General features: G+C 40.9%; 4 protein-coding genes and 1 non-coding gene across 5 annotated transcripts; 3 read left to right on the top strand and 2 right to left on the bottom strand.

The window, feature by feature from the left end:
- Nucleotides 1-7,711: 7,711 nt before the first annotated feature.
- On the bottom strand, nucleotides 7,712-11,565 carry b4gat1 (beta-1,4-glucuronyltransferase 1). The gene is made up of 2 exons (XM_034150186.1): nucleotides 10,161-11,565; nucleotides 7,712-9,364 (listed from the first exon to the last, which is right to left on the bottom strand). Exons 1-2 carry the CDS (start codon nucleotides 11,262-11,264, stop codon nucleotides 9,173-9,175), a joined length of 1,296 nt encoding a protein of 431 aa, XP_034006077.1. The 5' UTR covers nucleotides 11,265-11,565; the 3' UTR covers nucleotides 7,712-9,172.
- Nucleotides 11,566-11,806: 241 nt separating this feature from the next.
- Nucleotides 11,807-11,888, top strand: trnas-gcu. The gene has a single exon. It is a non-coding gene; the product is annotated as a tRNA-Ser (tRNA).
- Nucleotides 11,889-12,601: 713 nt separating this feature from the next.
- Nucleotides 12,602-15,253, bottom strand: pfdn2 (prefoldin subunit 2). The gene is made up of 4 exons (XM_034150187.1): nucleotides 15,138-15,253; nucleotides 14,272-14,360; nucleotides 14,048-14,171; nucleotides 12,602-13,840 (listed from the first exon to the last, which is right to left on the bottom strand). The coding sequence occupies exons 1-4, from the start codon at nucleotides 15,219-15,221 to the stop codon at nucleotides 13,649-13,651; spliced, it is 489 nt and encodes a 162-aa protein (XP_034006078.1). The 5' UTR covers nucleotides 15,222-15,253; the 3' UTR covers nucleotides 12,602-13,648.
- Nucleotides 15,254-16,038: 785 nt separating this feature from the next.
- Nucleotides 16,039-19,030, top strand: nit1 (nitrilase 1). Its single transcript, XM_034150015.1, has 6 exons — nucleotides 16,039-16,236; nucleotides 16,513-16,746; nucleotides 17,198-17,301; nucleotides 17,409-17,545; nucleotides 17,848-17,973; nucleotides 18,087-19,030. Exons 1-6 carry the CDS (start codon nucleotides 16,148-16,150, stop codon nucleotides 18,351-18,353), a joined length of 957 nt encoding a protein of 318 aa, XP_034005906.1. The 5' UTR covers nucleotides 16,039-16,147; the 3' UTR covers nucleotides 18,354-19,030.
- Nucleotides 19,031-19,714: 684 nt separating this feature from the next.
- Nucleotides 19,715-54,844, top strand: clcn3 (chloride channel 3). The gene is given in 27 exon segments (XM_034150191.1): nucleotides 19,715-19,856; nucleotides 25,732-25,913; nucleotides 39,213-39,373; nucleotides 41,494-41,593; nucleotides 43,088-43,275; nucleotides 44,043-44,165; nucleotides 45,366-45,572; nucleotides 46,064-46,144; nucleotides 46,727-46,789; nucleotides 46,791-46,877; nucleotides 46,879-46,981; nucleotides 47,669-47,790; nucleotides 47,792-47,851; nucleotides 47,853-47,963; nucleotides 48,439-48,516; nucleotides 48,518-48,547; nucleotides 48,549-48,627; nucleotides 48,703-48,759; nucleotides 48,762-48,835; nucleotides 48,837-48,869; nucleotides 48,871-48,954; nucleotides 48,956-48,997; nucleotides 48,999-49,028; nucleotides 49,030-49,105; nucleotides 50,141-50,215; nucleotides 50,218-50,356; nucleotides 54,397-54,844. Coding segments are annotated over 26 exon segments (2,457 nt in total). The 5' UTR covers nucleotides 19,715-19,856; nucleotides 25,732-25,750; the 3' UTR covers nucleotides 54,488-54,844.
- The last annotated feature ends 2,940 nt before the right edge of the window (nucleotides 54,845-57,784 follow it).

Below are 57,784 nucleotides of genomic sequence, written 5' to 3' on the forward strand. Positions count from 1 at the left end.
AAATTGTTGAGGAAGGCAGGAACTCTGATTGTAAGATAAGGGTACATGAGGGTTTTGTTATACCCGCTTCAAGCGAGGGGTGTGATTCCCCCTGAGTAGCTTGTTTTGCAAGGATTTGGGGCATACTGTGTCCAAAACAGTGGTCATTTTAGTAAGGACAGGGAAGAAAAAGTCCAGCTGTACTTGGACTGATGTTTTTGTAACACTTTGTGCTAGATTATAATGCCATTAGTACATTTTTACAATTACAAAAACATCTTTATAAGCGAACTCAGACGTACTGTATATGTGATGGGAATCTACAAAAATAGGCTTTTCTCAATAGGTCGTTTCATGAAACACACACTTCATGGTTGGATAGACACTATGGTGTTGTGTTCTGGTAAGACAAGAGGTTATATTTATTTTATTTTGTAAAACGTATTTACCAGTCTTGCTGTATAAATGAAGGGATTCTAACATTGGCAAATCTTTTATTGTCATATATTGTGAGTGTGTCTGTTTGGGTCTAAATTAAACATTATAACAAGCTGTAGCATCACAATGCATATCATCAATAAGAAACACTCCAATGTTAAAGAACGATATATAAGACTATGAGTCCAATACTGAACAATTTAAGGGAGGCTATATAAGTTTATATTGCTATAATGCTATATATTTATATACCTGGCTGCTAAATCCTAAGAACTGTTACAGGATGTGTATTTTGTAAATTGTGTAACTTTTTATTTTTATTCTATTTTTTATTATATTATGACTTTTTCTTTTATCTTGAATATTTTTGTATGCATGCTTCTTCATAACATTAAGCTGTCTCTGGCTCTTTTTCTGCTGTAACAACGTACATTTCCCCTCTGTGGGACTAATAAAGGTATTCTGATTCTGATATAATTATGATGTTAACTACAGGATCAGGTCGGGACACAAATAAAGACTTAGCCTCTTTGTGACCTTTCTGTTATGAGGGCGTGGGCTAATAGAGAGAGACACGCACGCTTATGGTGTTGTATGTTATCTGCATGTCAACATGTGTCAACAATGAGCTGCGGCAGCTAATGAGATGAGGATCTTTTAATCACCAAAACATGAGGAAATACTCTGAGTCTGCACTATGGTCATCTTTAGTTTATTTGGTATTATCTGAAACAAATGAAAGTGAAGTTTTACAAAGTATTTAACACTTCACACTTTGATCATTCATTTAAAGAGTTATAAGTTGTATTCTTTAACGGCAGTACCAGACAGGTTTTTTTTTAAAGTTTTTTTTTTAATTTAACCAGATAAAAATAGATAAAATCTCATTTACAATGCTGACCTGGCCAAGAAGGCAGCAACGTTACGCATTTTTACACATAACACAGACATATAAAATACAGAGAACACAACTAAGTAAACAAAAAAAAAGCAGTCACTACATTGTGCACATTTGGGACAGTAAGAAAGGTACTACTTATTACTTCAAGAGCAGCTGGTGGTAAGGACCTCAGACAACTTCAATTGAAAACAGGCTATGGGGACAAGTGCCCTCAGTTTAAGGCGTGATTGAAGGTCATTCCAAGACCAAGGACCATAATAAAAAAGACTCCTTTTTCCAGCCTCAGTCCGCACAGTACCTGGAACCGTATCCAGGCACTGGATCTGAGGTTGTAAGAGTCACAAACTGGGGCAAATCTGGCACATATGTACAGTGGAAGCAGACCTAAAATGGCTTTATACATTAATAAAAACCAATGCTGCATACTAAGTGAGGACCATCCAGTTAGGCTATACAGTTTGCAATGATGAGTCCTACAGGGTGCATTTGATATATAACGCAGTGCAGCATAGAGTGGGTCAAGTTTGGCCAAAACAGTGGGACAGGCAAATCTATAAATTGTATCACCGTAGTCAAGCTGGGACAGGAAGAAGCCAGAGACCAACCTTTTACGGGAAGAAGTTGAAAAACAACATTTAAGTCTGTAAAGGAAGCCAAGAGTGAATTTCTATTTCTTAGTTAGAACTTCAATGTGGTGTTTAAAGTTTAGATTTCTGTCCAACCAAAAGCCCAGATATTTGTATGTATCGACAAACTCAACGGAGACAGTTATTGAGACATCACTTCATAATTCCTTCTGCAATAAAGAAAACTGTTTTTACATTTCTCTGATGTCTGGATGTAAACTTTCCAATGGTAAAAGTATGATGATAAATTGCATAATCTAGATTCTACCTGCTAATCAGTTTGGTGTAGAATTTAGGTTTGTGTAATGTTAAGAAATCATTTTTTGCAGACAGTTTTTACAGTTAGTTTACAAGATTGAATTGCTCTATGTATTTTGTGTAACTGTAAGTGATACAAGACTCAAACTAACTTAAAAAACTTTTTGCATCTATAAGAAATTTACTTTGCACCTTTTTTATTAGATATTACACTCAAAAAATTCAAGTGCCCATATGCATACTGACTTGTGTAAATAGACGTGTTGCCTTAGTTAGCTTGTCGTATGTATAGTAGGGCTGCACGATTTGGGGAAATAATCTAATTGTGATTTTTCTGTCGATATTGCGATTGCGATATTTGTTTTTAAGCGACCCAACGGAAGTTTATTGTAAAATGCGGCCATATCTCCGGCTAGGAAGGTCGTATCAACGTGCTCCCATCTCTAGCACCCCCGCAGCCCGAGCTACGAGTGAAAGAACTAAACTTACATGAAACTTCCGTTGGGTTGCTTTAAAGTCAAGCTTCAGTTTAAGATTCACCCTGTAATAGATGTAAAACATGTGATGGAGCATTACTAACCTGACTCAGATGCTTTGTTTCACCAAACCATCTAGGAAAGCTCCACTGGAAGCCATTTGGAAAAGTATTTCAAAAATACTTGGCAGGTGATTGGATCAATCTGTCTATCACCTACTATCATGGGCCACTTCTGATTGGTTAACAATGACTGGTACATGTGGAGTACAGCACTTCTGATTGGTGTGGATGACTGACACACAAGAAGAACTAAAAAAAAAAAAGATTCGCAGGCTTTGCGATTTGATAATTGCATAATTTAAAATCGCGATTTCGATTTAAAATCGATTAATCGTTCAGCCCTAATGTATAGAGCACAGTAGTTTTAATATTAGTATTACTTGTCTTTCCAACTCTCTTTTATACGTGCACCATACACACTCTGACACGATGACAGCAAGAAACTTCCCAAAACAGTAGTGAAAACAAAAACTCACCCTCACTTTGGCTTATATTGATTTTGTCCTGTTGTGCGATACTTTGATATGAGGGCTCACATTTTTTTAATCTGTCATATAAATCCAACTCGATAAAGCAGATGTAATACAGGAGATTAACTATATCAAATGGAGTGTGTATTCGCCCAGGCTGCTTGATATCAATACAGGTCTTTTATAGTAAATCTTGCTGATTTTAATAGACTTTTCAAACAGAAATAAGGAAAATGTGTCTGAAGTTCTTTAGGGAGTAATGGCGGCGTTGTTGTCAAACATTGTATCAAAGCTTTCATTATCCGTTATGACATCGATCGATCATTACTGGCAGAATGAACTCCCATATATGATTGTTTGTGTGTGAGGGGTCGAGAACATATGTTTCACTGCCTCACTTTGTGGTGTATGGACATTTTCTGTATAACATTATGAAAACATGATGAGTGTTAATGATTACTCACCTGTGTGTATTTTCTTTTATACACGTCTTTTGTGTGTTTTCCCGCTGTGTTCATGGGACAGCAGGGGCGGGAGGATAAGCGCTTGGTGAGAAGGATTACCTATATCTGTTAGGCCTCCTTTTGTTTCCCCCGGGCAGTGTCACGTCTCATTACTTCTGTACTCCAGCCTGGCTTTAGCAGGATACATTTAAAATGCAGGCAGCCTGGCTGTCCAAGAACACCAGGTTTAGACGCAGAGTGATATGCGCGCGCTTTGCCTGAGAGGCTTTCTTCATTAAGCAGGCAGGTTAACTTCTTCCAAAGCTGCCATTGATGGCAATTAAGTTAAGGCTCATCGTCTGGTTACAATATCTCGCTTTCAAAGATGTCTTTGAGCTCACTTCACGTAATTAACATGTGACGACGAAGGGGAGGCTATACAGCAAGAAAGCAAGGTGTACTACAAGAGGACATTTATTAATTGCAACTAACAATTATTTCATTATTGATTCATCTGCCATTTTTTTCCTAGAATGATTGATTAATGATGGTGAAGCATCGTTCAGTTGTTATGCTCAAAATATCTGGAACAAACTCCCAGAAACCTGCAGGTCCGCTGCAACTCTTACTACTTTTAAATCCAGGCTTAAGACTTTTCTTTTTGCCGCTGCTTTTAATTGAGCTATTCATATCTTACATTGCACTGTAACTTTTAATCATGTATTTTTTCTTTTAATGTTTATTTTGTTATCTTTGCTTTTTAATGACTGTTTTTAAATGCCATTTTCTTAATGTCTTCATTTTTGTAAAGCACTTTGAATGACCTTGTGTTGAAAGGTGCTGGTTAGGGTTAGGGTTGGGTTAGGCACCCCTAGGGTTGCCTAATCAGTTGTAAAATATTAGAAGTAGTGAAGTATGTCCATCCAAGTTTCAGTTAAATTCCAAAGCCATTACTTAATTATTAATTATCAAAGTAGTTGCCACTTATTTTTCTGTTGATCAACTAATTGATTAGTCGATTAATTGTAGCAGCTTTTTTAGACAGAAGCATTGCCACAACAATAGAGCTAGAAAAAAATCTGAAGGTTCCAGCATCTCAAATGTGAGGTTTGCTGCTTGTCTCTATTTAATATCATTATAAATTCAAAATCAGATAATAAGAGAAAACAAGATATTTAGGAATGTCACACAAGGCTCACATTGCAGTTCTAACTACTTTATAGTGATTGTATTTATAGGAAAAGCACAGACAAGATGAAGGCTTTAGTACATTTGTAATATGCCTGGGTTTGGGACACTAGGGTGGAGAATTGAATGATTAAGATAACTCCTGGAATGTACAAAATAATAATGGGAATGTTTCAATACATTATAGTTTGATAAGTTGATCATAACCATGCCAACCTGTCCTGACTACAGTCCTGAGTCAAAAAGTGTCTTAAACAAACCTCACATTTGTTTCAACCTGCCAGGAAACAGCAGTAACGTGTTGAATTCAGCGCACTATTGTCTAAATCTACCCAAATACCCAATTATGTAAGTGTCATCTATTTGTAAGTCAGTTCGTACTCTTATATACTACATCCTAAATCCCCTTTGAGACACTCCAGTTAACAAACATTCATTCAGTAGTTGTAAAGATCTCTTCAGAAGAACCATTCCTCTAAAACCATTTGGCCTAATCACTTGCAAATCCTTCCAGTCAAGTGGCTCATTAGAAGAAACCAGTGATGTTAAGCTGAATGGCATAAACATCCTCCATAGACCTTTTCTATTCAAACTGCTGTTAAACATGCTACAGTGGACAAACAGCCCACTCGTTTGGAACCCAGTTCATTTTGCGAATTCCTTTCATTCGCATGGGTCATTGACTCCTTCTTCCTCACCCGTGCGCTGACCCAGAAGGGCCTGTATGTCTACAACGCTTGCATGTTGACCCCTTGCTCTCGTTGCCCTCACCCTCCCTCTCAAGGAACCTTCTCCCCCCCGTGTCGCCCGCTCATCTCGCCCTCCAGCTGGTTCCCTGCACCGTCCAGAAGCCGTGGAGCTCTCCCAGCTAATCTAGATTGCGGGAGGCCTCCCTCCTGCCAGCCAACACAAGAGAGGGCAGCCCTAATTGCTTATGTCGTAAAGCTCTCTGACCCAGATAAGCCTGCACTCCCCAAAGCTGTCGATATAACCCCACTTTACCTCACCAAACCTGCCTCTCCTGATCCACACAAGCCGCCCCCCCCTTACGTTTCTGCACCTTCTGCCACATTATTAACACCAAGGACAGGGGGATGACGATGGGGAGATGGACATGAACATCGTGGGTTGACCAAACATGAGTAGTCATTTAAAAATAGTTTTTTTTAAAGATTTGCAGGAAAACAACTTATTTTTGAATACATCTTGTAGAGCTGGGCAATATGAACAAATATTATATATAACAACTTTTTTTACCACAGCATAACGATATCTAAGAGTTGAACATTGATGCATTCAGAAAATATTTACACAATGAGAATTATGATAAACAATCAGTAATGTGAATTTAATGACTAAGCGGGTAAAATATATAAAAGGGCAAGTCTGAAAGAGTCTGCTACTGTACATAACTTTTAGTAATGCTGCCTTTAAAACCAGGAAAAGACAACATTTACGATATTAGGATCACCAAAATCTAAGAGGATATCTAGTGTCATATCCTGATATTATTGATATATTGATCGGTTCTCAAACCAAATATAGGATTATTTAAATGCAGTAATAATCTGCCCGGAAAATGTATAAAATATTAGTCAGTACGTTGGAGTAAGAGCACATGTCCAAAGAGAAAGGCGTGATTACTTGAAACAAAAATTACAAGTACCATATATATAGAAATAAATGAAATAACTTTTTGTATTGCTGCCTTTAAAACCAGGAAAAGATAACACGTACAAAATTAGGATCTCCAAAATATAAATGTCTAGTATCATATCCTGATTGATATAATATAAATATATTGCCCAGTCTGTCAACCCAAATGTAGGATGAATATTCTTCCCCATAAATATATCAAATACAAATAACTACATTGGAGTAAGAGCACATGTCGGAAGAGAAAGGCGTGATTACTTATTGACCCGAAAGTGTAACGTATCAGATATTTAGAAACGACGCAAAGGTGTATGTTGTTTATGTTTGTGCTCAATATAAGCCCATCTAAAGCATGGAGTTGCGTGTGAATAGAGGTCGCATGCCTGGCTCATGATTTAGCCCGGTAATGCAGGATTAGCCACAAAACACCACAGAGCCTCGGACGGTTGTCAAGCGCCGAATGTCACACGTGCTCAACTTTACCAACAGATCACTGATCGACACTTCGGGCGACTTTTAAGCTCCGCAACCACAGATATTTAGATATTATTTATCTTCTATGCTCACTTTCTAATAAGGAGATATAAATGCGATATAATGAAAAACTTCCAGAAATATTACTCGAGCAGTTTTGCCCTTTGGGTCCCATTACAGAATATCAACTTCTTACTGAGAAGTCCTTAAAGTCCACTTTAAAACAGATCCTAATTACTAAATAGGAGCTTTTAATTGGATGCAACCCTGACTCGCCCTGTAATCTCCCATCACACGCTATTGGTGCAGGGATGCCTTTAAACCCCCATCTTAAGCCATGTTACACCACAGGTTAATGTCAACTGTGTCAAGTACTAGGTGAACGATACACCTACTGATATCTTGTAGTTTTTCTCGTTGTGACAAAACTACAAAACCCTACACAATTTCAGACAGTTTAAATGAGTGACATCTGCTGTATTGTGTTTGTAAGTTTCATATTTCTTGACATAATACTTTATTTCTCGGCCTGTCCCCTCTTACGCTACTACAACGGTTATTTAAGTGATACTTCCTGAAACACTGTTGACATAACTTGTCACTCCAAATCCCTCCGGTGAAGTGAATTGATTGGATTTGCGCATTTCCAAGTGCTCAAAGAGCTTTCCGCTCACTAAGGAAGTTGTTCATAAGTTGTAGACTGCATCTTGTATAATATTTAAAAGCAAAATCAGTGACAGTTACAAACAAATCAGGCATTTTATTTTGTTTTATCACCAAAAAAAACGCAGTATCCACATCACATCATCACAAATAATGTTCAAATTGATACAAAACAAAATTCTAAATGAATTTCTAAAACAAAAATGTTCCATGCCCAACATAATTTTTCACACCAAACACAAACTTGTGCTACAGTTTTCCTGCTGGGGTTTATTCTTTATTATTTATAAGTCCAGTTGAAGGAAAACATTTTACAATAAATATATCATAAACACTGCAAGTGTGGAAGGAAAACATATTTAAATCTCTGTTAAAATCAACAATAACAACGTAACACTTAAAAGTAACCAAACGGCAATGTATACACATACTTTCCAGGTATTTTGTTTATATGAAAAAAGTGGTGGTCAAAGTACTGTGCCAGTATGTTTCAGAATAATACGAGAGATTAAGATCAATAACTTAACATATTTTAGACTGCTTTTGTTTGAGGTTTACATTTTGATTGTGCAGTATTTTTATCCATGCTACATTTCTACCTGAGTCCACTGGCCCCACCATATACTTCAAGAGAAAGAAACCCAACTCTAGATAATCTAAGCGACTACCAGCGTCAAATCCTCTGTGTTATAATACAGTAGTTTTCCACAGTGTTGGCAAAATAATAGTCATACAATGTTCTGTGTAAAGTTTCCCAGTGCTTTGTTTTCCCGGACAGTTTGTGGCAAGAAAAAGCACTGACATGATACTGAGAACGTCAAAATGTGCAGATAGTTGAAACATGGAGTAAATGTACATCCTCTGGTATTGCGTAATCCCTGCTGCTCACTAATATATACGGTATGCTGCAATACTGCATTCAACACTAGTGTCTGTTGCCCTCTGGTGGTCTGACCACATCGATTGGCACAACATTTGATGGAAACAAACTATTTAAACTTAATATAAAGTGATGCATTTGTTAAAAAACTGGGTTTGTAGTTTACCTCATAATCAGATTGCGATGCCATTTTGTTTCAATTCATTATTAGTACTCAATAGCCGAAAATATCTTAGAAAAAAGATATTCTTGACCCTTTGCCCGTATTTAAAGTCCAATGGATTTTTTTTCTGCTATAGTATATCTGCTTTATGTTACAGTACATAACCTGAGGTTAGGACTTTTGTTTCTTAGGATATCTCTAAGTATATGTAGAGATTTTCTTTGTATCTGGACAAGCTCAAAAATGTTGTAAAATAGAAAGTGTACCTCTAATTATTATACATTCTGGATTTTGATTCCAAAAAGTTGCTTGCCAGTTTTTCAGTCTTGATTGATCACTTTTTTCTTTCTGTCCCAACCAGCAGAAATGTTTTACTTGATATAAATCCAAGAGTTGCCGTCAGAATTTAAAAGAAAAGCTGGTTCGTTTAGGGTAGAGAAGAACAACGTACGTCCATTATTTCAGCAGGAGACTGATTTCAATAGAGAAGCAGGATCAGCAGCGTCGGTTGGAGGATGGGTATTTTGTTTTCAGGCCCTCTTTGAAGCTGCGAAACAGAACCCGGTTGCGTTTGTTCTCCTCGTCCTTCTTGGCGTGAAACTCCCCCTGGATCTTGAATCCCCGGTGCACCAAGAAAGCTGAGCTCAGCACCGAGAACTTGTATCCAGCGACGTGGAGCTCGCAGGCCTGAGGGGGGAGACAGAAAGACAGGGTGAGCAGCAGACAGACATGGAGGTGTGAAGATGTGAAAGGAAAAGAGAGGAGACAAGAGGACAGGTGAGGTGAGAAGAAAGGTAACGGCAAGGACAGACAAGGAAACAAGAAAGAAGAGCTGAAATATGGAAATAAGATGCATAGAAGCGAGGTCAAAGGGAATCATGAATAGTATGGTTTTCTCAGACTTCAGAAAACTCCTTTCAGAACAGGATACCATAAGTCTACAGGTTCTACTATTTTGGACAGTTGGTTGGACAAAAACATTGATAAGTAAATAATGCATCAACTCGCCTCATCAGTCAAACTATTTTTGCTAATACTGTAAATCTTGCAATGGATTGCATCAGCACTGCGAGAATAAAAAGGCACTCAATTGTACTTACTCTTCGTCATAGAAAGAGACTAAATGAACTAGGCTGATCAAATCCTACATTTTTCTTATTGTCAACTTACCTTATTGTTTGAAAGTATAATAGCACTTTCTAATGCTTTTTTGGTTGTAAAAGAGACAATAAGACGCGTTTGATTTTGTGATTAAATATATGCTGCAGTCTAATCAGTGCAAGAGAAGGAAGTTGTGACAGAAACGTCACTTTGTTGCACGTTTTCATGTCATTTCATGACAACGTGTTGTGCATTAAACTATATACAAACTGGACAAAAACAGTCCAATTACATACATTTGTTTCAACTGAATTTCACAGTGTTCATCAGCTAGAATGTGGACTTTGAGGATATAAGTGTCAAATGTTGAAATTGTACAAACCTGGCTGATACGATTGAAGCCATATTGCTTGAAGTTCTCATCATAGAGGGGCACAGTGTGGGGCCCGATGTAGAAAGGCTCCCAGGGATCAACCCAGGTGAGCGTGTAGCCAACTTCCAGGGGTTCGGATCCTCTAACGTGGCTGTTGACCCACCGCGAGTAGTTAGTGGGGGCCTGACAGCGAGAGCACAGCTCTTCATAAAAGGGCCGGACCTCACCGACCTGGTAGAGCTGAACCAATTCTGCCTTGTTTCCGGGCATCTTCCTTGCGTGGCGGATCTCAAAGGCAGGCAACACAAAAACCTCATCACTCGCTGTCTCACGCCCCAAGATCATGGCCTCAAACTGCTGGTGGAGGTCAGCGCTCGGCATCATGTCGATGTCAATGACCAGGATGTAGGAGGACTCTGTGCCACCTCGGGCTACGTTACGCAGGAGGTTGTTGGGGTAGGAGACGTTTCCACTGATGGCATAGTTCTTGTATTTATCCCTGTGCGTCTCTAGTCTGGAAAACACAGAGGCACAGTCTTCAAGCCCTGCAAAATGCTCACGGTCCTGCTCAGGGAAACTGGCCATCTCTCCTGAGAGGCACACCAAGTGGAAGTCCACCAGAGACTGAATCTGGGGGCAGAAGAAGCTGAGAGCATAAACCAGAGCAGTGGCAAACTTGACATCTTGCCCGTGTGCGAATATGGCCACAGAGAGAGGGTTGTGCCACCTTTCCACAAGAGATTCCAGGTGATGCAGGTTGTTGATGGTTGTGTGTGTGGCTAAAGCCAGGACATGGGAGCTGGGGATGGACCCTGGTTTATGATTTGTGGTGAAATCACTTTTTATCAAGTTCTTGTACACCCGGTACTGACCACTGTTGTCAAAGATCCCTCCAGTAGACAGGGAGAACCTCAGACGCTCCTTCCGTGAGTTTTTCTCGGGGTGCCCATTCTTCTTGCCCCCAGAGCCTCCAAAAAGCTCAGAGTACCGGTACCGCTGCTGATTACCGTGAAACTGGGATAAGAAGGACAGGTAAATGAGCTGCAGGAGCGCCACTATCAGCAGAGCACTCAGCACCACTTTGAAAACCGAGCATTTCTTGGACAGATGCATTCCAGAGAAACTGCAAACTGGACAACTAGTGTGCACAAAGCAGCTCCAAACACCGGAGCAAGCAGCTGTTTCCTTGAGCTATTTCTGTCCTAGCATTACCCACATTGCTATCACAATGCTAACAGTGCAACCTATCAGGGTGGAAATACAACAAATACTTGCACATTCTGCTGGTTACTGGCATAGCTGCTCCAGATATTCATGCAGCTCTCGATAGCACGAAAACAAAACGACGGATCTAATCCTGTCTGCGTGATCTTCGTGCAAAATAATTGTTGCAACCATTCTGCTTTGATGCGCAGCGGCGCATGTAGATACGTAATAACCGTAATGTCGGGAGTAAAGGCGCAACAGAATGTGATCTTTTAGCATATTATAGCATATGGCCCGCTAGCTAGCTGTTTAATGTAGGATGAAAGAGGTAATGCCACTATTTCGTTAGTCTTTGTGAAAGCGTACTGTAACAAAGATGAATAATGAATGTGTTTTCCATGATTTGTATCGTCTATAAAATTGTCTGCGCATGTATTCGTAGATCCACAGACGAGGTGGCCGAGTGGTTAAGGCGATGGACTGCTAATCCATTGTGCTCTGCACGCGTGGGTTCGAATCCCATCCTCGTCGATATCTATTTTCATTTTTTACTGTTTATGTCATTTGCTCATATTGTCATTATGTTTGGCATAATAATCACATGTGAGAGCATTGCTACACGGTTCTCTCTTTTTATATTTATTTACTCTTGCACTATATCCTATTAGCTTCATACATATACACACTGAGTATCATTATTTATCATATCTTATATTAAAGTTTACACTGTTAACGTTGTTAATAACAGCACTGGATTTATTTTCTTTTTTAGCGCCACACAATTGTTTTGGTCTCCAAACGTTCTATTCTCATTCAGTTTATGTATGTCATGTCTTTCTTTTCATTCTTTAAATTGTTTAACTTGATTGTGTTACTTACTGGTAAGCTTCTATACTTTTTTTAAATGTATTTATTTCCTTGTACTGCATCAACAATTCAAATTCCCTGCTGGGTATCAATAAACGTCTATCTTAGCATAGATAGATATGTCGAATAATATAATATTACATTTCTATTCATCTTCAATATATTGAGGGGCAAACATAGAGGTGATAGTCATTTTGTTTGATGTTCTTTTTGAAAAAACTCTTACCTTAATCTCCAACAAAACCAGGAATGTGAATTGTGTTCATTTTAATCCAGGTCGCAACAGTTACAGCTGTGATGTTAAATTGTAAACATCTGATTACGTGTAAGGGCTTTGTGGCACACAGTAACAATTATGTAAGACAACACACAGAAAGAACATTTGTGAAACATTTTTAATGAACATTAACAAAAACATTTTTGTCCTCACGACTACATGAACAGTGCTGACAGCAAAAACATCAGGTCCGAGGCGACATTTCCTCATTTTAGACAGAGTTCAGAAATGAATTCAACATAGCTCAAACATGTGCTATAGACCAGACTACAACTTTTGTTGTGTTTTTAATAACGGGGCTTTATCATCAAGGTTGTGGTGGTAGTACTGACTTATGGTCACATCATAATGTCCGCTTTATTAACCTCTGTACAAAAGCTGACCACACATTTATATGAATACAAACCAGCAGCCATTCTGTGCATGGAGAACATTTTACAAGTCATGAATTACAGAGGCTGAAAAAATCTGACGTTCATTTTTGATCTAGTGACATGTTTACGGTATATTATCTTGTTCATGCTCATAATACATGTTGTCAAAATGCCTTCAAGGACCTGAACTGCCTTGGCAAGGGTGACTTCTTGCAAAGCTCAACCTAATTCAGGGCCCTATGAAATCAGCTTTTTTTGTACGTTGTAAGTCGAAAGTCTTAAGTTAACATAAACATTCAGATTTCGTTTTTATCTGTGCACTCCTGTCTTGCATTTTCTAAACATTTGATTTTTTAATTTCTTCTTTGAATTTTTTATTAGGCATCCTTGAAACTGTATATTAATAAGTGGATTACATTTTGCCGTACTCTGATACAATGAAGTATTTATTTGCTCATGCGTAAATGATAGTAAGACGAAAACAAGAACTTACAATTCAATTATTTAATTTAGGCCACAATATTCTAGAAAAAGAAAGTCAGCTTCACTGAAAGGCAGATTTAAGACAAACAACCTACATTTTTATAAGCACTAGCATTCACATGTGTGAGTCGGTGTCTGTTGCAAAGTACCTCAGTACCAAGTGCAGTATCTGAGCAGAAATGTAATCAAAATCAAGTGTGAGAAGATACATTTTAAATTGTGTGACTACAACCATATTTTAGGTACTGGAGAAATCATAAGGCCCTACGGTCGCTCTCAATAATAACAAACTACGACACTAAAACGCCAGCTCCGCTTTTAGACCCGCCGTCTTTGTTGTCACTGGAAGATTCCGCCGACTGGCCCTGTGCCTCCGCTTCACCTTCTCCCACCAACCGGATGTTGTAGCGTTCCCTGTACTCTGTGAGGTCCCGCCCTTTCGTCTGCATCTGCTTGTTGATGGACTCGATTAATTTGGAGATCTGTGGAGATAAAAGAAGAGGACACTTGGGATTAAATGCAGCAATTTAAAATTCATATTCCAACAGTAATGCACTAATATTGTGTCCATAGGCTCGGTAATCCTTACAATACAATGAATAACCACAATGCGTTATAGTTTTTGTTCTGTTTCCATGATTGCTGAAACAATTTGCTGGTGACATACAGTATAAAGATGAATGCATTACCTGTTCTTTGTTAGACTCCAAGGCTGGTAGAACTTCTTTTACCGTCCTCTCCACCAACACTCCTCCTACAAGACGAAAGCATTTCCTCGAAGGATCCACTTCCTTCAGGGTTTCAATTACTAAGCTGGATGGAGGAAAAAAAATGTAGACAAAAAGGGATGTTATTAACAAATAATTGCACCTCAAAGATTCAATAAGCAGATGTGTGAGTATCCTCTACCAACCTGTGCTCATTGATATCCATCTCGAAATCTGCAGATTTAGACGCCATACTGCGCTGCTCCTGACGCATCCTTTGAAATGTTGCCACCACCTGACACAAAAAAAACACCATCAGAAACAATACACTCACTGTCACGGTATTAATCTCAGTTTGAATCAGGTACTGCAGTGATAACACATGTCCTGTATTGATCATCAATCAAACAAGTCAAATGTTTAGCGACTACATTTCTTTTGACTGTTACAACCTAAGAAAAACAGTTTTATTCTAGTCTTCATAGTGTTATATTACTATTTTCTTAATTTGTTATATTTTAACCATTGTTGTTAGCTTGCACTTTTTATGTTAAGTCTCATTCTGCTTTTACTTCAGAAAGATTTACTCAGGATATATTTACTTGTTATTAAAAGCCACAGTGCACACTTTCTTAATCTATACAGTACACTTTTTGTATATTTTACTGTCCTTTCAGTAGATTGGTATATTAGAGAGTATTCAAATGTATTCGCTATATTTTTATAGTGTGTAGATAGGTTTTCAGTCATAAAAATAGCTCCAGTCCTCACACTGACTCTCACTGAGAAACAATATTCAGCACAGCACACAATCCACTTATAAGTGTATGCTTATTCAAATGCAGTTAACGCATTGATATAAGCACACATAAACTCTTTATAAATGTAGGCTCCTTATATGGCTTCACTCTGTTTTTTGTGATGAGAAGGCAGAATGCTGGCGATGGGGAAGCTAATGTTAGCATCGGCTAGTTGGGAGCCACGTTTTCGGCTTTAGCTCCACCGGATTGAACCACAGAAAGACTATCGCGGGTGTACCGACTGAAGCAGACCGGGCTGGAGGGGACGGTACCTGCTCGGCAGACGGGCCGGACGGCTTTCCTCCGGCGCTGGCGCTGGTGGATTTGCTAACCGTGCTGCTACTGTTGGCTGCCATCTTGGAAGGGTGTTGCTGAGAAGGACCCCGAGCAGAATGTATAGGGATGCTTGTTGTGTGCCTGTGCGGAAATATATATGTTTTACTTTGAGTTTTGAGGGCATCTTGTATTCTTAATGTTGCAACACTGCCATCTCCTCGAGATACAGTAGGTCATATTTTACTAATCAGTATACTCTTTACCATTATCTGTTCCTGTTTGCACCAATGTTCTTTTTGTTTTTTTCAGTAATGTCCATTAAAAGGCACAGTATTTCCCTCTGAAAGGTAGTGCAGTATGAAAAAACATCAAATAAACAAAGATTGGACTTAAAACAGATAGATCGCAATTTAAAAAAAAAGATAATCAAAACATCTTTAAATGTCAATTAAACGTCAGCTGTAAAAAGTAATAACAAAAATAGTGAAATTCATAATAGATCAATTATTCAAAATTCAACATGTCAACTGACCAAGTGGAAAACTCTCTGGTGTCAAGATAAACAGAATATATATTAAGATAAGTGCAGGATTCATGTTTCTACGTTATCTACAAATCGTTTGTTCATTTTGGAGATTTTTAATCCATTTTAAATTGGTTAAACTAAGTACACCCAAACCACCAACACTCTACCAACCACAAAGCCTTAAAAACATAAAAAATAAATGTTAATTGTTCAAGATAATCATCTCAATATGTATTGTTTTAAAAAATCTATTAAAATATAAAATGTAATCAATCCTCTACACCAGTGTTGTTGCAAATGCAGTCCAGCAGCTGGAGCCAGTGTGCCTTCATGCTGGTTTCTATCCTTTCGAAATAAGGAAGAAGAAGAAAGTAGCCCTGCTAATCCTTCCTGCTATACACTAACCACACTGGACGTATTAATGTGCTACAACTTGGACTAAACAGGGGAGGTGAAGCTCTGTCAGCGTCACTGGGACCAATGTTCACGGTCAGGTGCATTTTGGGAACATCGGCAAAGTATTTGACCTCTCTCCCAGCTCAGAGACAACAGATAAAGCTCCAAAACAGGTGAGTTTATTATTCTGAGAATGTATTGTTATGCGTCTCTCTAAACAAGGTTATTATGATAAAGACTACATTCGTATTGTGTTATGTAAATCTATGTGACCGGCAGAAAGAGCATCAATACATTTTATAGTTATTGATCCAGATATTGCATTTAAAGGTCCCACTATCCTAATAAGTATAGGAGACACAATAACTAGTGCAGTTAATGATCAAACATAACGTATTTGCCAGTCATGCTGCTTTTGTGCACATAATAACCACCTCTTCTCCCTGCAGGATGTCGACCTTACTTCGCCCGGTGGCTGCAGTGTGTCAGGTGACAGCCACCCCGGATAAAAAGGCTAACTTCTCCGCCTGTAAACAGCTGGTGGAGGAGGCCAAGGGGCGAGGGGCCAGCATGGTCTTCCTGCCCGAGGCCTTCGATTACATCGGATCCAGCCGAGAGGAGACGCTGTCGCTGTCTGAGAGCCTGACAGGAGACACAATCTCACAATATTCTCAGCTGGCCAGGTACACACACTGCTTTGTAATCATTGACATAGGTCCAATGTTTTGTTGTTGTTTGGGGCAGAAAAGTTTCTTCAGTCAGATATTTTTCAATAAGCGGCTGGCTGAGAGCAGGATACACTACTCTTACACATGTATATAATCTTGCATAGATTTAAGCTCCTTCCAAGCAAATGAGGTACACAAAAAGGTGTTTTACTTCCTGCTTCTTGCCTTACTAATCTACTGTTGGCTTCACGAATGAATAAAAAGATAGAGACTTTATGTCCCGTAGTATTTGGAGTAGGGAAACGGTGAGGTTCAGTATGTTTATTTTAACATAGTGTAAATATGTATTCTATAGCCTAGTAAATATGTTGGTTATGTGTATCCATCAGCAGGCAGGTACTTCAAGATTTGAAAAATAAGCACTTTTTCAGGATTTCTTTATGTATTTTAACCACTCCTTTTTCAGGAAGTTGGAAGTGTGGCTGTCTCTTGGAGGATTTCATGAACGAGGACATAACTGGGAGTCTGACAGACGAATCTACAACAGTCACATCATAATTAACGATAAAGGTACTGTCCATTGAACAAGCTCTCTTTAAAATCCCACTCAGTTGCACACAGAAAAATTAATTATTCCTTATGGTACACATTCTGACACGTTGTCATTGCACCCACAGGTGAAATAATTTCAGTCTACAGGAAGTCCCATTTATTTGATGTGGAGCTGCCAGAAAAAGGCGTATCACTTAAAGAAAGTGCCTTCACCATCCCTGGACCCACCCTCGTGTCTCCAGTCCAAACTCCCATCGGCAAGGTGTCCTTTATAACCTTCAGTACACCTGTAAATGCATAGGAAATCTTCATATTAGGAAATATAAGTACATTTTTCCAGCTCTGTAATCTTAATATTAAACGCTGGCCATTTAATATTTGAGATGTTTCCAAAAGAGTGACAAGTAATGAAACCACCCAAGGCTTAAACAGTCTGTTTGTAGTGTGTATAATACAGCTAATGACTTTTAAAACATTGAAAACAGAAAAACTATCTATAGTTAAACATTATGATCAGCTTGTTCTTAGTCTTGGTTTTTAACTATTCTCTTTTTGTTGCCCCAGGTTGGCCTGGGCATCTGCTATGATCTGAGGTTCCCAGAGTTATCACTGGCTCTGCAAAGGCAAGGCGCTGATATTCTTACTTACCCATCAGCCTTCACTGTAGCCACAGGAGCTGCTCACTGGGAGGTGGGATAAGTCACAATACAACTACATGTGTTGGATTACTTGTGCTTGCAAAGACAGGATATCTATTAGATTGAAACCCAAGCAAAACACAAACTTGATGTATTTGTTTCCAGGTGTTACTCCGTGCACGGGCGATAGAGACTCAGTGTTTCGTCCTGGCGGCGGCGCAGGTCGGCCGGCACCATGAGAAGCGCTCGTCGTACGGCCACGCCCTCGCCGTGGACCCCTGGGGTGAGGTGCTGGGAGACTGTGGAGGGGAGAAGCCAGGCATGGTGCTGGTGGAGATCGACCTGGAGAAGGTCAGCAGCACCAGGAGGAACATGCCGGTCCAACAGCACCGAAGAAACACTGATTTTTATCAAAGTCTGGAGAAGAGTTGACTACAAGAGAAGAGCAAACATCGAACTGACAGGAAATCAGTTTGAATACAGGAAACACACTAATCAGAAAAGTGTCTTTGGTTTTATGTTTCAAAGACTTTCAGGTGGAGAAGGAAACGTCACCTACAGCATCATGAGCACTTTGATTTGAAGTGATTTTTCACGAGGATTAAACGAGAATGTTTTATGTTGTTTAATCAGATATAGCAGGTGGAGATATGTGTTCACTGTGTGAGGAGAGAAGCATATATTGTTCTCAAATCAAGCTTTTACTGATTAAATATCAACAAATGTAAGCATGAAAAAACATATCTTGATGAAATAAATATGTAAAGTTTATTGCAGCTACTGACGCGGTTTAAGGAAATCAGCCATTTAGCTTAACATTTAAGTCATCGTGTCATTACTGCTGTAGTTTATCTAATTTCTATTTGTAGTACTCAACCAAAATCAAAAAGCACTGATCAGACCAAATTAGTCTAAATGCTGTATAATGGTCAATAGATGGCACTGTTGGGTAGTAACACTATCAGAAAAAGGAGGAAATGCCAGTAAAAAAGTGAAAGTTTCCTGAAACACACTGACCTGTGGTTTACAAATCCACTTGTAACTTTCCTGGGTTTCAATTAAATACTGTCGTGCTTAAAGATTATTATAAACCCAACGTCTGAACCTTCGCTTGGTTTGTTTGTCTCTTGTTTATTCACTTTCTTTATTTTGCTTGATGGTAGCACATTATCAACATACCCTACATGTCCATACAAAAAAACAAAACATGTATCTATCCCGGAAGACTTGTTAAAGTGGCTCCTGGTTTTGATGAGAACGACCAATTATCTTATAAATCTTATATAAAGTTGTGTCAAAATCCACATTTTTAAAATTGTATTTAAACTTGTAACCAATCCTGTTTACATAAGAAAAATGCAATACTCTCTCCTTTAAAAAATGTCTTGAATCATTATGGATTCATATATTCACACAGTCAAATTCCTTCATATTTAATAACAAAAAATGCCTTAAAGTAAATGATTGTAACTGCACATTCTAAGTATCCTTATTATGTAATTGTTCTTCAGATTCATTGAGTAGATAGTCTATGAAATATCACATTACTTTGTATTTCAGAGTTTTCTACAGTGTGGTATTGGCCCTTTTACACAAGTCTCTACATGCCTTCTCTGGCAATACATACACAACACCATTTGTCATTTGTATTTACTGCCTCCACTGTGTTTTATCCCGTTTGATTTGCACTGGATGAATTATTGATCACATTCTCTCCTCCCTGCCTGTTCTAACATCACACAGACTGTGGGTGGTTTCTGCTGTAAGGCTGGGAAACAGGAAGTGAACGTCACTGACACAGGAATGGGACTGAAAAAAGAAAACACCATGATGATGAGGAGAATGTAAAATCCACTCGTGTAGCAAACACAAATCCTCGTTTCAACTGCAGGGAAAGAGGATGCATTGTCGAGCTGGAATTGAGGCAACAGGAAGGTAGGTGGCTTTCTGTGTTTATCAGCGGTAATGACGGTATGCTAATTTAAGGAAAGGAGGTCTGTGTGTGTGTTTCACCATCCGAGGCCATCCATCCATACTCATACTGCTGAGTATGGATGTTAGCTCGTTGTGTAGCTTGTGTGAATTATCTGCAAATTCGCTTAATGAATGTATTTTGTGCAGAAAATTACGCTTTCTGTGGTGTAAGGCCCTCGGCTGTTTGCTAAGTGACACTGAAGTTTCACAAGCCATCGACTGCATGAAACCCGTCCCATATGTGCTTTTCCCCGGTTATTTCACCATGAAATGCAGATGTTACGTTAATGCATGCACTGCTTTTGGCTGAGCATTTGCTGAAATCATCCACGCTTTTCCCTCAGTACACCATGTAGCTGAATGTAGCTTGTAATTCAGTGTGAACGCTTCTTTAGAGTGTGAAAAGTTGGGCTTGATAACAAACGCTGTAATTTACAACCGTGAGTTTTAGTCGACTAAATGATTGGTCGATTATGAGGAAACTTATTGCTAGTTAATTGTATTGCACATAATTGTTAAAGTGTCAGAAAATGCTTCTTAAAGTAGCCTCTGAAATATAGAGATTACGTTCTTTCTCTGTTATTTATAATATTTTATACAATATATTTGGATTTTGGACTCGCAAAACAGTTAAAGACATCACTTTGTTATGTGAGAAACTGAAATGCAACTTTAAAAAAAATTAAATTACAATTTCTTGGTTAGTTAAATGTGAGAAAAAAAGAAAATGCTCAAATGCATGTTCCAGAAGCCTACATCATGTCCTATAAAGGCTTATTTAGTCTAATCAAAAGTCCAAACCTGAGAGATTTTCATCTCACAATGATATAAAACAGAGAAAGCAAGGAAACACACATTTTAGGAGCTGGCATCGGCATAATTGTTTGAGTTTTTGCTTGTTGAATAACTTTTACAATTAACTAAAAACATGTATATTAAAGACTATTTGTAACCTTGTTTTTCAGTGGGAATACTTATAGTGACCCTTATCATTATTTACAGTACATCCGCTTTATATTCATTTGATTCCATTTTCCACAGCCCCATTCACTAACTGTACATGTCGACAAGATATACTTGACACCAAAGTAGGGTAATGTTAAACATAAACCTGAGTTAATGTGTTCGCGCTGTTACTTCTTCGCTCCATCCCTTCTAAGGTATTCCATTTATGATTAGCGGACCCTCCTCTCATTGTAGAGTCCTTCTCTTTCCAGCCAGCATCAAAGACTGATCAAACCAAAGGCACTGCTCCACCTTATCTGCTATGGCTGTTGGTTTAATCAGCGCTCCTGATTGCGTTACGCCTGTCTGGAGTGTTGCCGTCATTTCGTTAAACATGACCTTAGAGAGTTACATTCACAGCCAGAGAGTCCAGACATCTCACTTAAGTGTTTACCCCCCCTGCCTCCTAAACAGTTATCCTGTAGTTAATGACTTTTAAGTAGAAAGTCAGATTTCAGACTTTAGCAACTTAATTTTAATCTTATATTTTAAATATCAGACTTAAATTAACATCCTCATAACAAGATTTATTTTTAAAAGTTCTCACAAAATGGTTAGTATCATGCAATTGAAGCACAATGAGATTCCTTAATGAACATCCGGTAATTTTTCACCCCTAAATTAGGTATGTTCACTAGTCTGTTAGATTTTATTCAGACTCCTTATTATTATTCTAGGATGCATCCACTGCTGTCTCCTAAGTGATATAATATGCTCAGACTGGTGGAGGCTGGATCAAATTGATAGCTGAAAATGCCTCATTGATCACACACACACACACAGAGACACACACTCTAAAGGATGTCTTTCGAAGCAGGCCAGAAAGAGCATGTATTATTCATCTTATAGAATTCATTTTGTAAACGTTGGAACTTCCTTTATCTTCAATCCGGCCTGTCGAATGCTTTTTTTCACGCTATTTTTTTACCTTAAGACGTATAATTCAAAGGTATTTAATTGAAATTAGTTGCAGGTTAAAGGTGGGGTAGGTAAGTTTGAGAAACCGGCTCGAGATCGCTAGAATTTGAAAATAGACAACCGGAGAAAATCTGCCACTTCCTTATAGAGCCCCTCCTCCAACACACACGAACGCGCACATGACCAATGAGGGCACGAGATAAGTTTGTGCACAGATGGAAGGCTGACAGGCAGGTAGGCCATCCAGTTATTTTAGCCGGGCCGGCTAAAATGATTGGTCATGCTTTTTACAGTACTACGGCTTCCACAGATGACGTTTTTTTATGGATTTTTTGTCAAAGCATTTAAGATATTCATTGCTATCGGGATGTTAAGAGCATTCCATGGAATATAACACAAAGTGTATCTCGAGCCGGTTTCTCAAACTTACCTACCCTACCTTTAACATAATGCAAACTTAATGATTTGGAAAAAATAAAAGATGATATGTTAATTATGATGTAAATCCACTTAAAGCTGTAAATACAACTTCAACATAATATTTGGTTGTTGTCCTCCGTAGTATTTTCTCGAATTGACCTCGGCAGTTAGCTAGTGCCGCATGTTAAGATAAGATACGATTTACTTTATTGATCCCAACTTGGGGGGAAATTTTTTCGTCAGGACTATGTAAGAAAAGACATAATGTTAGAATGAAATAGAGCAGAAAATGAACAAACAAACATCTCAAAATAGAAACTAAAACAGAACTAAAAAGTAAAATATATTCATTGACAGAGAAAAACGTATATCTGAAGACTATCTGTCAAATTTAAAATATGAAGAAATTAGAGCTAACAAACTTTAGTCCATGCTGCGTGATGGATGTTTAGCTACACAGCAATCCATATATTGATCTCTGGCTGCCGTTTGAAGGATGTGTGTCAACTCATCGTCTCTGGGGGAGGTTTGAGCCGGTCGGTTAGATAGAGGGAGGGAAAACTGCTGAGTCACATCCCAGCAACAGTAGCCTGGGCAACACCTCCATAGTGACCAGCCGGAGGAAGATAACGGCCCTCGCTGCTCACCTAAGTTGTGTAATATCAGCAGACCCTGCAGCGTTTTGTCCCCTTGATTGTGCTGTTGTTATCGACACACACACACACACACACACACACACACACACACACACACACACACCCTCCGCCTTCTCTTTAGATTATCCACGTCCTCAAACGGCAACATGAAATCTGACACGTAGCATAGTAGCCCCCTCAGTAAGCAACACACTGTCGTCTCCCTGGCATGATTACTGTTTTGATCACCGTTACAAAAGAAGAGAGACATGAACAATGTAGTGCAGGCGTAATTATAGCAATCAAATGTCACCACAGAGAGAAACAGAATATCAAATGAAACGTATAAAAGACATGAGGCTCAGCTTGTGATGTTCAGTTCAGTCACAACTGTCTGTTTTAAAAAGGTAATTTCAAGCTATTAACACGTGTTTTATGATCTCACTCTAATTTGTCCTGGTTAGCAATACTGCATGAATTGTCATTCCTTTGGGATCAAACTAAACCACAAGGCTTAGTTTCAATTAGAGATGCCCTGATTCCAATATAATTAAGAAATATAATTGACAGTATACAGATACATCTTTCTTTGTCAAATTAAATCTTATGTTGCTAATAAAACATTGACTATTCAAGTTATTTTCCTCATGCTTTACTCAACTTTGCTCAAACAAACCTCAAAATAAAAGTGCTCCAGATTACAGGTTTAAATAAAATCCAATTGAAAATTAAATCAATGTTATCAACTTGATCTAACATGTTTCACTTTCCCAGGAGAAAACTGTCAGTTTCTGTCCATCCCGCTGTGTGGGACGTTCAAACATAATGCGTATTTGAAAATAGCAGATATGAGACTCATTGTTTAGTTTCCATAAGAGGCCGACCGATCAATGCTTTGCTAGTTTCAATCCATTGTTCTGGGCCAAATTATAACGAGAAGTCAAAGAGCAACAGAAACCGCATCACATGAGCTAAATGATCTAAGCCTCGAGATTGACTCCAGCTGAATTGAATTTCCTGAACACACTGATTCGATAAAGCTCAAATGGAAATCCCGTGTCATGGTGAGTGAGTGTGAGTGTTGGCGCACTCTTTACCTCACATTATACAGTTTGTGCCACAGAGGATTAGTGGTCTTTAGTTTCACTGGTGCTTGCAGAATCCGTTTGTTATAATAGTAGTAATACAAAATGGCACAAGCTATCCTGAACAAAGTGTCTGGATTTAATTGTGATAAGAGAGACTAAAGGAAAGGGTTTGGCGCTAAATGCTCTGAACAGTCAAAGATTGAATTCACTTCTTGTCGAGATACAATTGACCTTCTATTGATTTGGCATTCACTTTCTGTTTCTGTTTTGTACTGTTGTTCACATTGTATTGTATCACATCTTCAACTTTTTAATTTTCTTCACTTTGTGATCATCATGTGACCTTTGCTGTATGTCACATTTCAAAACACCACAGCATGAGAGAAGAATCAAAATGAAATAGAAAGTTGAAGCCATTCAGGTTGCTATGAAGGGAGCTTGGAAATCAATGAGGCCTTTTTTAACAGAGATATAGAGGAATATGGAGTCGTCTTTGGACCGTAAAAAGTAGTGGAAATCAGTCCATCTTCCTCCTGAACTCTCTTCTTCTCCTTTCCTTTATTACATAGTGACCCCTCATGCCTTGAGGCTAATATCCCTATGAATATATTCAGGTTATCTTCTCATTTTCACTCTCATCGCTCTGTTTGGTGAGGATCATTTTAGGTCACATCTGTCCCGTTTGTGCTCACATATCGTGGTGTAGTTTCCCCCTCCTCCACAGGGGGGCGAGGTGACATGCTGTGTGTCTCTGCTGCTCTGCTCTCTTTAGGCCAGCAGTTGTGTTGTCATAATCATCCTCCTATTGTACAGAGGACATCCATGTGTCATTGTAATCCCTCAGTCTATAAATACACAACTTGGCTGTGTAGAGAACAGAACATTTTAAAATCACTGCCAAATATCTCCACATTTTAAGGAAATACAACAAACTTTTTAAAATATAAAACCAAGTCAAATATGTATTTATGTTAAAATATATTCATTGTGGGCTAGCCTAGACATATGTTTACATCTCTAGGTTACACAACTTTGAATTAATGTATTCCAACACTCACATTTTCGTATGGTGGTAATCTCATAGGTGAGGTGATTTTTACGTCAGCTATAAGACTCCATTGAACCTTATCTCTGTTATGCCTGGCCGTCTCTGACAGCCTTCATCTTTATAAATGTCCTGTATCGCCTCCATCTCTTTCCGTCCACATCTCATTCCCTTTTTGTTTGACTTAATCTTCCATCACGGTGCGCTCCAGCAGTTACAGTATTTCAGTCAGACTGTCTCGGATCCCTCAAGGTTATCTGCACCTTAGAAAATGTAGAAAAATCATTCACATGTTTCACTGAAAGATGGAAGAAGGTCCAAATTGCCTGTGAAGTGTATGGAGCCGTTTGTGACTTTGCGGGCACATCTCGTGTATGTTTTGGTTTCCTAGAAAGGACACCTGTTTCCTCATCTTCCTAATACATCCACAGAAATGTGATGTTTAACATAAATCAACAAGGTGATTCTCCGTTTACTCAGAACAAGCTCTAGATACCGGCTGTGTTTGTTTAAGCTATAAAGTGGATTTCTTATCACTAAATGTGTGTGTGACTATAACCTCTCCATCACAGCATCCCCGAGTGTCCATCTGTGATTCTGTCTGCACGTTAACAACCCGCCCTTCTCATCTGTGACCGTCCCACTCCACCTTGTAGACTCAATAATCTTGCATCCTCACAACACGGTGTATCTCCCCCCCCCCTCCCTCCCTCCTTATCACCCAGGGCACCGGCGCGTTGCTAAATGGAGTCGGAGCAGCTGTACCACAGAGGCTACTGCAGGAACAGCTACAACAGCATCGCCAGCGCCAGCAGCGACGAGGAGCTGCTGGATGGAGCCGGCGCCGTCATGGACTTCCACACCACAGAGGACGACAACCTGCTGGATGGGGACGCGGCCTCCCCAGGTAGGGAGAACGGAAATGCCTCCCCTCTCTTGATTCCCCTCCATGACCTCCAGTCTTTGACGAACCCTCACCATCCAATCAGATTCTTGAATTCTTTGCGCTGCGTCTTCGAGTCCAGAATCAAGTATTTGTTCCCCCTCCTGACTAAGCACACAGGTCGCTGCTTTTGTCATGAGTCAGCCCACTGCTGGTGTCGAGACGCATCAAGTGTATGTTCGCTCGTGTGTGTTGCTGGCGCACTCGCTCTGCCATCCGCCCCCCTCATCTCCATGATCCGCACCCATCAGCTGCTCCACATCTCGTCTTGTTTCAACCACCTTCCGCCGTCATTATCCTCCCATTGGGCCTGAAGCAGCCTCACAAATGGTTATAAAACTGTTAATTGATATGCAAATGGATATAGACAGCCGATGCAACTTCTTTGTAATCTAACAAAATTATCAGAGTTTGGTCTTTATTTAGGATATGTAGTTGATTCAGGTGAGTTATACGAGACCCTTAAGTCCCATGATAAAAGTTGATCCCTGAAAAATGTCAAATCAAATCAGACAACTCAAGGTGACACACCAACTTATTTAGACATTTCAAGCAAATCTCATAGTCTTCATGAGCACATTTTTTATGGTTTTGTACTCAATAACTTCTAAGATTTAGTGTCTATCCCAAAATTAATTTAAAAATCAAATGGAGGAGCGACGAATTACAAATGCTAAATGAAAGCATTTGTTTTCCCATTAAGAAAAACCTGATTATTAAGTAGATTATTTCACAATTTCTTAAGGCCCTCACTAACTTTTTTGTATTGGATATACAAATCATTTTGCATATTACTTTACCAGCTAAACATAAATTCATGAATTCCTTTATAACCATTTGTAAGGCTCTCTAAGGACTGCAGTTGTTCTTATTATTTTAAGTCGTTTTCTGTCTGTCTTGTCTTGATGTAGTTTTGTCCAGAACTACATAACTCTAACTGTTTTTGTACCAAACTTGACTTTGCATGGTTTTAGTTGTCTTCTGGCCACCATCTTGATCCGGCCACCTTTTTTTTAATATCCTTGCTTCCTGTTCCCTGCTGTTTGTTTTGTGGTCTTGCTGCCACTTTTTGTGTGCTTTGGCCTTGCTCGTTATTCCTATCTTGCTTTTGACTTGTTGCTTACGTGGATTGGTCTTTCCTGTCGGGTAGTAAAGGTGTGTTTGAGTAATAACACAGACACGTGGCAGGCCTCTATTTGCTTTTTGTGTTCATAAATACGTCATCTCCTGGCTAGATATAGAAAAGGTAAAGCAAGGTGAACAAGTTAAACAGGTGTGAATTTAGCTTGTTTAAAAAGTAGATATACTTCTTCTTTTGTTTGCAAATTTCCAGCAGTGTAGATACAAAGTGCAACTGTATGAGAAATATGCCGGCAATTCCTAACCTTGGAGGCATACAATTCCAAGGTATTAAACTATTTCCGAACCGGTTCTCCATTCACTAAACAAGAGATCTGCTACTGCCTGTGTGGCTGCCAATGCTAAACGATTGTAGTCATGCCTGTCATTCCTGTGCAACCACTCATTCATTCAGAAGCTCAGCTGCACTCTGACCGGTATCTATAGGCGCTTTCACACCGGAGTACTTTTCCCCGTACTTTTTCCTTTTAGTTCCGATAGTTCCTGGGATTTTGCGTTCACACCAAAAAGAGAACTTAGTTTATGAGAACTTTTACCCCCTTTTTAGTGCCTGCTAGAGAGGTGGTACTTTCCTGGGGAGAAAAAAGTTCCAATTTCTGATTGGCTGGGCGAATTGCAAACCACGCCCCGTAAAACTCGGAAAAGTTTTTTGAAGCCGCCATTGTATTTGCTGGCATTAGCATTATTAGCATTAGCATTAGCCCCGCGCACCAACGGAGAGAGAATAACTTATGGCAACACAAAAAAAAACATTTGAGTGGTGGAGTGATGAGGATTTACTCGGAAGGCTTCAGTAGAAGCTGCTGGGAGTCCCAGCAGCTTCTACTGAAGCCAGTCCCCAACTCCGGGGACTTCCGGCCGGGGACTTCGGGTGGCAGTATACGCCGTGAAGTTGTTTGCGGCCTGCCAGTAAACCCAAAGCAGCAGTAGAAGAAGAAGTGACGTCAGCGGCTTCATTTGCGTAATCTTCCCTCAGGGAACTTATTCCGGTGTGAACGCGATCTGCTCTTAGTTCAATGGGGGTACTAAGTGCTGGGAACTAAGTACTTGGGGTGTTTCTCAATGTCGAGTACGCTTGCTTGGTAGCACATGTCTTCCGAGTCACTTGCTTCAGAAGCGAGGCAAGAATACTTCCTGGCATTCGGAAAACAAAGAGTGGAACATGCTAGCAAGTGTGCAGGTGTGCGTCATATCCCGCCTTACATTTTCCGCCACAGATTTGGGGAAATTGGTCCGTGCGCAAAGCATTGTGGGGATTTTAAGACCGCGGAGTCTACACATGTGCAGCCTCGAAATTTCTCCAAACGAAGTACGCCGGGCTCGGTAGAATTCCAAGTATGCTGGACATTGGAACAGTACTTCGGCGGCACTCGATGACGTAGTATACTTGAAATAATGGCTCTGGAGCAGCTTTCCTCGAGATTGAGAAACACCCTCAGTGTGTGAAAGCGGCTATTATCTTGTGACCAATCGACATCCGATCTGCTGCATCCTGTTTTCTCTTCCTCTTCTGACTAAATATGCTGATTCCATCTCTGTAGTTTTGACTTGCAGCTGATCAAACAAGCGCACATGCTGAGTGGGTTGTGTCAGATCTGTCTGCTGAGTTTGGCTCTCCAAAAGCGAACACATTTGCAAATGTTCTGGTTGGATTTTGTGGGAAATCCTTGTGCTCTATGAACACAAAAGAAGCATAGCAAATGTGTTTATGCATGAGATAAAGATCCTAGGTTCTGATAAAACTTTATTTAAAGTTTTTTTTCTGAGAAGCAGGTTATTTCCTGTCTTTTTGAATTGGATATTTTAGATTAACTGCATTCATTTGAGTCAGTTTGAAGACACAACGATAAAGACAAAATCCCACATATGTTTGGTAGGTAGTGGTGATACTGAATGAGACTTGTTGCTTGCAGAGAACAGATGTTTCCCATGCCACATATTTTACTATAATCTGCCATCTCCCTTTTTGGTCTGGTTACAGCTCTTCCTTTCAGTTCTGCACTGATAAGGTTGTAGTAAGACACGTTGTAGATCTCCGTTTCAAGTCATGTTGTACTGTTGCACAAGAAAGTTACAGTTCTGTTAAAGTGAATATCTAATGCTCAGAAGCTTAAAACATGATCATTCTTCTCTTCATGTAAAAGCTCAACATTCAGTTGGAAAGTTGCTATAATCCTCAAAGAAAGGCACATAAAACCATCTATAGTGACACTGTTTCCAAGTATTGACATTTCTTGTTACTTGCAGATCATTTTTTTGGAATAGCTCCATAATAATTCAGATTTTTTTTATTTTGTATCCTATCAATTTACTTACAGAGGTAGTAGGGGTTGTTTTTATGTGCTTTATGGGGATTGGCTTTCATCTAGTGTCCCTAGTCTCTTCCTGGTGATTAGCTTCTCATTCTTCTGCTCTGAAACTGGACCTCTGCGCAGTGGATTATGTGAAAGGTGAAAGCATGGGGTAACCCTAACCTGCCTCCACTTATACGGTCACTGCTGCTGCTAGTACAGAGCGAGCTTCAGTGCAACAACACAGGTTTCTTTCAATAACTGAAGAAGCTACAATCTTAATAGCCAGGTTGTACCGAAGACTAACAATCATTAACTTCCAGTCTTCCTTGTTTTTACATTCTTTGCACCACACTACTGTATTGGCCTTGACTCCACCCCCCCTTGCATCAGAGTTGTGTGACTCCCATACGCTCACCGACATTCCCATGAACCAGTTTGGCTGCCAGCCGGTCCGAGCTAGTGTTTCAGGAAATCTCTGGATGAATGCTCTTCCTTGAAGCTGCTGTGCCTCCCTGAGCTATATATATGTAGTATTGAAGGGGTGGGTGCCTTGGTTAGCTTTGTAAAACCCCCGGGGGCCGTCTCACTCAAAGGTCCTGTGGAGATTTCTGCTGACACTTTTTGTTCTCTTTGAAGAATTGAGGAGTTACATGGAACCACAGCGGGACAGCGCAAAACTCATCCTGCGCACAAACAAACACTCACAACCGAAGTACCATGCTTTGGGGGATGTGTGTAACTGAACTGAAACGGATTTATCTGGTTTTCTTTTCACTGGATTACTGAGATTTCTGTTTTCAAACTTCATGTTTTTGCTCATTTGACATCCTGACTGGGACTTCTTGTTGAGCAGCGAGGTGACACATTATGGTTGACATCACCTTTGTAATCGCCTAGCAACAGGAGCCCTACTTAAAGGTAAGGCAGCGTGGGTGGTTTTATATCATAATGGAAACAAAGTCACAGCGTGTGAAATGCCAGGGTCCTATTGTTGAGGCCTGGGAATTGTTAAACCTGATTTAAGCTGCATTGTTTTATATAATCACACCGAGTTTACAAAACACCTTCTGTGTTGAAATACTGACCGTGAGATCGCTTTTTGATTGTACGAATGTTTCATATCCTTCCTGTAGCGTGAACACAGGAGAGGAAGGTTAAGCAACAGCTGAGTGTCTTAAGATCAACTTTTCTTTTTTCTTGCCGCAGTCACACTTACAGTTTCCTTAACATCCCTTTCCTCTTTGCATACCAAAGGACAGCAGCAGTCAAATGTATGTATACAAAAACAACCTAAAATGACAAGGCAGAATGGCAAAAACACAGATTGACTTACATGAATTTATTTCTCTTTGCACTCACAAAGCGTTCTTTCATTAAAGCTATGAATAGGCCATGTGATTATTTTTTATTGGCATAATACGTTTATTACATTAATGAGTTAGGGCTGTAACTACAGATGACCCATTCCACATTTTTTTATATAAATAATAGCAGAAACACTAAACATGCAAGTATCTGCCCCAATTCCCCTACAGTGGAGCACATCAACGCACCCCTTAATATAACATATTTTCTGTCATTCAATCATTTAATCTACAACATGTCAGACAATTTTGAAAAATAAGTGTTTTTGTGGTCCTTCTGATACTTAAACATATTCAGTTTTATGTCATATGAGACAAAGAATTCACATTTTTGTGAATGGAGCCAACTCAATTTGAACTTTTTTGCTTAGGCTTTAAAAGCGGACTAGTGAGTAGCTGAGTTTCTGTGTTTGGCATGATGCCGCTTAATATCCCCAATAACCTCTGTCGTCTAATTTAGCCAATTGTTAGCAACCGCCTGCTTTTAAGAGATTTAAAAGTTGAAAATGTACAACTGGGGGGGATACTGTCAGGGTTATATAGTGGAACGAAATGTGAGAATCTCAAAATAAAGATTAATTCTGGCATCTAACACAAAAAACCCATTACAATTATTAATTGACGGAAATGCTAACCCTTTTCCTGGTTTTAGGACTCGTTCCTGTAGCACTCTATTACTCCTTACTTAAAGGTCCCATGTCATGGCCATTTCTACTGATCATAATTCCATTGTTGAGGTCTACTAGAATAGATTTATATTGTGCAATTTTCCAAACTCACATTGGTTTCTCATACAGCATCTCTGTATAGTATGTGTATTCACCAGGTATTCACTCTCTGTCCTAAACGGCTGGTTGGAGCTCCTGCCCCCCCCTCCCTGTGAGCCCAGTGTGCTCTGATTGGTCGGGACGTTGCGAGGCTCGCTGCTCAGTGAGCTGGCTTACTGGTGTGGTTTCCGGGTCGGCGATACAGCGGGACAGCGCAAAACTCATCCTGAGCACAAACAAACACTCACAACCGAAGTAAAAACAATAAGTGTGGCTTGATATTGAGTTAGAAAAAGGTTTATAAACGCTGTGAGCATGGGTCTGCGGAGAGCATTTCTCCGCGATCCCAACTTGTCTATTACCAGCGTTCAGGGAGCTCTATGCAATTCAATGCAATGGGCGTTCTGGGGCAGCATAGACAGGTATTTTCTGTGTTAGAGTTTTACTCGCTACAGGGTCTACTTTGAGGGTTTGTGACTCTGCAGACCGTTTACATGCAGAAAAAGCTTCATAACACACAAGGGGACGGGTAATAACCAGAAAAGCATGACATGGGACCTTTAATGTAAACCTCCCTGCACTTGCTCACAATGGAAGCCTCCATCTTTAGAGCTCGCCTTGAAACACAGTCACCCCTGTGACCTGGCACAATGGACTCTCCCATTCAGGCAGGGCTCACTGATCTCCCCTAGTAACCAAGCAGGACCGGCCTTGTGTGCTCGTCTTTCCCTAGTGTGTGTGAGTGTGATGACATCATCAGCTCTAACAGTCAGCTGCTGCAGTGGAGGGAGAGCGAGAGAGAACAGGGAGGGGGAGGGAGAGAGGACACACACACTGTTCGACTCAAACACACACACACAGCCCCGCTTGTCTTCCTCTGGTAAACATGGCAGCGGCGGCAGCAGCGACTTACACACAGTGCGTCGTGAAGCCTAGCTTAGCTTAGCCTCGTCTCAGCTGTCAACATGGAGGAGGAGGACGCGGGGGCCGACCCCTATTTGCCCTACGACGGGGGAGGGGACACCATCCCCCTGCAGGAGATCCCTAAAAAAAGAGGTACGCCACGTCCCCTCATGTGTTATTTTTTTGGGCCCCTTTTCCCTCCTTTTTGTCACGCTGCTGAGATGTGAGGCCGCTCTCCTTCTTGTCCAGTGAGTGTATGCAGCCATATGGCAGGCAGACACGGTGCAGGTTGAGCAAAACCGTTATCTGCTGTTGGTGAAGCATGGAAACCAGATTGTGTTTGAAGCTGCCATTGCTATTAACTGCATGAGGGAAAAACAGCCACCTGCCAGCTTATTTCACCATCCACCCCTCTGTTGATGATCAACCAGCAGTGTGTGTGCAGGTCAGCCCGAGATGAAGAAGGAGTTGAGTCAGTGTAAAGGCTTGGGCCTGTAAGCAGCAGCAGCAGCAGCGACTAAAGGCAACATCATGGGCATCCATTTTAATTTCCAACACACAGAGCCACAGTTTGTCTAAAACATAATATGAACTGGATGTTTGTAGATGTAGATGTTGCTCAATGTTTCTGCAGCGAGACGACACCTGTTGGTCACTTTACATCACATGACACATTACAAAGTCCTCAGGGTGAAGCCATGCAGGGAAATTGTGGTTTCTTGCTCTGCACCCTTGTTTTTCTTTCCCATGCTGCCTTTAGGGAGTTTATCTTGCAGTTGCCTGTGCGTGTGTGCGTTGGTTCCTCCAGGCCTTGTTAGATTTTTACGGTGAGCGAGCAGAGACAAAAGGCCCCTAGTGCGTTTAGGACTGTTTACATTCACTTTGTGCAAAAGGACGTTCTTACATCCAAGCTTTTATTTCCTCTCTCTTTGCAGCCACAGTTTCACAATCTTCAGTCCATCTTGCAACCCATCTCTTTCCATTATGTCAGCCCCTTTACTGTAGAGGCATCTTCTGGCATTTATAATTAATATCCATTTAAGTTTATTTGCCAAATTCCTGACAAAGTAACCTGTAAAACTGGACATACTGTTTGCACTATTTTTGCAAGAACAAATAAAGCAATTTGGTAGCTTTACGGTCATTCACCTTACACAATGTGTCCTTGTCTCAACTATCCTGAACCAACACGTCATATGTAAACACACATTTAAAAAAAAAAGGGGCATTTCGGACTTTGATCCAGTTATCAGCACGCCCTTTAGTGTGACTTCAGGGAATCCACCGGTCTAATCGTCCGGCTGCCGTCTCAGCCTGTATGGAGGTTGTCGGGGTCAGTTTATGATGCCGGTCACATGACGGCTGAGCAGACTAACCCTACTCCGACCGGGCTGATCCAGGGTGTCCTAGCCAGCCACCTCTAAACCTCTCTGATCTGATTTACTCAACAGTAGTAGAGTAGGGCTATTACACAAGAATGCAGCGCTTGTTGGACTGGAAACCTGGGATTTCTCCTCTCATTACACACAGAAACCTCTGAACACGCAGCGGTCTGATGCTAATTTCCACTCTCAATGTTCACAGGAAGGCCATGTCAGATTCATTCAGAGAAAAGGGATTATTGACAGGCAGTAGGTGCACTGACGCAGCTCTTAACTGATGCAGGCCGAACAGAGTTGCAGTGTCACTGAACTAATGCACAAGGGAGAGAAACTGAAGCCTTATTTCTCATGTGTATCTTTTGTCTCCGTGTCCACTGAACCGTTGGAGCGTGATGCTGCCACTGTGTTCATATCATCAGATGCAGCTCCTTTAGTGTTTTTCATTTCATTTCATTTAATCGTTTATTTGAATAGGGACAATGCACATTAATGAACACTTTAGACAAATAATGCTTCAAGTGTAAATATGCCGGATTTTAGCTTTGAGCTAATTTCCATCCGTAGTCCCTGACATACAACATATAAGAACTTGACATTTGTAAACATAGCAAATAATAAATACATGATATGCAGAAAGAGCAAGAGCAGCACACAGTATTTACCACATGGCAGTACACTATAGCAGCAACGACATATTAAGTGATGATATAAGAGATGCATAAAGTGCAAAAGGAGATACCCCTGTGTTAAAGTGCATTTAGCGGTGATTGCACGTCTGGTTGTTTCTCAACCATTCTTTGAGTTGACCTTTAAAACTATTGACAGTGGGACAATCCCGTATCTGAGTTGGGAGGCTATTCCACAATGAGCTGCCTTTAATGGAAAGTACATTTTGTCCAAAAGTGGTCCGTCTGCGGTGGACTTCAGTCTCCTCTGGTTTCTGACCTAGTGCAGCGTCCAGTGTGTTTTTTGTGGATGAATTCCCCTGAGGGGGGGGGGGGGGGGGCAGTCCATGTAAACATTTATAAAAAAAACACATACTTTTAAAAGACTTAAAATTGTCAAAACTCAAGAAATTGTGTTTTTCAAGGATGGTACAGTGGTGGTATGAATTTGGCTTTCTGTCAAACACCTTGATAGCTCTCTTGTACTCTCTGTGGCGTCACCCTTGCTTGACTACACAGTCTGGATTCGACTGATGAATGCCAGTAGTGCAGCATCATCAGTCGTCTGATTTATCCTAAGCCACATTCATTCTGTTTCTACATGTTGCCAATTTACTTCAGTGAGGAGTTGCAGTCTTTTATTTATCCCAAATTAGGAAATTATTTTTCTGTGTTGTTTGCAGTTTTAGTTGCACTAAGCATTACAGTTGCACGTGTATTCAAAACAAACCATTATTCATTTGCCAAGAAACATTAAGAATTCAGTTTGTAGCACGAACATGTTCATTGCTGGGCAGTGAGAGTAAATGCTGCAGACATCTCTTTTAACCATATTTGTGTTTGTCGTCAGTATTTCCCCCACTACGGTGTTTCTAGTGTGCCCTGAAGTGGGTCTGCTTGTTGTTTTATTAAAAGCCTGTATTGTTTTTTGACCCAGGAAAAAAAAAATGCACTGTTCTGGGAATTTTGTAACATGAGCACAATCCAAGACAATCACTTAAAGGTGTGCCAAAAAGTCCACAAAGTCATAACCGTGACCATCTTGTTAAATGGGTAATTTGAAGAGCGTTGAAAGAAATCAATATAAAGTGCTGTGTCCTTAGTATACATGTCTCATATTTCCCAAATCGTGAAGGTCTTGGCTTTATTTTGACTGAAAAAGGCTTGTGCTTACAATGCAGAAGTACAAACTGATGACTCGTATATAATAACCACGTAAACATTTCCTAAGGGAATCACACACAGCTCTCCTGTTTTTATTTTGGCCCTCAGGTGTCTAGTCGGTTTGTTGATAGGTTCAGAAAAGGTCAACTTTAATCTTGGTGCTGTCCAAAAGAACAGACGTCCATATCAGAGTCATCACCCAAACACACGCACTTTCCCTGCACAGTTCAGACTGTAGCCGTCACTCTGAAATCAAAATGGAGAATGATAGAAACAGTCTTTCCCTGCCAACATGACTCTCACTGCTGCTGACTCCACAACAGTAGCTCACTTCCCTCTTTCTCCTCTCTGAACACCACATGTATCGCCCGGTCAGAAGAAATAAACACTTGGCCATTTTGGCTCTGCTTCTTACAGAAAATCTCCCCAAAGGGTTTACGATTTCTTTCCCTCTCACATCCCATCAAACATCAAAGGCAGTGATATGAGCTAATAAGCCTCACTTTCTTTCAAAGGCGGTATCATGGCCCACATTGGTACTGTGGAAAACTGGATTCATCTGCTGGTTATGTCTCACTTATTGAGGATAAAAAATAAGTTATATTACCAACTGACATGTAATTCGATGCGCCTGATTCTCAGTGCTTCTATCTTTTCAGCCTGTTGTGGATTAATATTTTGAAACATTGAGTTGTGTTTCCGCCAAGGAGGTTTTGTTTTCACTTAGGTGAGTTTGTCTGTTTCTTACTAGGTTTATGGAAACACTACTGGCAAGATTGTAGTTAAACTTGTTGGAGGGATCGAGCTTTAGCCAAGGAAGTAGCCAATAATTCTGGAGTGAATCCGAATCATAGGGTTACTCAATTTTTGCGAGATACGATATTTGGCTTAGGAGGTCTGTGCTCTCCAACTGCCTTTATAGTTATATGAGAATACCTTGGTTTAGTTATAGCAGCTGCTGTGTTGTCATGCTTATAAAGGATGCAGATTTGTTAATGCCATTTTATGATCTGTTTCATGGCTTTGTTGAGAGGCCTCTGAGGTTTTTAATGTTTTAATGTAGATCACAGAGGCTATGAATGAGGCCTTGTTTTAAACTAATGAACCTGCCCCAGTTGAAGTTTTGCTCAGCAGATTAAAAATGTATTGTGGACTGGAATGTGTGTGTCCCACAATATTTAGTATTATCCATTGTGTGTCATTGGATCGGCATTGCTCTCGCCCACATTTCAGCATTCACACCCTTACCTTCAGCAGCCACTGTACAATTTCTAAGACTGGTTGCATCCTTTGTTCAGTGCCTCACAGAGTCTATATTTGACATTTACTGTAAAAACACAGTAATTACACCCATTGTCATATTGATCAATCTGATATTATACACAGACAGGATAAACCAGTTGAACTTGTGATTCCGATATTGTCTAACCATTGCCCTTTGTCTCCCTTTTGTCCGCGTCAAACACTGTTCTGCCTTTGTGTCGCAGACGAAGAAGTCTCCAATTTTTTGCGTCATCACGAGTGGGCGGATCAGGCATTTCAAAATGTCAGAGTAGGGGTTCTCGCTAATAATTATCTACACTTTGTGTGAGATTATACATATGTGGCAGTGCATTTCTTATATTAATGAGATGGCCCTCTTATATAACTTGCTAGGTTATTAGGATGATAATTAAGGACATTATAAAGACTTTTTTTTAATATGAAACCAGGAGAGCCAGTTGGCAGCAATGAAAATCCTTTGATGTTTTCCAGATAACTTTGTTTTGAATATTGCACCAGTCCATATTTCGATTTTGATAATATTTGTTAAGTTGTGCACTATTAGCTCCATTGACATTGGCTTATAGGATATAACCCATGAAACAGATGTGTATAATAAAGTGCAAAATCAGGTATAAATTAATACAAACAGTTGGGTAAAACTTTTAAGAAAACCCCAGAAAGTTAGGTTGATATACGACATTTTAGTACCTCCTAATTCTTTTTATAAACACCTGAAATTCTTGAGATACAACCTTGAAAATAGACTACAGAATTTAGGTAAAACCATCATTTCTTTTTTTAAAACAGTAGCGACAGTGTGTTTCTGATTAAAGACTGATAACGGGGATGAAAGGAGGATTTTGTGTGTGTGTGGTGTGTGTGTGTGTGGTGTGTGTGTGTGTGTGTGTGTGTGTTTGTGTGTGTGTGTGTGTGTGTGTGTGTGTGGTGTGTGTGTGTGTGTGTGTTGTGTGGTGTGGTGTGTGTGTGTGTGGTGTGTGTGTGTGTGTGTGTGTGTGCTGTGTGTGTGTGTGTGTGTGCTGTGTGTGTGTGTGTGTGTGTGTTATGTGTGTGTGTGTGGTGTGTGTGGTGTGTGTGTGTGTGTGTGTTGTGTGTGGTGGTGTGTTGTGTGTGTGTGTGTGTGTGTGTGTGTGTGTGTGTGTGTGTGTGTGTGTGTGTGTGTGTGTGTGTGTGTGTGTGTGTGTGTGTGTGTGTGTGTGTGTGTGTGTGTGTGTGTGTGTGTGTGTGTGTGTGTGTGTGTGTGTGTGTGTGTGTGTGTGTGTGTGTGTGTGTGTGTGTGTGTGTGTGTGTGTGTGTGTGTGTGATCAGATCTCACCCCGAGACGATCAGTATCTCATGTTGTTATTAAGAACATTTCTATAATAAACTAATACAAACATCGGCATACATCTTCTAAACAGCAGTGGACCAAGTTTGGTTTGTATTTTTTGTTGTTAAATAATTAATATATTCTGTAACTAATCATTCTCATATAAAAGTCATTACTGAACAGACTGTACTTGGTTATTAGGCATACAGGCACATTGTCTGTGAAGGCCAATACAATCAGATCAAAGGTAATGAGACTGCCAGAATGTCAGTAGTTAAAGTTGTTACGCTTAAAAAGGACTGTCGTTTTTAGGGCTTCACGAAAAAGCCCCCCCCCAAATGTCATTATGTAAACCAGGTCTTTTATAAAGAGCTTATAGTAGAAGTTGCAGAAGACTTTTTGAAACCAATCTTTGTTCCAAACATAAAAGACAACTAGAGCAGTAAAAAATGAAAAGTACGAGCAGCTCTATTCCCCTCAGAAGTTCCAGTTTATACATTTGCATGAAAGATTACCTCCAGGTAACTGCAGAGTTCACTCGTCCAAATGTTCCAGCTTTGCAGATAAACCTCCACTCTGTTTATTGCTTTTGTTGGAGGTGATGGAGTGCAGGGTTCCCTAGCTGTGTCATTAACTCTCCGTGATGACTGTGTTTAGCTCTGCAGTGTTTCTGATGGGCCGGGTAATCGAGGAGATGCAGCTCTAATGTGCAGCAGGCAGCGCTGTGATGGATATAGTTTCTTTTCAGGAGCATAAGGATTCAATGAACGGCAAAGCAGCTTGGACAAAATAGCACATCACAAGCTTTTCCTTTTGATTTGGTACTTGCTTCATACAGGTTCAAGAGACTGGACTTGACTTGCTAATCAGAGATTTTTTAATTGTTCTGATATAACATGCTTCTTTCGGAATAAAACATCTCAAAGTTTTAAAGCCCTTATGTACAGAGTTGAATGGTGAATTCTTATACTTCACGTTCTCTCTTCTTCAGGGTCTAACTACGTCATGTCTAACGGGGGCGGGGCACCCAGCAGTACCACCCACCTGTTGGACTTCCTAGAGGAGCCCATCCCTGGTGTGGGGACCTACGACGACTTCCACACCATCGACTGGGTCCGAGAGAAGTGCAAGGACCGCGAGAGGCACCGAAAGGTGAGGAGACCGGGGCTAGCTAAAAATAAAACTATTGAAAAAACGTTTTAAAGTCTCAGAACGCTTCAAACACGCTAGAATTTTGAGCACTTTTCATATAAACAACTGAATGCAACACTAACACGTCTTCCTGAAAACTGTGCTCTTATCCCTGTACTTCAACAATATTGTGTTTCTATGAGGGTAAGCTTTTTACTTAGCTTTCAAGTGTGGCAGTTCGTAACAACTATACAAACTTTTGATTTGTGCCGCGGTTAGAGAACACATTTAAAAACGACTTTATTTTATGATATAACCCTGCCTTTAAGCAGTCCAATAAGCACTTTTACTAAAGGATACTGCAGCCTTAAGTCTTAAAACATGACCAGAATATCAAAGGGATTTCACTGCTCAGAGTGAGTGTTAATAAAAAGTTAAATTGATACAGCACTCACAACTATCCTCATAGATGAGCCTATTTTCATTTATGTAACCTGCTTAGCTGTTGTCAGCGAAAATTGCTATGCCGCACAGGAAGTGATGTTCAACACACTTCCTGTGTTGCAAAGATTTGTTTTGATGACACAACAGAACAACTGGGTAATAAGAATCAGCGTTTTTTTTGCCTTGATGGCTGAAACTATATCAACAAGATCTCCAAATGAAATCTTTAAAAAAATAATAATAATGCCAAATAAATGTATGATCTTCTGTTTCAAAACCGTTATTATTTCCACAACTTTTTAGATATTGCAATAATCTTGTTTGACATAAACAAGTCTCATGTTCCTCCTACTAGCTTTAAACGACCTCTCACAGTCTTCATTAGCATAAACTCATGAATGAACCGGAGTGAAGGGAGGCACAATAGACTGTCGGCTTCCTGCCCTTTATCTGCGGTCAGCGATACTACCTCTCTGTAAACACTTTTATGCAAATATTGACACAGCACTTCAGCCCGCTTTCCAGAAGTGATTTAGTGCAGGATAACTCTGCGAATTTGAATGATGTTTAAATACTTAAAAAGTCAAACACAAACTGGCTTACATGAATTCATTGTTTATAGAAGCATAACACCCCGGCACTAGAGTAGATAACTGAACCGCTTATCATGATGTTGCAGTCATAAACCTTTGACCTACTTGCATTACTGCCAGTTTAAGTCAATTTGTTTAAAGGGGCCCTTATTATGCTCACTGCAGCACCTCTTTTCACCCTCTGTCTGAAACCTATCATTTACAATGTGTTGGAGCGCTAGACAATAGAATTGCAAGTATAACATAGTGATGTCATTATGGTACAGAAGTAAACAAAGGAGTCCAATGGAGGCGTTTCAGGCAGGGGGGGGGGGGGGGGGGGAAGAGTGTGTGGGAGAGAAACTTCCTTTGGAGGGAACACAGGGATTTTAGCCTTTGCAGAGCATCCCGCCCATCTACTTCCGACCCATGGGACCTTATTTCGGAAAAATGATGTATTGAAGTAAATGGGGAGAGAAAGATTATCTCTCGATCCCGTTTGAATTGTGCCACGAATTACACATATGATGTTTGTCAATCTTAAAAAATCATTTCCATGTCAAAAAAAGTCACAGTTTGTCGTAAAACTGTTGAAATATAAGACTATGAAAAATATGCAACTAGAAAGACTACAAATCCCAGAATCCCGGTCCCGCATGCTGGCTCTTACGGAACCGACTAACTCCCCTTGTGTGTATGTACAGCTCTCAACATGCCCAGACTTGGAGTGATTTTCACCTCTTTTAATACTTTTCGCCTCATTCTGAAAGAAAGAAGTGAAATGTGCCAACGTGACGGCCGTCTTGGTGTGTGGTGCGAGACGGGAGATGTAGTTCATTGAGCGGTTTCACACAAAAAAAAAGTGTTACTTCACAGTTTTACGACACATTTTTATTTTTTTTGACTTGCAAAACTATCTTTTAAATTGACAAACATCATATGTGTAATTCGTGGCACAATTCAAACGGGATCGAAAGATAATCTTTCTCTCGCCATTGACTTCAATACATACTTTTACCGAAATAATGTCCCATGGAGGTCCACCGGAAGGGGAGGGACTTCGCCTCTCTATATAATGTCTTGTATTATATGTCTTTTAATACATTTTTTTTATTGTGTTTTTAGATCAACAGTAAGAAAAAGGATTCGGCATGGGAGTTCACAAAGAGCCTGTACGACGCCTGGTCCGGGTGGCTGGTGGTGACGCTCACTGGCTTGGCCTCAGGTAGCACTAATGCACACACACACACTATACACACACACTATATACACACACACACACACACACACATGGCTGTATCTCCTCTGCTGATGACTCTCACATGCTTTGCCTCAGGCAGCTCACTTTCTCTTGGTCGCTCTCCATCTTTTGCTGTCATTTAACCACAAACACACGCATTCTCTTTGCCCTGCATGAGCCTCAGCAGACGCGTTAATCTACACAAAGTATTGGGTACCACTTTACAATAAGACTACCCTTATAACGGATTCATAAAGGGTTATGAATTAGGTTATGAATTAGGTTGTAAACACTTTATTAATCATTAAGAACCATTTATAAACCAATAGTTTTCATACGTCAACACAGGCTCACTATTTGGCAAGATGACTAAGCCTTATATTGGCTACCTAGCTTACTTCGTCTTCATCAGCCAGCATCCTTGGTATCTGTTGTTCACTGAGTTGATCCCCCCCCTTCCATCTTGATGTTTCTTGGCATCTCTTTATGACCATTTATTAATGAGTTACAACTTACTACCATTTCTAATAAGGCGTAGCAGTACAGATACATGTGGGCTCACTATTTGGCAAGCAACCGGTCACAGTTGCCCTGTTTATCTCATGTCTTATAAAAGCTTATTAATGATTTATATAGTGTTCACAACCTAATTAATAAATTAATTACAAGCTATTCGTAAATAAGGGTAGTGTTATTGTAAAGTGGTACCAAGTATTTAAACCTCTATGATCATCACCTTGTGGAGCAGATTCTGTAACATGTATTTAAGATCCAGGTTCAAAATGAAGGGAAAAGTGCAAAATATGCCACAAGTAGGGCTGTGCAATTAATCGTATTTTAATCTCGATTACGATTTTGGCTTGCAACGATTACGAAAACAACGTAATCGAAATAAAACGATTATTATTTTTATTTAAAAAAAAATGTAATTATTATTATTTTTTAATAATTTTTTTTTATTGGTTTTTCAGTTGAATTATACTTAAAGTTCAGGGTAATCAACTGTTTCAACACATACTGTTCACATTTGTTGTTTTCAAAGTAAATGGATAATCGTTTTTAATAATCGTGATATCAATTATTGACCCAAATAATCGTGATTTATGATTTTTGCCATAATCGCACAGCCCTAGTTTAAAGTTTACCCCCAATATTTGGATTTAAAACATGAAAGGTCTGGGGTACAGATGTACATATGTATGACTTGAATGAGCCAGTGACACTGTGGTCTCACCTGGAACATGTGAACATTGTTTTAAAACTTTACAAAATAATATTTATTAAAATAATGTATGATGATATTTTTTTAGATATTTTTGTAATTTCTTTCTATACGGCGACTTTTATCGACTTGCGTCCACTTCACTGTTTCTCAACATGCTATAAATTAGCAAGCTAAGTGCCTCTGCCTCTTTCCCCCTTTTCCTCTCTCCTCCCTGCCTCCACCTCCTTTACTTCCTGGTTCCCTCCTCCTGCCAGGTGCTTTGGCTGGCCTGATTGACATTGCTGCTGATTGGATGAACGACCTGAAGGAGGGTGTGTGTCTGAGCGCCATGTGGTTAAACCGCGAGCAGTGCTGCTGGACGTCCAATGAGACCACCTTCGCTGAGCGGGACAAGTGTCCTCAGTGGAAGAGCTGGGCTGAGCTAATACTGGGGCAGGCAGAGGTAGCTGACACAGGAACATGCTGGGGGACAACTGTACATTCACATTATCTATATCAAAGGCTTTATTGTCATATGCACAAGAGCTACAGTGTAGTTTTGGCAATGGAAAGGCCCGGGCTCTTCCAACAATGCAACTTAAATATACATTAACATTAACAATGGAAATAGTGCAAGAGAATGTTACAAGTGACCAATGTGCAAGTAAATGCAGAAATAAGTAAACTATTTACATGAAGTAGAATAAGATAAAAACAGACTATTAAAAGAATGAACTCCTTTTTGGGCATTTTAAATATTAAACAAATGCTTTTTGGGACTAGTGAGTGTAGCTGCTAGAAAAGTAATTACAAAGAAGTGGCTTGAGCCGAACACCACATCCACAGAGGGCTGGTATGATATCATTCATCAAATCTTTGTAGTGGAAAAAAACATGTTCTTCATGAGGCGACAGGAAATTAATGTTGTGAAAATAGACAACCAGTAGCACAAAGGGCAGCATCCTTCCCTTTGCTGGTAGGCTACCAAATACATGCAGGAAATATTGATTGTGATTTAATTGCAATAAACTCCCATGTTAAAAAACAAGTGAGTGAGCAAAATGTAATTTCTGTTAAAAAGCCAAACGGAGCAAATACTTAATAAACAGTGTACAAGGATTATGCAGACACACATGCCTTGTTTCAGACGTGCTCTCAGTCACATCCACACATTATGTGCGTGATCCTCCTAAGATTCTCACGGTGTCACCTCTCTTCCTTCCTCTGCAGGGGCCCGGCTCGTACATCATGAACTACTTCATGTACACTTACTGGGCGCTGTCCTTCGCCACCCTGGCCGTCTGTCTGGTCAAAGTGTTCGCTCCCTACGCCTGCGGCTCGGGGATCCCTGAGGTGAGGAGAATATCTCTTACGAAAACACTTTACCTGAGGTGAGGAGAATATCTCTTACGAAACAGTTTACCTGAGGTGAGGAGAATATCTCTTACGAAAACACTTTACCTGAGGTGAGGAGAATATCTCTTACGAAACACTTTACCTGAGGTGAGGAGAATATCTCTTACGAAACACTTTACCTGAGGTGAGGAGAATATCTCTTACGAAACACTTTACCTGAGGTGAGGAGAATATCTCTTACGAAACACTTTACCTGAGGTGAGGAGAATATCTCTTACGAAACACTTTACCTGAGGTGAGGAGAATATCTCTTACGAAACACTTTACCTGAGGTGAGGAGAATATCTCTTACGAAACACTTTACCTGAGGTGAGGAGAATCGGCTGCATGCAGGCAGGGATCGTTTTGTAAACCTCTGGGTGCTGCATTGAAGTTCTCAAAGGGAACTCCAACATCCAAGAGATTTTTGACAGTTATTCAATTTGTAAAAGATGTAAGCTCATAGCCTGAAGTTGTATCCAGCTAATGAGGTCAGCAGCTGTCTCTTTTTGTCTTTCCTCTCTCTGTTTCAGAGCGAGTGATTGTGCTTTTGTAGGATTTCTGCAGATTATCGACGTTCCGTTTTATCCCTCGGCTCTCATTTTCTCACGTCCGATCAATTTGCATCAGGATTAAGAAACTCGAAGTGGCACATTAAATAGAAAGCCTTGTGAACGGCCTCTTACTCAGCTAAACGCAATGTTTTCATTCGTATGTGTTTCCCTTTTATGTTTTGAAGTGGCGTCAAATTGTTAATTCAGTGGGGAGCAGGGAGGTTTGACCGCACTGTGAAAAAAGCTATTTTCACGTGAGCCCCCTCTGAGCTTTCAACATTTATTTTTTTGTTGCCATGAGAACAAGAAAGCTGGATTTGCATTGTATAGCCAAATATATATTATGTTCATTATTGTATATAGAAATTGTGTGTAGTGAAAAATGACTTAAAAGATGGTGACAAAAGGAGAATAAAGGAAACTATTTGAGGTAGAGAAGCAGCCTAAGCAAAAAAAAAAGTCATTCTTGATTGATTGATATTCTTGATTCTTGACTCAACTGTACTTGTTCAATACAGTCACATCTATAGAGTATAACACAGGCCTTCATGTCACAAAGCTTCTCATGGAGAAATATGATATGATATGAATCCTCTCTCCCCAGATAAAGACTATCCTCAGTGGGTTCATCATCCGTGGCTACCTGGGGAAGTGGACCCTGATCATAAAGACCATCACCCTGGTGTTAGCCGTGTCCTCGGGGCTCAGTTTGGGGAAGGAGGGCCCTCTGGTGCACGTGGCTTGCTGCTGCGGGAACATCTTCTCCTACCTCTTCCCCAAGTACAGCAAGAACGAGGCAAAGAAACGAGAGGTGAGCGACAAGACATTTAACTCATTGTTTTTAGTTATGTTTCAGTCATTTTCGGACGCGCTTTGATGCCTTTAAGCTCCCCCTTGTGTTCTGTTATTATAAAATATGACTGTGTTTTTATAATATATAACATACATGGAGATGTACATAAAAATCACACCCGCCTCAGTTTACAGTCCACTCAAATCTACACGTTATTGCTCACACACACACACACACACACACACACACACACACACACACACACACACACACACACACACACACACACACACACACACACACACACACATACATTACCCCTTTCCTTCTAAGTCTTCTTGCGTACATAAATACAAATCATTTAAATTCTCTGACCTTTCCCTGGGTAGTCGGTACAGACAGGTATGCTTACAAATCCGAAACAGGTGCTAGTTACAAATTAAATATAACATGACTGTAATATGACTGTGTTTTATTATCAGCTGAGGTGCGTTTGTTTTGTGTCCCAGGTTCCTCTGCTTGCGTCGGCGGCCGGGGTGTCTGTTGCTTTTGGAGCCCCGATTGGAGGAGTGCTCTTCAGCTTGGAGGAGGTAAAACACACCAGAAGCGCCTGTTGAAGGTCACCTATTGTGCAAAATACACTTGTTCATTGTCTTCTTCTACATCAACATGTGTCCCCCTCTGTGTAAAGAGACCTGAAAGTTTCAGGAACAAAGATTCTCTCTCTTTTTTGTCCTGATCCATTTATATAAAAACCTGTCTGAAAATGAGCTGATCAGATTTGGCCACTTTATGAGGGTCATAAACGATGTGTTGTCTTGTGTAACCAGTTAGCCAATCAGCAACCAAGGTAACACCCCCCCCCACCTTATCACCTTAATCTCCTCCTAGAGCACCATTGTGTTCTTTTTAACCAAATATCTCTCAGAGGGGCGTGGGGAGGGGCTCCTTATTTTCATCTAAAGTAACAGACAGAGAATCAGCACTTTGGAAACAGGGCTGAAACAGAGGGGATTATGGGATGCTGCAATGATCTGTTTGGTGTTTGGAGCCCTATAATAAAGTAATGAAAAACAGTATAATAGGGGACCTTTAAGCTTTCTTTTAAGCTTAAAATCCCAATGCTCAGTGTTAAAGACAGAATAATGAATACAATGAACCCCTTCCTCCAGGTGAGCTACTACTTCCCTCTCAAGACGTTGTGGCGCTCCTTCTTCGCCGCCCTGGTTGCTGCCCTTCGTCCTGCGCTCCATCAACCCGTTTGGGAACAGCCGTCTGGTGCTGTTCTACGTGGAGTACCACACTCCCTGGTACCTGTTCGACGCTCATCCCCTTCATCCTGCTGGGGGTGTTCGGAGGCCTCTGGGGAGCCTTCTTCATCCGGGCCAACATCGCCTGGTGCCGGCGGCGCAAGTCCACACGCTTCGGCAAGTAGTCTGTCTTAAATTTAAAATGTGGATATGTCAGCCAGGTGGAGGTAGATGTTGGATATGATGGGCTGTCTGGGAGATGAAAAGGTTCACGATGACAGCTTTATCGTCCGAGTAGAGAGATGAATGACTAAATTCTCTCGCAAGCAGCTATTTAAAAACAATAAAAAGACAGTTCACCTTATTATTGAAAAATATCTTCCTCTTACCTGCAAGTGATGTATCAATCTAGGTTGTTTTGGTTGTCGAGTGTTGAAAATATTGGCAGTAAAGTGCCATCGTCTTGAATAAAATGGGAACGACATTCAGATTCAGATACTTTATTGTCCATTACATTTACATATGATGGAAACGTGTCTTAAACTGGTAAATAAGATAACATTTCACTCACCATACACGGCACAACATACCATTCATACACTCAAAAATAGTGAATTTGCATCATAAAGTGACTAAGTAACAGAGTGGATTGTTCTTCCACTCCCTTCAGTCCATTAAAACATCAGTTGTATCAAAAAATCTAATAATCTACTAAACATTAAAATGAGGTGTTGGTGGCAGAAGAAGGATCCTTGAGGCTTGGAAAGGGGGCTCAAGTCTTTGTTAAACGAATATTTGAAAAAGTACAGCTGTCATGCTTTAAGCCTCCTACATCCTGACATGTTGCATCTCCCCTCTCTTCAGGAAAGTACCCGGTGTTGGAGGTGATCTTGGTAACGGCCGTCACCGCTGTGTTTGCTTTCCCCAACCCGTACACGCGTCAGAACACCAGCGAGTTGATAAAGGAGCTGTTCACAGACTGCGGCCCCGCTGGAGTCCTCGCAGCTCTGCCAGTACCGCAGCCAGATGAACGGCAGCAAAGGCGTTCAACGACAACCCCAACCGCCCCGCGGGGCCCGGGGTCTACGCCGCCATTTGGCAGCTCTGCCTGGCCCTCGTCTTCAAGATCATCATGACCATATTCACCTTTGGACTCAAGGTGAGCCCTCGAGGTGTTGATAGCACGTAAAGCAAAGAAGTACAGTAAAGCAAAGAAGTAAAAAAATACATGTGTATATATAAAACTAATAATCTGTTTAGTTCTTTGGACATATCCCCGACTCCTAAGAAAATGCATAAAAAGTTCCCAAATAGAATTACAATTTTTTATTTATTTGTTTATTCCACACATGGCAGTTATTTTAAAACAAAACATGTACACTTATACTAGTTTTTATTTGTATTGTTATATATAGCGCATGGTGGAAAGGAGCAGGGAGAAGAAAATCTTATTTATTATACCTAAAAATAACAACAAATTAATACAAATAACCATAAAAAAAGTCAAATAAAAGCAATATTCTTTCAGTCACAGTTGCTTACAAATTGACCAGAACGCAATCAAAAGTCAACTTCATACTGTCTCATTTTTACCTAACCCTAAACCCACTTCCTGTCCCCCCCCCCCCCCTCAGGTACCGTCGGGGCTGTTCATCCCCAGCATGGCCATCGGGGCGATCGCAGGGCGGATCGTTGGCATCGGCGTGGAGCAGCTTGGCGTATTATCACCACGACTGGTTCCTGTTTCAAAGAGTGGTGCGAGGTGGGGGCCGACTGCATCACGCCGGGGCTCTACGCCATGGTGGGGGCCGCCGCATGTCTGGGTGAGTCAGCGGAAAACTGAGTGATAGTGCAAGTTTGAGTCTGGATGTTATTTTCTTACCCTTCTATCTCTCCAGGCGGTGTGACCCGTATGACCGTCTCTCTGGTGGTCATCGTCTTCGAGCTGACGGGGGGGTTGAGTACATCGTCCCCCTCATGGCCGCCGTCATGACCAGCAAGTGGGTGGGTGACGCGTTTGGTCGCCAGGGAAATCTACGAGGCGCACATCCGTCTGAACGGTTACCCCCTTCCTGGACGCCAAGGAGGAGTTCACCCACGTGACGCTGGCCAGTGACGTGATGCGGCCGCGGCGCAGCGACCCCCCGCTCCGCCGTGCTGACGCAGGACGACCTGACGGTGGAGGAGCTGCAAGAGCACCATCAACGAGACCAGCTATAACGGTTTTCCCTGTCATCGTGTCCAAGGAGTCCCAGAGGCTGGTGGGCTTCGCTCTGCGCAGGGACATCACCATCGCTATAGGTAAACAAACTCTCTCTCATTTCAGTGAGAGTGTCAGAACAAAAGAGAGGCACAACGGATGGTTCTGTTTTGAAATCTTTGTGTTGTCTTCAAATCAATTGTTCCTGTTTTGACTGTTTATAAAGCATGTAGACTATATCATCACCCAAATTGATTACCCTGAACTTTAAAGGTATAATTCAAGCTGAAAAACCATTTAAAAAAAATAACATCTTTTCTTTTTCTTTTTTTTTTAAATACAATAATAATCGTTTTATTTCGATTACGTTGTTTTCGTAATCGTTGCAAGCCAAAATCGTAATTGAGATTCAAATACGATGAATTGCACAGCCCTAGCACATAATGCCATTTCATTTAAATACAACACATAATTCAATGGAAGTTGTTATCATTATGTTTATTGTGTGCTAATTAGATGCAATAACCCATTATTCCAACGGGGGAGTTTAAAGGGGACCTATCATGCAAAATGCACTTTTGTACGTCTTTTATACATGAATATGTGTCCCCGGTGTTCCAGTGAACGCACCAAAGTGTCAGAAAACACAACCCTCTCTATTTTCCTCCATACCCAAATCTCTAAAAAAGGGGCTGCAACGGATCTGATAAAAACTGATCCAGATTTGAACACTGTCCTGACGTCAGGACGGTGGCGCTACGGCTATTGGGCCAACTCCATCCAATCAGGAGGAGACAGCCACGGCCATTGCCGTTCGAAAGCGCTGGAGACGCTGTAGTACATATGCCAGGCCTGTAGATGGTGCTGTTCTCACTGAATCTGCCTTGCAAATAAAGAGCTAAAAATTTCAAAATTGAGCAAAAATGAGGCATGGCTAAAATGCATGATCGGTTTGGTATTTAAAAAAAAAAAAAAGTATAAATATGCCTTTATATATGTATGGTCCCTACACTATATTATTCAAATAAAGCATGATAGGTCCACTTTAAGTAAGACGCTGAACCAAAATGGTTCTGAATGTGTAATAACTTTTTAAATATTTAATTATAATGTATTTTCCTGTTCCTTTCTCACAGAAAACGCTCGTCGTAAGCAGGAGGGCATCATGCTGAACTCCAGGGTTTACTTCACGCAGCACGCCCCCACCCTGCCGCCGACAGCCCGCGGCCCCTCAAGCTGCGCTCCATCCTGGACATGAGCCCCTTCACCGTCACCGACCACACCCCCATGGAGATCGTGGTGGACATCTTCAGGAAGCTGGGCCTGCGCCAGTGCCTGGTCACTCACAACGGGTAAGTAGGAAATGAAATACTGTGGAGGAAGGATGTGTTGTAAGGACAGAAGGAGAGTCCTTCTCGCGTCCTTCTTCCTGGTTCTGTTTGACTCGCCCGTCTGAAGTCAACAAACACATGTAAACACTGCCGGTGTTACATGGGCTCTGAAATCTGGGACCCTCCCTGTAATCTGCATGGCCTAACGCTGTGCTGCACCTCCTTTACCCCCCCCACTGAGCAATAACAGATGTTCTCCTGCTGAGGAAACTAACTACAGCTGCATAACAGGTATCATGTCGGGAAGCAGTCAATAAAGGCAGTTTGTGTGTGCTCTGAAGAGAGAGAGCCCCCTGCTGGTGTGATGTATGAATAACAAGAAGCATTGTGTTTAATATTTCTCGATTTACAGATCTCTTCTCTCAGTTTGCTGTGAGAGGAGCTGTGCAGCAGTGTTTCTGTTTTCATTAACATCTCATATTTTAAAGGATACGGCTGGCATTATTCTATATGTGTAGTCCATGTTTACAAAGCTCATGAAAGTAGGTCAAACATATCAAACAGCCGGGCACTGTGTTTTAAAAATGCATTAATACACATTTGTTGCTGTAGGAAGTATACACTCGACAGCATACATTAGATGGACTTACAATAGACTACATGTTTATTATAATGATGTGACACCCAGTACAGACACTTTCCATCATAACTATTTTTTTGTTTGTTTGTGTCATTGAAGTTGTTAAATCTTAATTTCTACTTGATGTTATCGTTGAGTTATCTGTTTATTATTTGAAGTTACACCCTGTTATGTATGTTGTTGTGCTGCTGCTGTCTGTTCTCTCTCTCTGTCTCTCTTCTGTTTTTTGTTTTGGATGTATTTGTTGTTGTTTATGTTGTTTTTGGGCAGTTTACCGAGTAACGAGTGTGTGTTTCAGGAATGTTTTGGGCATCATCACAAAGAAGAATATATTAGAGCATCTGGAGGAGCTCAAGCAGAACACGGAGCCCCTGGTGACTAGCCCCGCCCCTTTACACATGTGACCCCTTACACACTCTTCGCACCTGTCTCTTAGGCTCCGCCTCTTACGAGGGCTGCATGAAACTTGGTGTGAAAGACTGTTGACAGTTCCCGGCTAAGCATTGAGCCTTCCTCCTCCTCTTCCCCCTCCTCTTGTTCTTCTTGTACTCACTGTTGGCACTGTGTTTGTTTGTGGGTACAGTTTGGTGTGGAGTTTCCTCTAACGCCTCATCCTAGAGAAACATCTGTCGAAACACCATCTTCATCTTCATCTTCATCTTCATCGCCTGTGGCAGCTTTTTATGAGTTTTGACGTCAAATAAGTGCTTTTTCTTCTGGGTCCTGTAATTTCGGACCTCTTTGGGAACTGTCACCTACATCCCTCTAGAGCCCCTTTCAGACGTGTGATCCATTACGGGAATATGCTGCATATTTAACGTGTTGATGTTAAAAGTGATTCTACCATCAAAGTATTAAAGCACTCCCTTACCAGGTAGGACCTTGTCCGTAAAGATTCTTAAGCTTAGCTCAGGGGATTTTAATTATTGTATTATAATCAACATTTTCAACCACATCAAGGTCAAAAAAGATCTTTGATACTTTACTTTTAAGCCACTTTAATATATTGTTAATTACTTTTAATGTTAGAAAAAAGGGAAAAATGTGTGTTCGTAGATATTCCTCTACAATGCGAACATTTGTGAGATTTAATAAGCCCAAACTCTTTAACCCTAACCCCAGTCTATATCAAAACCTAGCTTAGCAGAAGCCAGCAGTACCTGCCTCCATGTCTGAAAGGGTCGGTAGATTCCCAGAATGCATCTGTGCATCCCTGCGTCTGCCCCCTGTAGCGCTGCTTCGCGTTGTGCCGGCTGCGTCATGCACCTTGATAAGATGTTCATCACATTGCTCCTCTGCAGTCACTACGTAGCAGCTGATGGTTTGATTTGGAGCACATGCTGTACAGTTTCTCAGCACGTGTGCAGTCATGTAACCATGATGCCTGTTAAGTGTTTCCCACCTCCCTCACAATACACCCACCCTCGATATTCTACCCTCATTAACGTGTGCTTTTTTTCTTCTTGTTTTAAACCCCTCCCTCTCGACCCCACCGTTTCCCTGGGTCTCCACAGAGCGAAGACATCAGACCGTAACAACCACTTGGCGAGTAGCTAGGACTCTGTTTCCATATCCTTAGTGGGTGGTGTGTGTTATCAGCAGGGAGGGAGAGGGGGGGTAGGTCTCCCCTCATTCTGTAGTGCAGTGTGTTGATTGGTGTCGGTAGAGCTGTAGTTAGCGTGTGGTGATAAAAGGACCTTGATGAAGTCATTACTAATCCTGTTCTTTAACCTGCCAATGCTTCCTCTTAGCCAGCTGTGTCCATGGGCAGGACACTCAATGTGTCTTATAAACAAAATGGATGCTCTTTTGAGTACTGAGAAGATTTAGCCCACACATTATCAAGGAATTCTTGTATACATATTAACCAGCAGCTCACAATGCATATATTAATAATGACTTAAGGAGCCAAAGTGTGTCCAGGTTTAACGTCAATAAGGCTGCAATTCAATCATTCTTTAAATGATAGGTAACTGCAGCTTTGTGAGTGAAAAGTGTTCATACTAGTTGCTCAAACTACAAGTAGATGTCTTTTTAAATGTCTTGTTGTGTAAGTCCTAAACCAAAAGATACTAACTTAAAACAGATGTATTATATATTTGACAGGCTGAAAACAACCTTTTTATGCCATAATTCAAACAATTAATCAACCAATCAAAGTAGCTTACATGTCAGAGTTCCAGTTATCACTTGTAAAGACGTCTCTGGACACGGCTGGCTCACAGGGAACATTGCCCCTCCCCCCCCCGACCCTTTATACAGTCTGATCTGTTCCAGGTATCCCGAGCTTCTACATCTGTTATTGCTATGCTTTTATACGAGCGACAGCATCAGGAGCTCTGACCCTCCACAGGTCATCTCAAACTTTTCCTTTCACTCATTTGGTTTACACTTATAGAGTTCAAATGAAGCTAAATGTCCAAATGTGAGTCGAACATAAACTCTCTTGAGTCCATATGAAAACAAACCTGAGCTTGTTGTCCCCTAACCCACTTCAATCACGTTTAAACAGCTGGAGAATCAGAGCCTTATTCGGTTTACCCTAAACCTGCAATGTGTTCCTAAATCAGCAGAAACCTAACCTTCACTAACTGAATATTTAGAAACGTCAGACCCGGTCTCATTATAGTTGGGTCCATCAGGTTCATCTACTCTCACGGAGAGGGAGAAGGAATCTGTCACAGGAGTCAGAAGTTGCTCACGTCACTATGGAAATGTTGATAGTCCCACCAGGGCAGTCTCTACCAGTCCTACATGTATTTTAACTAGAAGATAATGATAAAGTCTTAGTAAAGCTCCTTTCATATACATAGAATTAACACAGAATTGGGATAGAATACCATCAGTAATGTAAAATGACAATGAAATAGGGTCTACAGACAAAATTAATGTATAAAATGTACTTTTAAGCATATTGTTAGGTTTTCTTCATTCCTGCTAGTAACAGCAGACATTAGATATCATTCAAAGTGGGACGTAATCCCATCTCCACATCCTCTTAAATGATTTCTGACTCCTGTGACACACCCCCCTCTTCTCCACTTCCTGTTCACTACTTCCTGTCTCCTTGTTCCTTGTTCCTTCTCACCTGCTTTTAGGAGCCATGACATAAAACAGTGGCGGCAGCGTCTGAAACGACACCCTGCTCTCTGACAGTCGGGTGCTGTTTCAGACCTGCCTCCTCCTGGTTCCTCACTTCCTGTCCTCCTGCTGACTTTTATCTCCTCAGGGACTCATGTTTTTGTTGGCTTGCTAATCAACGTCCACAAAATGAATGTGGTCATTAACCAAAGAGCTCCCTGATTGAAGAGTTCCTCGCCAACAAAAACATGACGTTTGTTTTCTCTCCTTCACTCCAAACCTCCTTCCTCTTCCTCACTTCTCTAAACTTCTTCCTCCTTCCCTTTGTCTCCTTCTGCAGGCGGCTTCTTGGTATTATCACAAAAAAAGATATCCTGCGTCACATGGCTCAAATGGCAGACCAAGATCCCGGGTCCATCATGTTCAACTGATCGGCTCCTTCCAGGACGGCCGGGGGGGCGACGACAGCGAGGAGGAAGTGCACCTCCTGGACGGCTCCAATCTCTGACATTCGGACCCCGTTTTGTTTCCATTTTTAGTTTCCAGCTTTGTAGAACCTGGCGGACGGAGCGTGCCCTCCACAGAGACTTGCAGGCCATGAGAGGGAGAGGAAACGTGATAAAACTTTGTTATCATAGTGGCTGCTGAAGGCACACACACACACACACACACACACACGAGGAATGCACTTTCTACACACACATCGCAACACTTTTGCACTTGCAGACACCTCACACCTGCATGCTCTCTCTTCACCTGTAACACACACACCCTGTACCCCCCCACGTGTCCTCCCCTCCGTCAATCAATGACCGCCGCTGAGGGACGCGATGAGAAACCTCGACACCTCCAGGCTTCTAAGAATAGAGCTCACTTTCCTCACCCCCCCCCCCCCCCCCCCCCTTGCACACGACACACCACACATGTCCGTCCTGCAGAGTAATACATTGTTAACCTGTGATTTAAATGTGTGTGTGTGTGCGTTTTACCGCCACTACATTCCAGCACCTGCTCCTCACCCCCAAACATGGCGTTGTGCATGGCTGCTTCCCCTGGGTGAACTTAAGTCAAAATGAGATGGCTTTAACAAGTGTGTGTGTGTGAGTGAGAGTGAGAGAGAGAGAGACACAGATGGGTACTGTATTTCAAGAACAAATGTTCAATTTCAGAAGGAGAAACGTGGAGAAAAGACCTTCATGAGTGTGTTTTCTTTACTGATCCAGCTGTGTGTGTGTGTGTGCGTGAATGTAAGTGTGTGTTTGTCGCTGCCGTTCAGTGCGAGGCTTAAATGACAGGAAATCAAATGTCACTAAACCACTAATATGTATTTGATTAGTAAGAACACAAGCCCAATTGTTGTCAAATAACCCACCGTAATGTTTTTAATTGTTATTTTGTTACCATAAGTCAAAAACACACACTTTTTCGAATCATAATAATATAAAAAAAGAGTTTAAAAAACCGCTGTTTCCACAGACAGGAATGGACTCTTTAACTCAGAATAAATAAGTAATGTAATTTACTGCAAATCACACAAACGGCTCCACCTGCAGGCTGCTTTTCGTTACAGCAGGTTGTGCTAAATCTTGTCCGATCTCGCAACATCTGCCAAGTGCCTGGCAAAGGTTGTTTTTGTATGGCTTTCACACCCATAAATGATCCCTAAAAACCCACCTGCTACCCCCCACCAACCTTCCCCTCTTTGTCCTCAGAACATATTGTGATCCTTTTACAAACGATGAAGGGAGACGGAGAGACGGTGGTGGGGCGGGGACAAACGGCAGCACTTTACCTGTAGAGTGGTGGCAGTAGTGTGTGTGTGTGTGAGTGTGTGTGAGAGAGTGTGTGAGGAAGGTCGGGTTCATCCTGTGTTCTTGTGACGGGCAGCAGAGCACCGTCTTTGTTAACCAGTGGTGGTGCCTAACATTGTATTTCATACTGATCTGGATGTTTTTCTCCTTTCTTTATTTTTTATTTATGGGTAGTGTCGATAGAGTTGTGCATTATTATGAAGAATTTTATGTATGATTACGTTGATTGTACATTTAAAACAAAATGTGTAAAGATTACATTTTGTTTTGAATTAAAAGGAACAAAAAGATTGAAGTTGCACAGGTGGTGGTCGTTGTGCTTTTTTTTGGTTATTACAATTTGTCATCACTGTAAGGAACAATCTCCATGTTTCAATAACACGACGAAAATGACATGTTTGTTTTTCTGACTTTAAAGAATATAATCATGTCTTTCTTCAAATTATTTCCACCCCATCTTGCAGTGTTCATCAACAGATACAATGTTCTTAGTGTTGCTGTTTCGCAGGAGAGGTTTTAAAAGCACCTTGTTAACCAACCAAAAGCTCAGGAACAAGTAAGTGGACCTTTTAGTGGTGTTTTATTTTCAAACTGTCATTATTGTTCTTACACTCATGTTTTTCCTTTTCTATTCATCTGAATGAGGCAACATTCAAAAGTAAATCTGTCTTAACAAGCATTTCCCCCAACATCTTGCTAAATTTGAATTAGGAAACATTTAATCAAAAATAAACAAGATTACGAAGACGGTTTTCGAGCCTCGAAGCTACACTCTTATTTGCACCACTCTAGGTGTTTCCCGTCTCAAATAACGTTATTTTTGCTTTGATTTTGACCAATATTTGTCCAATCTGCATCATGGAAGTCCATCTATTTAATGGCTATGCAAACGCACACCTACAATCGTGTGGCGGACTGAAGTCGGCCGGTCGGACGATGTGGACGGGTCGGATAAGACACTAGCAGTATTTACTTGCGGTACCGAGGTGGGCCGGTCGGATAAGTCACTAGCCCCCCGTTGATAATTTACTAGTGGTATTTACTTGCGGTACCGAGGTGGGCCGGTCGGAGGATAAGTCACTAGCCCCCCCCCCCCCCGTTGACAATTTACTAGCGGTACCCAAGAGGGCCGGTCGAGAGTCCCGGGCTGATTTTTTTAGTCCTAGTCCGCCCCTGATCGTGACCTCCTCCTGTAGGGGGCATCAAAGCTCTACTAATCATTAATTTCACAGCTCTAGTCCATAGTTGATTTACTGCTGCCCCCTCCTGTACCCATACCTCCAGTGCACCTCACTGTGTGGTCTGGTTGTTGTCTTGCTGCTTAGAAACAGCTTAACAGTGCAATGTCTGTCTGCATCACCATTAGTGTTAACAGTGGATTTACTGTTGGGTAAGGGTGGGGGGGGAGTGGATTAAGAGAGGTTTTGAGCTGAGTCTGGGGGAGGCGATGGGGGCCCTCCACTTCCCCAAACACAGAGCAGTCTTTGTTGAGAGCAGCCTTTGGTTTTCAGAGTTTAAAAGAAGCTCTGAGACACAACAGTGGCTGAGAGAGAGAGAGACTGCTTCATGTCTTCTCCTCGTGTCCCGTTACAGAACATCTATCATTCATGGCCGTGGACACTTGTCTGTGTGTCTGCTGGCTGGCAAGAGCGGCAAAAACTCATAAATATCACACCTTTTTAACTGATTTGTTGACAAAGTTATGGAAATGTTTTGTTAAGTATTTTTGTTCATTTTGACATTTAAACAGGGTGTATTTGGTATACTGTAAATTGTCTGGTTGCAAGTGGTATCGCAGCTTTCTGTCCTTGTTGCTCTTTTCTCCTGCAAACACATACAGACAATGGAAGATATCGAGCTCTGTAAACACCTTGTGTATCGGTTGGCTTAAATACTGTTAGTATCCTATCTTTTATT

This window comes from Trematomus bernacchii, unplaced genomic scaffold (assembly GCF_902827165.1).
Source record: "Trematomus bernacchii unplaced genomic scaffold, fTreBer1.1, whole genome shotgun sequence".
NCBI lineage: Eukaryota > Metazoa > Chordata > Actinopteri > Perciformes > Nototheniidae > Trematomus > Trematomus bernacchii.

Bases quoted from the DNA above. Each gene is read 5' to 3' on its own strand.
- b4gat1 (XM_034150186.1), bottom strand. From the start codon at position 11,264: ATGCATCTGTCCAAGAAATGCTCGGTTTTCAAAGTGGTGCTGAGTGCT. The intron at 9,365-10,160 runs GTTTGTACAATT...CTCCCCCCTCAG, and splicing joins GCTTCAATCGTATCAGCCAG to GCCTGCGAGCTCCACGTCGC.
- pfdn2 (XM_034150187.1), bottom strand. From the start codon at position 15,221: ATGGCAGCCAACAGTAGCAGCACGGTTAGCAAATCCACCAGCGCCAGC. The intron at 14,172-14,271 runs GTTGGTAGAGGA...TCCTCCATCCAG, and splicing joins ATGGATATCAATGAGCACAG to CTTAGTAATTGAAACCCTGA. The intron at 13,841-14,047 runs GTAATGCATTCA...TTATCTCCACAG, and splicing joins TGGAGTCTAACAAAGAACAG to ATCTCCAAATTAATCGAGTC.
- nit1 (XM_034150015.1), top strand. From the start codon at position 16,148: ATGTTCACGGTCAGGTGCATTTTGGGAACATCGGCAAAGTATTTGACC. The intron at 16,237-16,512 runs GTGAGTTTATTA...TTCTCCCTGCAG, and splicing joins CAGATAAAGCTCCAAAACAG to GATGTCGACCTTACTTCGCC. The intron at 16,747-17,197 runs GTACACACACTG...CTCCTTTTTCAG, and splicing joins CAATATTCTCAGCTGGCCAG to GAAGTTGGAAGTGTGGCTGT.